Raw genomic sequence first — 60,948 nt, 5'->3', positions numbered from 1 at the left:
TGGCTGCTGGTGCTGTGGGCGCGATGCGCTGGAGCGATCGCTTGCAGGCGGCGGGGAGGAGGTGACTCCCAGGCGTCCTTGGCAACGGCGCCCATGCCGGGAGACTGGTGATGACGTGCGACGAAGGGGCGGAGCTTCCTGCGGTCAGCTGACTCGGAGTAAAGCGGCCAGTGACGTTGCTCCCTCTCTCCCGACATGCGCGCCAGAGCCCTGGATACGCCGTGACACACGTGCAAGGTGAAGGTATGTGGGACAGGGGACTTAACGTATAGGAATGAGACACTTTGAATGAGCACCTGTGGGCGCACTTTGAATGACATCAGTATTTCTTTTCTCTGTCATTGGTCACCCCATCGATAGGGGGTGTGTTTTAGTATATTTAAGCAGGTACCTTTAAAGTACACAGTGTGTTTGATAAAGGCTGTGAAGCGGCCGAAACGTCACTACTTTTTTGCACGTCAAGTTCACTTGGCTGGACCCAATAAAGGGTTTTTTTACCGGATATGCTGCCTCCATTGCTTTTTTTCGGATTCACCATGAGGGAGCCCTAAAGAATCTTGGACTCCAGGTGGGCTGTTGCATTCCGGTTGACCGTGAGATCTGGTGAGTACGATTCCAATACTTTATTGCTTATCATTATCCCTGTACTGTCACTACCAGAGCTTTGAGACGTTCTCACAGCTCTGTGTCTCCACCCCTGTGATGATGTAACTTAGAATTTGGAGGTGTTCTCACTGTTCTGTTTCTCCGCCCCTGTGATGAGGTCTTTACTCCCAGCTGTCTCTCCTGCGTTTGATTTCCCTGCCTTTAAATCACCCCTCCTCCTATTGCAGGGCGTGGATTATATTTCTCTTTTCAGTTGTAGCTCTGCCTTGAGTATCTTCACTTCTTTAGCTACTAGTTCTCTGGACCTGTGTTCTGCTGCTGCAAGCACTCCGGATATTGCCAGCGGCCCTTGGATCCATCTTCTCTGCGGCTGCAGCTCCATCAGCTAAGTGTGCAGACTTTGTTGTGTACCTGGTGATTTCCTGACTGGATCTGAGGTGGCCACGGTTCCCTCTATATTCTGAGCAGGGCATCGGTGGCCGTGCCCCTTCCACTATTGTAGGGGTTACAGGGCTCATCAGTCTAAGGTACGCGGGCATGCCTTGTTCCACCATTTGGATCCAGGCATGTGCTTTAGCAGCATAGGGAGAGTGTTGAGGGTCTGACAGGGGTCACACTTTCTCTTCCCTAGTTTGGGGTCCGATCAGTAGCTCTTCTTACTGTGTATGCTCTGGTTACCCTTAAACAGCCGTGACATGTACTGTAACATCACTGTGTACATTACCCCTGTACATTATCCCCTGTACTGTGACATCACTGTGTACATTACCCCTGTACTGTAACATCACTGTGTACATTACCCCTGTACATTATCCCCTGTACTGTGACATCACTGGGTACATTACCCCTGTACTGTAACATCACTGTGTACATTACCCCTGTACTGTGAAATCACTGTGTACATTACCCCTGTACTGTAACATCACTGTGTACATTACCCCTGTACTGTGACATCACTGTGTACATTACCCCTGTACTGTAACATCACTGTGTACATTACCCCTGTACTGTGACATCACTGTGTACATTAGCTCTGTACTGTGATGTTACTGTGTACATTATCCCTGTACTGTGACATCACTGTGTACATTACCCCTGTACTGTGAGATCACTGTGTACATTACCCCTGTTTTGTAACATCACTGTGTACATTATCCCTGTACTGTGACATCGCTGTGTACATTACCCCTGTACTGTGACATCGCTGTGTACATTATCCCTGTACTGTGGCATCACTGTGTACATTATCCCCTGTACTGTGACATCACTGTGTACATTACCCCTGTACTGTGACATCACTGTGTACATTATCCCTGTACTGTGACATCACTGCGTACATTACCCCTGTACTGTGACATCACTGTGTACATTACCCCTGTACTGTGACATCACTGTGTACATTATCCCTGTACTGTGACATCGCTGTGTACATTACCCCTGTACTGTGACATCGCTGTGTACATTATCCCTGTACTGTGGCATCACTGTGTACATTATCCCCTGTACTGTGACATCACTGTGTACATTACCCCTGTACTGTGACATCACTGTGTACATTATCCCTGTACTGTGACATCACTGCGTACATTACCCCTGTACTGTGACATCACTGTGTACATTACCCCTGTACTGTGACATCACTGTGTACATTATCCCTGTACTGTAACATCTCTGTGTACATTACCCCTGTACATTATCCCCTGTACTGTGACATCACTGTGTACATTACCCCTGTACTGTAACATCACTGTGTACATTACCCCTGTACTGTGACATCACTGTGTACATTATCCCTGTACTGTGACATCACTGTGTACATTATCCCTGTACTGTGACATCACTGTGTACATTACCCCTGTACTGTGACATCACTGTGTACATTATCCCTGTACTGTGACATCACTGTGTACATTACCCCTGTACTGTGACATCACTGTGTACATTACCCCTGTACTGTAACATCACTGTGTACATTATCCCTGTACTGTGACATCACTGTGTGCATTATCCCTGTACTGTGACATCACTGTGTACATTATCCCTGTACTGTGACATCACTGTGTACAATACCCCTGTACTGTGACATCACTGTGTACATTATCCCTGTACTGTGACATCACTGTGTACATTATCCCTGTACTGTCACTACCAGAGCTTTGAGACGTTCTCACAGCTCTGTGTCTCCACCCCTGTGATGATGTAACTTAGAATTTGGAGGTGTTCTCACTGTTCTGTTTCTCCGCCCCTGTGATGAGGTCTTTACTCCCAGCTGTCTCTCCTGCGTTTGATTTCCCTGCCTTTAAATCACCCCTCCTCCTATTGCAGGGCGTGGATTATATTTCTCTTTTCAGTTGTAGCTCTGCCTTGAGTATCTTCACTTCTTTAGCTACTAGTTCTCTGGACCTGTGTTCTGCTGCTGCAAGCACTCCGGATATTGCCAGCGGCCCTTGGATCCATCTTCTCTGCGGCTGCAGCTCCATCAGCTAAGTGTGCAGACTTTGTTGTGTACCTGGTGATTTCCTGACTGGATCTGAGGTGGCCACGGTTCCCTCTATATTCTGAGCAGGGCATCGGTGGCCGTGCCCCTTCCACTATTGTAGGGGTTACAGGGCTCATCAGTCTAAGGTACGCGGGCATGCCTTGTTCCACCATTTGGATCCGGGCATGTGCTTTAGCAGCATAGGGAGAGTGTTGAGGGTCTGACAGGGGTCACACTTTCTCTTCCCTAGTTTGGGGTCCGATCAGTAGCTCTTCTTACTGTGTATGCTCTGGTTACCCTTAAACAGCCGTGACATGTACTGTAACATCACTGTGTACATTACCCCTGTACATTATCCCCTGTACTGTGACATCACTGTGTACATTACCCCTGTTTTGTAACATCACTGTGTACATTATCCCTGTACTGTGACATCGCTGTGTACATTACCCCTGTACTGTGACATCGCTGTGTACATTATCCCTGTACTGTGGCATCACTGTGTACATTATCCCCTGTACTGTGACATCACTGTGTACATTACCCCTGTACTGTGACATCACTGTGTACATTATCCCTGTACTGTGACATCACTGTGTACATTACCCCTGTACTGTAACATCACTGTGTACATTACCCCTGTACTGTGACATCACTGTGTACATTATCCCTGTACTGTGACATCACTGTGTACATTATCCCTGTACTGTGACATCGCTGTGTACATTACCCCTGTACTGTGACATCGCTGTGTACATTATCCCTGTACTGTGGCATCACTGTGTACATTATCCCCTGTACTGTGACATCACTGTGTACATTACCCCTGTACTGTGACATCACTGTGTACATTATCCCTGTACTGTGACATCACTGCGTACATTACCCCTGTACTGTGACATCACTGTGTACATTACCCCTGTACTGTGACATCACTGTGTACATTATCCCTGTACTGTAACATCTCTGTGTACATTACCCCTGTACATTATCCCCTGTACTGTGACATCACTGTGTACATTACCCCTGTACTGTAACATCACTGTGTACATTACCCCTGTACTGTGACATCACTGTGTACATTATCCCTGTACTGTGACATCACTGTGTACATTATCCCTGTACTGTGACATCACTGTGTACATTACCCCTGTACTGTGACATCACTGTGTACATTATCCCTGTACTGTGACATCACTGTGTACATTACCCCTGTACTGTGACATCACTGTGTACATTACCCCTGTACTGTAACATCACTGTGTACATTATCCCTGTACTGTGACATCACTGTGTGCATTATCCCTGTACTGTGACATCACTGTGTACATTATCCCTGTACTGTGACATCACTGTGTACAATACCCCTGTACTGTGACATCACTGTGTACATTATCCCTGTACTGTGACATCACTGTGTACATTATCCCTGTACTGTCACTACCAGAGCTTTGAGACGTTCTCACAGCTCTGTGTCTCCACCCCTGTGATGATGTAACTTAGAATTTGGAGGTGTTCTCACTGTTCTGTTTCTCCGCCCCTGTGATGAGGTCTTTACTCCCAGCTGTCTCTCCTGCGTTTGATTTCCCTGCCTTTAAATCACCCCTCCTCCTATTGCAGGGCGTGGATTATATTTCTCTTTTCAGTTGTAGCTCTGCCTTGAGTATCTTCACTTCTTTAGCTACTAGTTCTCTGGACCTGTGTTCTGCTGCTGCAAGCACTCCGGATATTGCCAGCGGCCCTTGGATCCATCTTCTCTGCGGCTGCAGCTCCATCAGCTAAGTGTGCAGACTTTGTTGTGTACCTGGTGATTTCCTGACTGGATCTGAGGTGGCCACGGTTCCCTCTATATTCTGAGCAGGGCATCGGTGGCCGTGCCCCTTCCACTATTGTAGGGGTTACAGGGCTCATCAGTCTAAGGTACGCGGGCATGCCTTGTTCCACCATTTGGATCCGGGCATGTGCTTTAGCAGCATAGGGAGAGTGTTGAGGGTCTGACAGGGGTCACACTTTCTCTTCCCTAGTTTGGGGTCCGATCAGTAGCTCTTCTTACTGTGTATGCTCTGGTTACCCTTAAACAGCCGTGACATGTACTGTAACATCACTGTGTACATTACCCCTGTACATTATCCCCTGTACTGTGACATCACTGTGTACATTACCCCTGTACTGTAACATCACTGTGTACATTACCCCTGTACTGTGACATTGCTGTGTACATTATCCCTGTACTGTGACATCACTGTGTACATTACCCCTGTACTGTGAAATCACTGTGTACATTACCCCTGTACTGTAACATCACTGTGTACATTACCCCTGTACTGTGACATCACTGTGTACATTACCCCTGTACTGTAACATCACTGTGTACATTACCCCTGTACTGTGACATCACTGTGTACATTAGCTCTGTACTGTGATGTTACTGTGTACATTATCCCTGTACTGTGACATCACTGTGTACATTACCCCTGTACTGTGAGATCACTGTGTACATTACCCCTGTACTATGACATCACTGTGTACATTACCCCTGTACTATGACATCACTGTGTACATTATCCCCTGTACTGTAACATCACTGTGTACATTACCCCTGTACTGTGACATCACTGTGTACATTAGCTCTGTACTGTGATGTTACTGTGTACATTACCCCTGTACTGTGACATCACTGTGTACATTACCCCTGTACTGTGACATCACTGTGTACATTATCCCTGTACTGTGACATCACTGTGTACATTACCCCTGAACTGTGACATCGCTGTGTACATTACCCCTGTACTGTGACATCGCTGTGTACATTACCCCCCCCCATACTGTGACATCACTGTGTACATTTTCCCTGTACTGTGACATCACTGTATGCAGTAATGAAAACACTCTGTACTGCAGAAAGCAGACTCCTGATTTATTGAAGGAATACCCAGTGGGACATAATGGCGCCATACATTTGGGCTTAGTCCCCTTCCTGCAGTGCCTTCTCTCTTCAGTGCAGCATCCCTGTGTCAGGTGAAGGCCACGTGGGCCGAAAAACATCCAATATCACTGTATTCCTTCAGTCAATCATGTAATAGATAACAACTAAAGCGGGAGCTTCCCTGGTGTAATACGTCGACGAGCTCCAGCACCACACCAGATAACAGCATGCTTACTCCTACAGAACATCCTGCCTTCTATAAAACTGTCCTAGCCTTGTCCGTAAGGCTACATGCACACCACCGTTGTGTGTTTTGCGGTCCGCAAATTGCGGAACGGAGCGGGTGGCCCATTGTAGAAATGCCTATTCTTGTCCACAAAACGGACAATAGGACATGTTATATATTTTTTTGCGGACCACGGAACGGAGCAACAGATGCGGACAGCACACAGAGTGCTTCAATGAAAGAAAGAACCGGCACTCCTTGCGATGTAGTATAGCAATGTTTTATTCGCCACTCATAGGTAGAAGTAAGCTCAAGCAAACAGCGAGTGGCAATAAAATGAACATGAACATATGTTTCAATAGCCCGCCCCTGGTCACATGATAGAAGCCTTCAAGTCATATGATTCTGACGTCATGTTGGCAGGACAACCACATCTAGGGAAAGGAAGACATAAATACGATCCTTCTGTATCATCGAAGATCGCTATGAATCAATTACACTGCGGAAATATATAGAAACAAAAATAATTAGATAAATTGTGACACGGATGATAAAGGCAATGAACATCTCCTACACATCCTCATAAGAAACTGCTCACCGCATACTCCCGATCCAACCCTCTGGGTGCCATCGTTTGTAGGCAGTGAATCCAATAGGCTTCGCGTTTAAGCAATAGCTCCACCCTATTACCCCCCTTCTAGGAGGCAGCTCCTCTTCCATGATTTGAAATCGAAGTTGTGACACGTTATGTTTCTGTTGATGAAAATGTAAGGGAATTGGCAGTAATACATTTTCGTTACGAATTGTCGGTTTGTGTTTAGCAAATCGATCCTCCATGCGCATCGTAGTCTCCCCTACATAGCAGAGTCCACATGGCCATTTCAACAGATATACAATGAAGGTGCTATTGCACGAGAAATGACCCGTTACTGGGATTTGTTCCCCACTATGCGGGTGTGAAATATAGGAACCTTTTATTATGCTAGAGCAATGGATACAACTTAAGAAAGAAAAGGTGCCCTTCCTGACAGTAGATAAAGTCATTTGTCGGGGGCCCTTCTTAATAGTACCTATATCCGCTCTGATAATTTTGTCTTTGATGTTGCCAGCCCGCTTGTAACATAACATGGGGGGGACTTTGAAATTCTACAATCTGAGGATATGACCTGGTCACTATATTCCAGTGTTTATTGACAACCGCTCTTATGCGATTAATCCAAGGGTGGTCCTGTACAACTAGGGGGAGTCTTTTCTGCGGTGATTTGATTTGGCCTATGGGCGATGTTTCGCATTTATTTCGCTGATGTGTAAGTAGCCATTCCGGGTATCCCCTTTGCCTAAATTTGTTGGTCATCTCTTGGAGACGAATATGACGGGTACAGGGATTACTAACAATTCTATTGACCCTCTGGAATTGTGAATACGGTATCGACTTTTAGTGGCCGGTGGATGATTGCTCTCGTAGCTAAGCAGGCTATTGCGATCTGTATTCTTGGTATATAAATCTGTTATACATTCACAATCTTGACCCTTTATGACCCAAGTATCCAAAAAAGGTATTTTCAAAGAATCAGTGTGTGCCGTAAACTTTAGCTCGGGCCATATATTATTGATAAACATGAAAAATTCCTGAAAGGTCTCAACGTCGCACCGCCATATGCAAAACACATCGTCTATAAAACGCTTCCAAAAAATACAATGCTCTTGAAATAGTGGATGAGGATATATAAAATCCTGTTCAAACTGAGCCATATAACAATTTGCATACCGCGGTGTGACATTGGACCCCATCGCCGTCCCGCGGCTCTGTTGGTAATAAGTATCTTAAAAAAGAAAGCAATTTCGTGTCAGGACTGTGGTCAGAAGGGCAAGGAAAAAATCTTTCTGATGTAATGTGTACTCACTTCGATCCAACATATTCCGCACTGCGGTTACACCTTTGAGATGGGTTATGGAGGTATATAAGCTACACACATCTACAGTCACCAATGTGCAATTTGTATCAATTTTTATTTTTTTGAGCTCCTCTAGGAAGTGATGGGTGTCCCTCAAGTACGAGGGAGCAACTTGTGTTAAAGGTGTAAGAATTTTTTTAAGGAGGATAGCAGGAGGGGTCAGTATTGAATCGGTTGCTGCAACTATAGGTCGTCCGGGGGGCGTTCCATACATTTATGCACCTTGGGGAGGGTATAAAATACAGGGGTGATTGGATGTTGTTTGATCAGAAATTCCGCTAGTTTCCGATCTATAGTGGCGTTTCCTTCCTATTTTTTAATCAAAGACTCAAGCTCACGCTTGATGTCAAATACTGGATCCCTCGACAGAATTGTATATGTTTCATTATCGGATAATTGGCCTAGAATTTCTTGCACATAATAATCCTTGTCAAGTATCACCAGGGCTCCCCCTTTATCTGCAGGTTTGAATATAAGTGTATCGTCATCCAATAGATGACGGATAGTTTGTCTCTCTAAAGTCGAGAGATTCTGGTGTAGATAGCACTGCCCCCCTTGTTTCAACTGAGTTAATAATTTATCAATATCCCTCTTAACTAGCTCTATATAAGTTTCTACCGGGTGTTCGCTTCTAGGAGGCATATAATGGCTTTTCAGCCGTAAGCCAAATTGCTTCAAAGTCAACCAGTAGTTTCATCAGGATGTCCAATGTCCCCAGATGCGGATTCCCTCTCCTTAGAGAAGTGGGCTTTTAGCTGCATAGATCGGAAAAAAACGTTGCAGGTCCATGTCCAAGTAAATGCATTTAATCTCTCTTGAATTACACGCGGCCATACTTGCTGAGTACTATCGTACACAACGTATACCGCGGGGCCTACGACTGAACCTTAGACCTACATTGTTTGGTGACAATCCTGACTACTGCACCCAATTTTACCAGCATTTTAAACAAGTGCTCTCTGCATTTGATTACACTTACTATTGAACATCTCACTCAAGCTATCTCTGATAGCAAGCAGACCATTGACTCCATTGAGACCCAATTAAGGGATTGTCTAAAGGCAGAGGACTTACAAGCATCAAAACTAAAAGTTGATAAACAATGCACAGATTTGAAAATGCTAATTCAAGCTACCAAAAGAAATCGTGTTTACCGGTGGCAAGACAAGTCCGGCGCGGCTATCCAGAACACCAGACGCCCAGGCCGCAGGGCAGGCTACACATCCTCAGGATCTGGGAGCGAATCCACCACTGGCCAGCAACTTTTTTTAGGGAGACGACGTCGCCCAAGAAAGCCAACACAAGGAGAGCAGGCCGCCATCATCGGAGATGCAGACGCTCCACGAGTGACTCGTTCTCAGGTACATCCGATTCTTTAGTTTTAAACTTGTCCTCTAAGACTGTAAATTTAGCTCAAATACAGCAATTACAGAGGGGTCTATAATTTAGTCCCACTGCACCTCTTGACACCTTAAACTTGGACATGGACCTCCAACGTTTTTTTCCGATCTATGCGGCTAAAAGCCCACTTCTCTAAGGAGAGGGAATCCGCATCTGGGGACATTGGACATCCTGATGAAACTACTGGTTGACTTTGAAGCAATTTGGCTTACGGCTGAAAAGCCATTATATGCCTCCTAGAAGCGAACACCCGGTAGAAACTTATATAGGGCTAGTTAAGAGGGATATTGATAAATTATTAACTCAGTTGAAACAAGGGGGGCAGTGCTATCTACACCAGAATCTCTCGACTCTAGAGAGACAAACTATCCGTCATCTATTGGATGACGATACACTTATATTCAAACCTGCAGATAAAGGGGGAGCCCTGGTGATACTTGACAAGGATTATTATGTGCAAGAAATTCTAGGCCAATTATCCGATAATGAAACATATACAATTCTGTCGAGGGATCCAGTATTTGACATCAAGCGTGAGCTTGAGTCTTTGATTAAAAAATATGAAGGAAACGCCACTATAGATCGGAAACTAGCGGAATTTCTGATCAAACAACATCCAATCACCCCTGTATTTTATACCCTCCCCAAGGTGCATAAATGTATGGAACTCCCCCCGGACGACCTATAGTTGCAGCAAACGATTCAATACTGACCCCTCCTGCTATCCTCCTTGAAAAAATTCTTACACCTTTAACACAAGTTGCTCCCTCGTACTTGAGGGACACCCATCACTTCCTAGAGGAGCTCAAAAAAAATAAAATTGATACAAATTGCACATTGGTGACTCTAGATGTGTGTAGCTTATATACCTCCATAACCCATCTCAAAGGTGTAACCGCAGTGCGGAATATGTTGGATCGAAGTGAGTACACATTACATCAGAAAGATTTTTTCCTTGCCCTTCTGACCACAGTCCTGACATGAAATTACTTTCTTTTTCAAGATACTTATTACCAACAGTGCTGCGGGACGGCGATGGGGTCCAATGTCACACCGCCGTATGCAAATTGTTATATGGCTCAGTTTGAACAGGATTTCATATATCCTCATCCACTATTTCAAGAGCATTGTATTTTTTGGAAGCGTTTTATAGACGATGTGTTTTGCATATGGCGGTGCGACGTTGAGACCTTTCAGGAATTTTTCATGTTTATCAATAATATATGGCCCGAGCTAAAGTTTACGGCACACACTGATTCTTTGAAAATACCTTTTTTGGACACTTGGGTCATAAAGGGTCAAGAAGGTGAATGTATAACAGATTTATATACCAAGAATACAGATCGCAATAGCCTGCTTAGCTACGAGAGCAATCATCCACCGGCCACTAAAAAGTCGATACCGTATTCACAATTCCAGAGGGTCAATAGAATTGTTAGTAATCCCTCTACCCGTCATATTCGTCTCCAAGAGATGACCAACAAATTTAGGCAAAGGGGATACCCGGAATGGCTACTTACACATCAGTGAAATAAATGCGAAACATCGCCCATAGGCCAAATCAAATCACCGCAGAAAAGACTCCCCCTAGTTGTACAGGACCACCCTTGGATTAATCGCATAAGAGCGGTTGTCAATAAACACTGGAATATAGTGACCAGGTCATATCCTCAGATTGTAGAATTTCAAAGTCCCCCCCATGTTATGTCACAAGCGGGCTGGCAACATCAAAGACAAAATTATCAGAGCGGATATAGGTACTATTAAGAAGGGCCCCCGACAAATGACTTTATCTACTGTCAGGAAGGGCCCCTTTTCTTGCTTAAGTTGTATCCATTGCTCTAGCATAATAATAAAAGGTTCCTATATTTCACACCCGCATAGTGGGGAACAAATCCCAGTAACGGGTCATTTCTCGTGCAATAGCACCTTCATTGTATATCTGTTGAAATGTCCATGTGGACTTGTTATGTAGGTGAGACTACGATGCGTATGAAGATCGTTTTGCTAAACACAAATCGACAATCCGCAATGAAAATGTACTATTGCCAATTCCTTTACATTTCCATCAACAGAAACCTAATGTGTCACAACTTTGATTTCAATATTTCAAATCATCGAAGAGGTACTGCCACCTCGTAGGGGAGGTAACAGGGTGGAGTTACTACTCAAACATGAAGCCTATTGGATTCACCGCCTACAAATGATGAAACCCAAAGGGTTGAATCGGGAGTACTCGGTGAGCAGCTTCTTATGAAGATATATAGGAGATGTTTATTGTATATAACCATTATCCGTGCTCGATTTATGTAACTGTTTCCATTTGTGTTTCCGCAGTGCAATTGATTCATAGCGATCTTCGGTGATACAGAAGGATCGCATTCATTTTTCTTTCTCTAGATGTTAGTAAACAAATTTTGGTTTCCCTGCCAACATGACTTGAAGACTTCTATCATGTGACCAGGGGCGGGCTATTGAAACACATGTTCATGTTCATTGCCACTCGCTGTTTGCTTGAGCTTACTTCTACCTATGAGTGGCGAATAAAACATTGCTATACTACATCGCAAGGAGTGCCGGTTCTTTCTTTCATTGAAGTTCCTGGGGCGACGCCCGCGGACTGTGCACCCACAATCTTTGCGGTGCCGCCCGACATCCATTACAGCACACAGAGTGCTGTCCGCATCTTTTGTGGCCCTTTATATTCTATTTTTTTCCGAAGGGGAAGGGGGTTATGGAGCCGACATATGGACACGGCCAGCACACAATGTGCTGTTCCGCAAAAAATATACATCAGATGCGGACAAAACCTGCGGTTGTGTGCATGAGCCCTTAGTTAGAGGGAGACGGGGCTGCCGCACCTGCCCGCCAGACACATCCACCGAAAATGTAGTAGAATCAGCAGGCAGAGAAGAATCTGGATAAAATGGCGCACTGCTCTGGATCTTTCTTCACAAAATGTTTATTAAAACATCATAAATGAAATACAAAAAGCAATGCGTTTCAGCTGCGCTGTGCTGGCTTCCTCAGGCTTGCAAGGCTGAGAAAAGGCTGCAGCCACTGCTGAAACGCGTAGATTGTTGTATAGAGGCTCAATGACGACCTATAGCCTATAAATGCAGTAGTCAACGAGCAGCGATTGGTTTGGAGTTGAGAAATGACGTCACGTTTCGTGATTGGTTGCAATTCCTGTTGCTGAATGACGTCTAGCGCCCTGATTGGTCCGTTACTCTTGCATGCGTCTAGCATTCTAAATGGTCGTATTATACTGACAGGAAATAGGATTCCAGCTCTCTGATTGGGCGCATCACGTCCTGGAGACTGACGTCTGGCCTCCCCATTGGTCCTACTATTGGACGGAGGATGACGTCCAGCTCTCTGATTGGCTCCGCTGTAGTTCCGTGAATGCACGTGTATTATGGTCCCTGGACAACATGGCTGCGCAGTGGTCAGAGGTAGAGCGGGCGGAGAAGGAGAAGCGGCGGGAGCTGGTGCTGCAGGGAGCGGACGAGCGGCTCCGGCAGAGTGATGGCCACTTACCGCCCGCTCTCTTCTCCCTCACTCTCCTCAATTACTTGGAGGTGAGCGGATGCTCCGAGCTGCGGGAGCTCCCGGCTGATCTGGGCCGCCTCTCCCACTTGCAGAGCCTGATCCTGTGCAAGAACAAGCTGCGGAGCCTCCCCCGGAGCCTGGAGCAGCTGCGCGGCCTGAAGGTGCTGGACGTGTCGGGGAATGAGCTGGAGGAGCTGCCGGCCGAGCTGTGTAACCTGCCGGAGCTGTGCACGCTGAACGTCAGCTGGAACCGGCTGCGGGAGCTGCCCCCGGGCCTGGAGCGCTGCACCAAGCTGGCGGGGCTCAACCTGTCCCGGAACCTGGTCACCCGCCTCCCCGCCGGCCTCATGAGCCCCCAGCTGACCCTGCTGGCCTCCATCACTGCCGCCGACAACCAGCTGCAGGAGCTGGGAGGGGAGATCGGCCACCTGTCGGGGCTGAAGGTAGGGGGTGTGAGGGGGGCAGGCAGATCAATGGTGGCCACCCAGTGTGCCGCCACATAGGTGATGGCTGTCAGCGGCACATCATGTACGGCGCTACGGCCACTGTGCCACTCATTTCTGTAGGGGCAGCACAATGGTGGCCATTCAGTGTGCTGCCATATAGGTGATGGCTGTCAGCGGCACATCATGTACGGCGCTACGTCCACTGTGCCACTCATTTCTGTAGGGGCAATGGACGTGACTGAAGTGCCATCCAGTGACACAGTAGCACAGCATGCTGCAATGGTGTGAATACGGCCTAAAGCTCCTGTCCCTAGGGTTGCATTAGCCAGGCAGTCCTTCTGTACTTCAGTATACTGTTAAAGCAGGGATGGCCAATCTAAGGCTCTCCAGCTGTTGCAAAACTACAACTCCCAGCATGGACTGCTTACAGCTATCAGCCTACAGCAGGGCATGTTGGGAGTTGTAGTTTTACAACAGCTGGAGAGCCGCAGGTTGCCCATCCCTGCACTAAGAGGATGGGAAGTGCAGTAGACCGCGCTGTACATGTAGTGCTTGCTATGCCTGTATGTCATCAGAAAATGACCTGTTGTATAAATCCAGCCTTCACACGGCTTCTGTAACGGCAGGCTGACCTTAGACCTGTGCGCTGCTCAGCTGAAGTGATCTGTCTTGTCCCATCCCAATATTTGGCTGCATTTCAGTGGGGAAAAAAGTTTTGATATATGCAAATGAGCCTCTAGGAGCAATGGGGGCGTTACCATTACACCTAGAGGCTCCTTTCTTCCTGCTGCCCCCCTGCACTTTGACAGGGCCAGGGATCGTGAACGTCCTTGCCACTGATTTCAGTCTCGCAGCTGTTGCGCGCGGTTCAGTAATCGGCGCAGTACAGGGAGCGGGCTCACTGGCGGATCTCTTCTGTAGTACGCCTGCGGCGCATAGCAGGTGTGAGACTTTGAGAAATCGGTCGCAATGATGTTTGTTCCTAGAGGCTCATTCGCATATATTAAAGCTTCTCTTTTCACTGAAGTGCAGCCGCCCATTGGGATGGGATCAAGGCGGATCACTTCAGCTGACCAGCGCACAACTCTAAGGTCAGCCTGCTCTAGTGCAATGGCAGAAGCCCTATATGTTACACATATTGTAAAGAATTTAAAATGTACTTTAAATGTAAAGAAAAATCCGGCAGGTTTGGCAATGGCCACTAAGTCTAATAACGGCACCACTTCTTGGTCTGTGCAGGTGACTCAGAAGTCCTCTACTTATCATCACAGGCAGGATTATAATGATAGATATCACCTGTATAGAGATAACACAGGATCCACCATTCACAATATCTGATATCACAGCTTTTCTACTCCCTCCTGACCTCTGCACAGGTCACGCCTAGCAAACTCTCCCATAGAAGTCAGTGAGTCCCCTCCAGACTACTGTGTCTGTGGCCCAGGGGGGCTGCTGTAAAGCATATCTCTAAATGCTGTGGTGTCCACCATAATTGTGCTCAGAAAATAGAATTAAAAAAAAATCAATCAAAAATAAGAATATTAGGAAAATAGGATATGTGCTGCTATCTGCTTTAACTGGCAGAAAAATGATAGGTGACGCAATTGTTCTTCTAATCTTAAAAGTGAATTTTTTTTGCAATGGGACCTATGGATGACAGGTGCAGCCCTACCTTTACACAGGTTTGAAAAAGTGTGATGGCGAACCCTTCACAGACAGAGTGCCCAAACTACAGCCCAAAACCCATAACCGGAATACTACCGTCCAATATAGTACCGTATATCTTCCATGTACCTTTATCATGTATCTATAACAGCCTGCCTACATCCAGTGCGCTGCCTGTGCTGTTCATAGTGCGCCCTGCGCTGATGAATGGCCAGAAGAGTCTAAGGCTTATTGGTACACCATAGACTTTTTACAGGGTTCGGGTGCCCATAGAGACTAGAGAGGACTCTGAGTGCCACCTCCTGTCACCCGTGCCATAGGTTCGCCACCACTGGGTTAGGCCATGTTTAATTGTATAAAAAAAGTCTGACATATGTGACGCAGACTCAGAAATGTGAGCGTGACCCTCGGATTTCTGTCACGGATTAGCCCCCTTCTTGATGTGGTATTAAAATAATGGCATGAACAGCAGAACAATGGTGGGCAGGATGGACACGGTTTTGCCGTGGATTTCTTTGTAGAATACACTCCAGCTTCCACTGTGTGAACATGGCCTTAAGGCCTCGTTCACCCGACTGTTAGGGTCTGCATGCGAGCCACACATTTTTTGTGGCTCGGATGCAGGCCCAATCACTTTAATGGAGACGCAAAAGATGAGGACAAGAATAGGCATTTCTATTATGGGTGGCCGGTTCCATTCTGTAAATTGTGGACCGCACACGGGCGGCATCCGTGTTTTGCGGTCGTGTGCATGTAGCCTAAGGGAAATGAATGGAGTTTTGTGGCAGGTAACGGTAGCTGAAGGGGTCACCAGTTGTGTGCTGCATACGGGACATAAAACTGGTGACAGAGGTCAGAATGGCTTAAAAATGAAAAGTCATGCTCGGCCCTCCTGTTCCAGCGCTTCCTGGGTCCCCTGCCGGTTTTTACTTCTTGGTCCCTGTTGACTGCTCACCGCCACCTGCTGAGGCGGTCATCCCGATGAGTGGCGACACTTCCTATGTATCGAGAGGGACCAGGAAGTAGAGACCGGCGGGTGACCGGAGAAGTGCTGGAACGTGAGCGGCAGAGGAATCGGTAAGGTAGTACTTTTTAAGATTTTTAAGCTATTTGATGCTCTAAAAAAAAATAGTGACTGACAAGACAATTCTTTTAAAGTAGTTGTCTGAAGCGCCTCTGTGATAAGGTGTGTAAAAGGGGTTTTCCAGGGGAATAATTTTATGTAAAAACAGGGTTGGAATGAGTTAAAGGGGTATTCTCATCTGAGATATTGGTGACATATCATTGGGATATGCTACCAATGTCAGATAGGTGTAGATCCCACCTCTGGGGCCTGCACCCATCTCCTGAACAAGACCCCCAAAGTGAGTGGAGAGCACACAGCACATGTGCAGCTGCCCGCCATCCGTTTCTACGGGAGTTCTGAAAGTAACTGATTGCTGGCTCGGCTTTCCGGAACGCCCACGGAGGTGAATGGCGAGGGGGCCCACGGTATGCTCTCCATTCACTTTTATGGGATTTCCAAAAATAGCAGAGCTTGACTCTTTTCAGAACTCCTATAGAAGTGAATGGAGAGCACACCGCGTATGTGCTATGCTCTCCTTCGGGGCCCGTTCTAGAGATGGATGAGGGTCCTAATGGTAGGACCTGCACCTAACTAACATTAGTGGCATATCCTAGCGATGCCACCAATGTGTGAGATGGAACAAGCCCTTTAATGAGCCCTCAGAACATGCAGATGCAAAAAAACCAACAAATCTATTTTCAAGTTTTCTTATTTTTTAAGCAGTTTGCTTGCTATGGGCAACACCGCCACTTCTTCTCCTTGCACATATTTTGATAATCTCCCCCAGAGTTTCCCAGTAAGTTGTCAATTAATAAGTTACCTGATATTTTATGTCTACGAACACGGTTGGCCGACGCGCTCTGTAGACTGACCGTGCACCACATGAGCTGTGTGAATGGGACTTTATCTGCACTAATATATTTTAACAAACTGCAGCTCCTGAATATAAACAGGAATGTTTCCTGTCACTGACAGCAAGCATGCCTCATTATTTCCCCCCTTTAACCTTCTGTTGCCATTCCTAGAGTCTGGACCTCTCCAATAACCAGCTGACGGAGATCCCACCGGAGCTGGCGGACTGCACCAAGCTGAAGGAGATCAACTTCAAGGGCAACAAACTGAAAGATAAACGGCTGGAGAAGATGGTGAATGGCTGCCAGACCAAATCCATACTGGAGTATCTGAGGGTCGGAGGCCGCGGAGGGGGAAAAGGGAAATCCAAAATCGAGAATGCAGTAAAAGAGGAGGTGAAGGACAAGAAGAAGAAGCAGAGGAAACCGAAAAAGGACAGTGGAGGAGATGATGAGGACGAGGAGGTGGAAAACATGAATAGGATGATGCTGAGGGTCCTTCACATATCTGAGAACCCTGCAGCCCTCATAGTCAGTGCCAGTGCCAGCGTGAAGGATGTGCGGCCGTATATTGTGTGCTGTGTGGTCAAAGGGATGAACCTGAAGCCTGGAAACTCCCTGAAACGGTTCCTAACAGCACAGGTAAAAGTCCTAGTCTCCCTGATATGAAGCCCCCTGCCCCAATACATTGGGTTTTATTTCTCAAAGCTTAAAGGGAACCTGTCACCAGGATTTTGCGCATAGAGCTGGGGACATGGGCTGCTAGATGGCCGCTAGCACATCTGCAATACCCAGTCCCTATAGCTCTCTGTGCCTTTATTGTGTTAAAAAACCGTTTTGATTGATATGCAAATGACCTGATATGAGTCCTGTATCCGGAGATGAGTCCAGCGGAAAGGAGCCCAGCACCGCCCTGCGTCCTCCGAATCTCCTCCTTGCTGGCTGACGTCACAGAGCTGGAGCGCCGAAATCTCGCGATGCGCAAGCTAGCGCATGCGTAGTTCATTCCCTGTGCTGATGCCAGCACAGGGAATGAACATGATGCCGACACATGATGCCGTCCCGCTCTGTGACGTCAGCCAGCAAGGAGGAGATTCGGAGGACGCGGGGCGGGCTGGGCTCCTTTCCGCTGGACTCATCTCCGGATACAGGACACATATCGGGTTCATTTGCATATCAATCAAAAGTTTTTTTAACACAATAAAGGCACACAGAGCTCTGGGGACTGGGTATTGCAGATGTGCTAGCGGCCATCTAGCAGCCCATGTCCCCAGCTCTATGCGCAAAATCCTGGTGACAGGTTTCCTTTAAAAACTGGCCTTGTTGCTTGTGTGATAAAGGCTCTGCTGTGATAAATGAGGCCAATTACTCCAGTATGGCTGAAGGAAACTTAGTGGCACAAACCCCAGATGGAGCTGAGATAGCAGCCATGTTGAAGAATGACAGGGTAGGATTGTTAAAGGGCATCTGTCAGCAGTTTTGTACCTATTACATGTGCACTTGGCAGCTGAAGGCATCTGTTGGTCCCATGTTCATATGTGCCCGCATTGCTGAGAAAAATAAAGGTTTAATATATGTAAATGAGCCTCTAGGAGCAACTGGGCGTTACCGTTACACCTAGAGGCTCTGCTCTCTCTGCAACTGCTGTGTCCTCTGCACCAATACCAATCAGATATTGATGACCTGTCCATCAGTGTTGTACTCTGGAAAACCCCTTTAGTGTCACAACCTCTAATGTTCTTCGGTGGTGCCTACTTCCTTGGTAGTCTTGGGTAGGAGAGGGGTTTTTCCTTAGATAAGTCAGCAATATCTGATCGGCAGGGCTCATCAATATCTGAACATGGATCCGACTCGTTGATCGGTGGCAGTGCCATGTGTCTGACCCCCACAATCAAATGTTGAAGATATGCCATCAATATTTAACTCTTTAAGAAATTAAAATAAGGGCAGGAAATTATGGCCTAAATTATTATAGCCCCTACAAACATGAATTGGCTCTGCTGTAATTTACTTAAATGCTATACAGCCACTTGATATCCTCCCCCCCCCCGATGTATGCTTTTTATGGTGTTTGAATGAGTGTGTGTGAATCCACCCATACACACCCCTTCCTGCAGAGGTGACCTCATATCTGAGACGACTGCAGCCAGTCACTGGCCTCAGAGGTCTTGTGTCATACATGGTCTTGTCATTACCGCTGAGGCCAGTGATTGCCTGCAGTAGTCACGTGGATTTATGTGACATCACCGCTGTTCCAAAATCAGGACCAGTGAGTAATACTTGTAGGTCTCTTAAAAAAAAATGGCGGGCATGAAAGCGGAGCATGCTCTGCTGTTTTTGAATACTTAGCTTAAAGGGGTTATTCAGGATTTTCATATTGATGGATCAGCTATTTGAGGAAGCTGTGGCGTGCACTGGAGCTCCATTGAGCGCCGCAGCCTTCTTGCAGGTTACTAAGCACAGCGCTGTACGTTGTTTAGTGGCCGTGTTTGGTATCACAGCTCAGCCCCCCAGCGCTTGAATGGGACTGAGCTACGCGTATGCAATGTGACCGATATACAGTGACGTCACATGGCCTAGGAAGAGGCCTAAGAGCTCACGCAACTCCATGGCCTCTTCAAACTGCTGATCAGCAGGGGTGGTGGGAGTCGGAGCCCAGCCAATCTTATATTGATGACCTATCTTGGGGACATCAGTATGAAAATCCTGGAGAACTCCTTTAATTATTATTATTTATTTTTTTTAAACATAATCTGTCACCACCATTCTGGACTATTATCTATGGTAATACTTGAATAGTGCTGCACATAAGGAGTCCTATCCACATTCCCCACTGTCAGCGCTCAGAGCTGCACTAAAATACACGATCCTAAATGCAGCACTGTGCTAACATCATGCACAGTGGTCCTGACTATGTGTTTCACTGCAGCTTTAAACGCTGACAGAGGAGGAACAGGGGGCAGTAGGAAAAATAAAAATAAAATAGTGATCTTCAGTCCTACTCTGGTATTGGAGCAGATAATAGTCCAAAATCGTGGTGATGGATTCCCTTTAACCTTCTGCAAAACCCCTTTAAGTACATGGGGCCTGCTACTGTTGCCTCACCCCCCTCCCTGCACTCCCAACTGCTGACTAGAACACACGGGGACCTTTTTAAAAAGTTGTTTTATAGCTGAATTTTTTTTTAGTTTTCGAGCATGTTATGTAGCATGTTGTCCACTTGATGGCAGCACATGATAGCATTATTCAGCCTATGTACCCTTTTGATTGCAAACAGTTGAAAACGGGTATGCCGACATATACTGGCCGCATGTATGATGTGTGCCCAAAGGATAATCTGGACATATCTGCCCCATAGTAGTGTCCAGCATCTATGTCGGGAGATTTTCCTGTGATATGTGATGGTCATATACACTGTTGTGAACAGAGGCTAATAGTGTCTGGACTCTGGAGTAGTGATCTTAGGTGCCTGATAATGGGGAGCATTAGATTACTGTTGACTTCAGAATACACAGACGTCTAGTGCCTTGTGACTAGGAATCTAGCAGGGGTCCATGAACCTGTGGTTTTAATATTTTCCATATTGCATTCCATTGCTTTAGACCAAACTCCATGAAGACCTGTGTGATAAGAGGACATTGGCAACTATCGCCACCCACGACCTGCATCTAGTGAAGGGACCCTTATTGTATGACGCTAGACCTCCGAAAGAGTTCACGGTGAGTTCACGTTCATTGTACCGTAGTGCATCACAGGACAGTGTCTGATCGGCGAGAGTCCAACCCATGGGTCCTCCAGTGATCAGGAGACCCATGATCGCGTTCTGGAGTGGTCGCTGAGTGTGCATGCTGCGGCTCCATTCAAAGTCAGTGGGACTCACTCCTCTATCTCAATCAGTCCCATGGAGTTTGAATTTTCAGGAGTGGTAACAGAGGACCATCACAGCATAGAGTTGATGGTGATGCAAGTATTTGCTAAATCCAACATGTCAGGAGAGGTGACCGGTCCTCTTTTTTTTTTTTTTTTTAAACTCGTTTTATTGAAGCTTAACAACAAGCATGGTTCATCACATTCCGGAGCAGTGGCAACCCACGCAGGGGAGCCACCAACTCCACACAATACAGTTATGATACATAGTGCGTTAGGTAAATACCAGCAATATCTCCACAACATAGCATCAATAAGTGTTACGGGCCTGCAGACCAGTATTCAGACACCCGGTGCATTGGGATCCACCGATACGGAATGCAAATGCATAGACTGCAAGGAGTGATTCGAAGAACACCACTCCCCCCACACTTTCTGGAATTTCCCTGGACACTTTCTATGTACATACACTATTTTTTCCATATTCATTGCATGATTCATCAGTGTCTTCCATTGGCCCACCGACGGAAGTCTTTCCGCCATCCACCTCATCGCCACCGCCTTCCTAGACCGGTCCTCTTTAACATGTTACATATATGGGGCGCTTCTTTTGGCGCCTGATATGTTAACTTAGAGTATCAGTACAGGGAGGAGGAGACGCCAGGTTTCTCAATGGGCGTCTCCTTCTTCCTGGCTGTGCCGCTCTCTATTTCGATTAGACCGCACTACAGCCAGGGAGAAGACGTCCATTAAGTAACCCGGCCGTCTCCTCCTCCCTGTACTGATACTCTAAGTTAAGATATCAGGCGCCAAAAGCAGCAGGGGGGACACAGCGCCGGAATGGAGGGATATTTTAGAACAAAAAGTGCTGCCATCTGTAGGGGCCGCCCTATCTGGTAAGCATACCAGTTTCTAACATATAAACCCATGAAAGGTCCCCTTTAAGTGAATATGGTGGCAGGATCTTCCAGGAGATGCGTTTACAGAACGGCTCCCTATTAGAGATGAGCGAACTTCTGTTTTAAGTTCGGCGTCTAAAGTTCGGCTTCCGGTTAGCGGAGAATCCCGATCTGGATCCGGATATGAATTCCGACTTCCGTTGTGGTCCGTGGTAGCGGAATCAATAATCGGCCATTATTGATTCCGCTACCACGGACCACAACGGAAGTCGGAATTCATATCCGGATCCAGATCGGGATTCTCCGCTAACCGGAAGCCGAACTTTAGACGCCGAACTTAAAACAGAAGTTCGCTCATCTCTACTCCCTATAGACACAAGCTTACCCTGCTGTCAGCCATGAGCAATCTGGTACAAAACAAGCTGCGGTCTCTCGGAGCATGTGTTGTGGAAACCATTCTGGTCTTTGCTGAATTTGCCTTGAGGGAATAAACTTGGCCGGTGACTAGACATAGAAGAGAAGTGAGGCGTGTTCTGAAGATCTGGGTGCGCCACATCTTCTCATAAATCTGATGATACTAAGCTAGGGAATCTCTGCAGGAGAGGCAGCCGGATTAAAAAAAACGTTTCTGCTTCCAGTAACCATGCCACATCTACCCACAGGTTGTGTGTAGTATTGTGGCTCGGTCCCATCACTGAAGCTGACCTGCAGTTCCACACACAACCTGGTGTGGCGCACCCATGTGCTGGACGACAGCCATGTTCTTCCCGGCACTGATCATAGAGGTTGGTGTCGGAGGATTGGGTACATCTGAGTGCCCTCTAGGGTCTACTTATTTGTAACTTCCTACATTTTAGTGACTCCGTATTGTGGGCATCATCAGGTGACTGTCGTGGCATTGTTTTTAAGGCGGCACTGGGCCTGATACCTGAGGTGGAGGCGACTAGTGTACGGCACTGTGGCTGTTTTTTAGAGGTGGCATTGTTGTCTTATTAGATAAGGGCAATTTGAAGGCATCTGTGGAGGGCATTATGGTCTAACATGAGGAAGCTTTGGTTATGACTGCTGGGGTGCTGTGACGTGGCACTAATGGTGTTGTTGTGCCACGCTCAAGACAACAAAGAAACACAACGTGGATCACGCATTCACATAACTGAGCTTCGCCTGCCCTGTGTGTTTAGACTGCGGCACCCGTACCTGCGTGAATCTCAGCCTCGCCGCTCATGCAGAACCTGAAGTGACCGGTTTGTATAATGTGTAATGATTTTAGCTAATCCTGCATTGTGTGGCCCTAATCCCTCGGCCTGGTAGTTAATATTTAACAAGCAGAGGGAAAATACGTTCGACATTTGTCTGGCTTATTCCTTGTCATCGGAAGCACGTAGTCGCGTTTAGCTGTAAGAACCTTCTTACTGATTCTGGGAACCCTGGGGAAAACCTAATATGGCTTCCATTAAACCCCCTGAATGTGCTGTTAACCATGGCCGTTCAGGTGATCTCTGTGATCTGGGGCTGTCAGACTACAGCCTGTGGTTGTCAGGGCCTGCTTGGAGTTGTAGTATGGCAACTGAGGGAGAGCCACAGGTCGGAGGTCATCGGAGAAATTATAAATATACGCTAATAGAAGTAAAAATAAAGATTAAAAATCAGGATCATATGTGTCAACAATAAATAGCAGCAAATACAAGATCAATAAGCAACAATGGCGGCTCTAATAATAACCACAATCTGAGTGACAGTGATAATGGCAATTAGTCAGATATGGCAACAACAATATGAATCCAAGTAGGGGTGGGCGATATAGATTATATACGATATTATCGCCATAAATTCGGGCAACGGTATAGATTTTGTTTATATCGTCATATCGCGATAGATGACCACGGAGCGGTAATGAGTTGAAGAAGCTTCTCACTCACCGCTCCGTGGCCTCCTGACTCTGCACCGCACTGCAGGGCCTTGTGTTCACACATTGTCAGCGCGCTGGCAGACGCTGTGTGTGACGCCAGGTCCCTCCCAGTGCATTCTGGGACGAAAACACGGTCCGTCTCCTGCAGACTCCATCAGCCAGCCGTGCTTCCACCCTGCAGGAAAGGTAAGCAGATTAGCAGGGGCCCGAATCTACCGGGGGGGGGGGCTGGATGGCTATGGCATGGGGCTGATGGCACTGGCTGGGGGACATGGATGATGATGGCTATGGCATGGGGCTGATGGCGCTTGCTGGGGGACATGATGAAGGCAATGGCATAGGACTGATGGCGCTGGCTGGGGGACATGGATGATGATGGCCATGTAATTTGTATACATACAGAAGAAAATAATATATCTCGCTATATAACGTTATATCGTACATGCTTCAAATTATATCACAATATAGATTTTAGGCCATATTGCCCAGCCCTAAATCCAAGAATGGGTCCAAATTTTATTTGTAAATGTAGATCCAAAAGAATATAATTCCAAAAAGGATTAGGATAAAATGAAGAAAAGTCTCTCTTTAGTGATCAGTTACAAAAATGGCCATTTTATGTTGCTCCAAATATATAATGTAATATACATAGGATATATATAATAAACAGATGTCGCCTTCAGATATTTGATAGTAGATGCTGATATCATTCAGTGCACTCCTATGTTGTATCTGTTTTTAACGCTGCCAGCAATATTATGTTTTCTTATTGGTTTTGGTTTTATATGTATTAGATTGTGCCGTTGAACCGCAAAGAAATAAACGCCAAGGAGCTCGTCCGGCAGCTGCAGCTCGAGGCTGAGGAGCAGAGGAAACAGAAGAAACGTCAGAACGTATCTGGACTTCACAGGTTAGTGCCCGGAACAGTAGTTCTGTTCTTCTGTCTGTGGAGATCAGCTGCAATATGAGAGCCAGGAAAAAAGAGACAAGTCTTGTACTTTTACAGTCTGCTATTAAAGGGGTTTTGAAGCACTTCGATATTGATGATGACCTCTCTTTAGGATAGTGAACGGCAGCTGGAACCAGAAATGGTCACTTCACATTGGAAGGAGCTGCCTGCCTCCAGCTCCAAACAACAGGGGGAGATTCATCAAGACTGGTGTTCTCATACGCCAGCCCTTATCCTCTGTGCACTGAGAAGAGATGCAACTTATTTATTAAGAGGTAGATGCCTCTTAATAAATTTGGCGCTTTGTGCTCCTGAAACTTAGATTTACGCCAGCAAGGGGCTGGCATTGACTTGAACGTTTCTGACCTAAGTTATAGTAAATTCGGCAGGCCATGGTAGGCTTTGTCCCCTCACGCTATGCCCCACACCATGTCTTGCCCACTTTAGAAAAGTGTTGAGAATCTCAAAAAGTTGCAAATAAGGTGTGCGCCATAATTTGCAACTTTTTTAATGGACCACAGTAGCAGAAATATTTTGATAAATGCCCCTGACTGTGTTAGTTCCAGTGACCACAGCTCCTGCTAGCAGCTGATTGGTGGTGGGACTGGGTGTTGTAGCCCCTCTGGGAGTTAGTGATCAGGATCCCTACACCGCATCACTGCCGCCCCTTCTGGTCATCTTCATTACAGTGGAATACCTCTCTTCCGCTATGCTCACACTTCTTCCATTTTTTTTATTTATTTTATGTTTGCCTGATGGTGCATTCTCTGGCACATATCCATATGGCTCCATGAACCAGGTGAATGCGCCAGGCAATAACATGTCGGCATGCTTTCCTTTTTCCACTCTGTACTTGAGCGTAGTCCACTGAGCATACCTCTACAGAAATGGGACATATTCCATGCGATACCATGTAATGTAGAAGTATTACACGGGTGGTGTACATCCCAACATGCCATCAGAGGTAGACTCCAGAGGATGTGAACAGAGCCTGGATCTAAGCTCTGCCAGCCCTACGCTAGCAGCCATCTGTCCAAGACTTCTATACGGTCACTACGGGCTACAAAGCATAACCCCCAACCTGACCATTAATTCTTGTGATCTCCTCCAAACATATCCGATGTCCATTATGTAATGTGTATGGCCAGCAAAATAATTTTCTAGATCTACACATGTACATCCCATTAGCACCAATTTAACATCCAGGTGTGGGCACTTAATTACCCTGGGTGTCACTATGTCCTATGAACCAGATAAGAGAGACACTAAGTAAGAGTAGCTCCTATATCATAGACCCATATATTCCGTGGTCAGCCATTATGTGAATAAGCGACACGTAATACTACATTTCCTCTGCAGGGGGTGGGGGGGACATGTATTCTATGTAGAGGCAGATGCTTTTTATGCTGCTTTATGCAAGATTTGCTAATGGAAAGAATTGCGCAGCTCCTCCTAAACACCCTCTTGAGACAAACCATTACATGAAGGTCCATATAGAAAGGCTTGTGTTGTCACGGTTGGTAGTCATCCTTCTGAGGACTAGGTTCGATTTGCGCTCACCACTTTGTGAATAGTGCAGGTGTTCCTGGTGTGTGGTCTGTTACACAATCTTCTAGTGTGCTCAAGGACCAGATTACTGACACTGAATTCCAGTATCTCACTGGTTACTCAACACTCGAGGAGGGCGCAGCCACCATACACTTCCATTGTGTCCCCCGAGCCTATGGATCAGACGTGTATAACATTTCAAATCTATCTGCAGAGAAAAAAGCTGCTTCTTTGTCCTGCTGGAGATAGTGTTACTGCAGTGTCACTTACCTCCAGTATCCGAAATATCCTACACAATCTGCAGAGGCAGGCTGGGGTAGTAGTTACAGGTCCAGTTTGCTAGCATCTCATGCTCGTGCACACGGCCGTACTTTCAGTCCACATCCGATCTGCATTTTTTTGCGGATCAGATGCAGACCCATATACTTTAGTGTGGCCTTAAAAAATGCAGACACCACACCCTCCGCTCCAGCAAAAAATAAAGAACATGTCCTATTCTTGTCCATTTTGCGGACGAGTATAGGGCATTTTTACAGACGCTTGCGGACCACAAAACACTTACAGCCATGTGCATTAGCCCAAAATGCAAGAAATTAGAAAAATCTGATTAATAGGGCCGCATAAAATGGTAGCTGATGGTATGTGACTGCTGCCAAGACATTTCCCTCCTTCTCTGATGTCTGCACAGTGCTAGTCCAGATTTGCCATCTAGCCCTATGGGTTCCCTACCAGCTAAGGGTGGGAATGTCAGGCAACCAGTCTTTCTTATAAAAATAAAACCCCAAGTAATAACATTGAATATATGGATCATGTTATAAACAGCATTCGTGCTGAATGCGCTGTACTTCTAAATGGGAGGCTCAGATCAGATTTTGATTAAATTGTGTAAGTCCATCTGCCATGAGAAGGAGCTCTCCTACAGACGGGTCCCTACACTGAACCAACTTGCTGCTGTCTTAAACCTAGGCCTCCAAAATAGACTCAGGGGAGGTATAATATAGTATAGCAGTGATTCAATTTAAAATGGTCCATTTATTCAGTTTTGGCATAGATCTCAGCGCTTGCACAGCACTGCTGCATCTTTTGTGTTCATTTCCTTGTGTACTACGGTCAGAGCAGATGTGCGTGTGCCTATTTATCTCTCGTTGCTAGGATGTGCTGTTATTTTGCAGTGTACTATTATATGTCTCCTCGATCTAACAGTGAAGATCAGAAAACTCCCTAATCTCACCCATTTACGCCTTCAAAGGCAGTGTCTGATGTCCATGGTATAGAGGGGGGTAAATCTAAGGGGATGCCCCTTTGCAAGCAGTACTAGTATTCCCTGACCAGCAATGTCTGCCTGTATCTGGTGCAATAAGTGATGACTAAATGTGGGACATCTTCAACAGTAAGTACCTTGTATAGATGTCATTGAATGGAGATGATGATATTCGCCTCTGCTCTCCAGGTACCTTCGTTTATTGGATGGTAAAGAGTATTACCCATGCTTGGTAGATGCTGAAAATGCAGTGATCTCCTTCCCACCAATCACAAATAGTGACAAGACCAAGGTAAGTCATTTCTGGAGTTTATAGCTAAAACCTGCAAATGATTAAAAAAAAGTTTAGAAATATTTGACAGACTTTTCTAAGGTTTGTATTTGAAATAATAATAATAAACTGCTTAAAGGGGTGTTCAAATTAAAATGTTCCTCCAACAATAATTTGATTACAGAGGGATTGTCTGTGGGAAATCTTTAGAAAGGGTTCAGTTTCCCTGCAGCGCCACTACAGGGAAATTGCGGTATTACACTGTTTCTAAAGTGTAATTCATTGATTTGTCAGGTCCTCCAGAGTCATAGCGGTCGGTGTCCATAGTTCTGCACATTAACAGTTTGTGGTTAGATAGACCAGGCCGTAATAAGGCCAGGAGGTTGGGTAAAGCTGAGGGAGAAAAATAAGAACCAACTTGATGAATCCATAGGAGTTGGCACTTAGTGGGACATCCAGTCTTTTTTATTTTTTTTATGGCTCGGCTCCAGTGGTTCTATCCGTTTATAGGGTTTGTTCTTGACTACATTGATTAGGTATTCCAGCCATGAACGTTATTCCCGGTGTATGGTCAGACCCTCGGACTCCAACTATCTCACTGAATAATGGATGACGTGCCCCTTTAAAAGAGGAATTGCAAAAACTAAACATCATATACAATCAGTTGATTTTCTGTGTTTTTTCCCAGGTCCGTAAATCCACCCGGGACCTTCTTCTTGAGGTGACTAGTTCCAGCAGCTTGCAGATCTGTAAGGAAGTCATGGATGCCCTCATTGCTGTGAGTTTTGCTTCTACAGTTGCCTTTCTCCCCTGTCTTTTTTCCTGGCTATACCTGGCATTTTTGGAATTCTTGTTGGTTGGACTCGATGCCATGGATGACGTCCACACATTGTACTTGTATAAATATAACTTTGCCTGCAGTCTCATGATTTTGTATAGTGACAGACGTCCTCAGACCACCCCCAGGAGGTTCTGTAAATGGAAGATTACATACCTGCTTCTCGACACTGACTTCCTGCTCTGTCTCCTCCAGGCCTGGGCTGCTCTGCTGGACTCCAGTTTGACATCGCCGCAGCCAATCGCTGGCCACGGCTGAGACTGGATCACCTTGCGTCATGTGACCATTTGTCATGATGTAAGGGAATCCGGTCTCCGCCACTGCCAGTGATTGGCTGTGGCGATGTCTAACTGGATGTTTTCATAGGAGTCTAGCGGAGTCGGAGCCAAGTGGGAAGCCGAGAAGAAGGTAAATCTGCCCTTTATAGGTCCTGCCAAGTGGGAGAGTTTGCCAAAAACTCCCCCATTCTTTCACAACACTTTTAAAGGGAAATAGTTTGTAATTTTAATCTTTCAATGCAATTTTGAGATCGTAACCCCAACAATTCCCAGAATGAGTGGGCTTGCCGGCCATGTCTGCCCGCTACAGAGTTGTGTGTACTGGTGGAGCTGGTGTCCTCTGTTCACCATCCATACCATCATCAGAACCACAGATGTCCTCGTCCAAACTAGATCACAGCGAAAGTGATCTGTTTGGCGGTGTCTTTGTCAGTACAGCGTGTTACTTTGAAACAATTATTTTTAGATGTGTGGTGTCCTTAATGGAAACAGTACGCAGAGTGCACAGTGTGTAATTCCATCTCTTCTGATATGCACAATCACGTGCTGCCGTCAGTGGAACATCGCCAGGTGTCTGAGGAGATAGACTTATCTACTGCGTATAGGCATAGTCCTGATCAAAAGTTTAAGACCACTTGTAAAATATGATATATTTTTTTGCCATTTTTTTATTGTTGGATCTTAACAAGCTTCCAGTAGAGCTTCAACATGCAACAAGAAGAAATGAGTGAGAGATTTTTTGAGCATTCAATTAATTGAAAATAACGATTAAACTGAAACAGGCTGTTTTTCAGCTGATCCAAATTTTAGGACCACATGCCTTTTTAAAAGGCCAAATCTGTGCAAAGATGTGGATTCATTGTCATTTCTGTCAGGTACTCACATGTTGTGATGGCAAAGGCAAAAAAATCTCTCCCTCTTTGAACGTGGTCGGGTTGTCGAACTGCATAAGCAGGGTCTCTCACAGCGCGCCATCGCTGCTGAGGTGGGACGCAGTAAGACAGTCATTTGTAATTTCTTAAATGATCCTGAGGGTTATGGAACAAAAAAAGTAAAGTGGAAGACCCCAAAAAATTTCATCAGCACTGAGCCGGAGGATCCAATTGGCTGTCCGTCAAGACACTGGACGATCCTCGACCCAAATTAAGGCCCTTACTGGTGCTGATGCAGCCCCATAACCATCAGACGGCATCTGAGACTGAAGGGCTTCAAAAACAAAAAAACGTCTTCAAAGACCTCGTCTCCTTGAACGGCACAGAACTGCTCGTTTGGACTTTGCAAGAGAGCACCAAACATTGGACATTCAAAGGTGGAAGAAAGTCTTATTCTCTGATGAGAAAAAATGTAATCTTGATGGTTTCCAACGTTACTGGCATGACAAGCAGGTCCCACCTGAGATGTTTTCTTCACGCCACAGTGGAGGGGCGCCATAATGGTCTGGGGTGCTTTTTCTTTCAGTGGAACAATAGAGCTTCAGGAAGTGCAGGGGCGTCAAACGGTTGCTGGCTATGTCCAGATGTTGCACAGAGCATTCCTCATGACTGAGGGCCCTCGTCTGTGTGGTAACGACTGGGTTTTTCAACAGGACAACACTACAGTACAAAATGCCCGCAGGACAAGGGACTTCTTCCAGGAGAATAACATCACTCTTTTGGCCCCTCCTGCGTGTTCCCCTGATCTAAATCCAATTGAGAACCTTTGGGAATGTATGGCAAGGGAAGTTTGAAAAAATGGACAACAGTTCCAGACAGTAGATGGCCTTCGTGCGGCCGTCTTCACCACTTGGAGAAATGTTCCCACTCACCTCATGGAAACGCTTGCATCAAACATGCTGAAACGAATTTTAGAAGTGATAAACAATAACGGCAGAGCAACTCATTGCTGAGTTCATGTTTGGAAGTTGGATTTCTGTTTTTTTTTTTTTTTTTTTTTGTTTTTTGTTTTGGAGGTGTGGTCCTAAACTTTTGGTCAGCTGAAAAACAGCCTGTTTCAGTTTATTTGTTGTTTTCATTAAATTGAATGCTCAATTTTTTTTTGTCTCACTCCCATTTCTTCTTGTTGCATGTTGAAGCTCTACTTGGAACCTTGTTAAGATCCATTATATAAATCACAGGAAAAAATGCACCAAACGGATATGCCACTGACTATACTAGCTAGTCATACAAGCTGAGACTTTTGCCAATATATTCTTGTCAGGAAGATATCGGAGCCCATCATGCACCATGTCACGGTCTCTCAGCATGGCAAGGGTCCTACCACTACGCTAACTATGGTGTGAACACGGTCTGAAGGTGATGAAATCCAGCTCACAGCCAAGCTTCCACACAACCGCATGGCAGGACAACTAATGCAATGTGAACAAAGCCAGACTGTAAGCCACACCCATATCAGACCATGTGATGGAGGTTACCAGGTGCAAAGGAGAGTGTTTGAATGCCAGGTAAAGGCACATTCAATACATATAAAACAAAATCACAGAAATAAAGTGGCAAATATGGGGGAACTGCTCAAACCCCAAACACTGTAGCGTGTTTCTCATTTCTGTGATTTTGTTTGTCTCAGCTTTTAATATCTGCTTGTATGACTAACTAGTATAGTCAGTGGCATATCCGTTTGGTGCATTTTTGGGAGTTTGGGGGGGATCTTAGTATCTTTGGTCAATGCAGATTCATCCTGGATTTATGCAACAGTTATACTGGGTGAAAAACGGCCTGAAGGTTGTCAACCAGATTTCCACATAACCTGATTGGCACCCTGCCTTATCCCTATTCCTGTTTAGTATGAGCAATGTACAGGATCTTTAAAGGCTATGGAAACCTTCTGCTTTTTACTCATTTTGGGTTAAAAAATTTTTTTTTTCCCAATTGGTCTGTATTAAAAATGTTCAGCTGTTTCTGAACTGCAGGGGGTTAAAAATTAAGTCTATTTTCAAGCTGTCACTTTCTGTTCACTCTGAATCCTGTCAGCTGACGGCTCATATGTAGCTCTTATTTCTAATTACGGGCTCCAGTTACTCCAGAAATGATTTATTTATTTATTTTGGCCTTTTAAACTGTTAGCGCATTGGCAAATAATAGAGAGGGTGCCCTCATTTTGGAGGCCTCTTGTCTTAACCAAAGCAGAGAGTGGCCACAAAGAGCACCCCATGCTCTAGAATACCCAGCATTACACAGAGCAGCTTTAAAAGAAACTGTGTAATGCTTTATTTCTCCTATGGTGGCGCTGTAGTAACATTAAACACTGCAGAAGACCCTCTGATTTATCGTTCATAGAACCTTCAGGGTAAAAAAAAAAAAAGGGTCAAAAATGTACAACCTCATTAAAGGGAACCTATCAAATGATAGATGAAAGCTTATTAGAAAAAAAATAACTGCTTCGTCCGACATGTAATGTATTAACCCCTTAAGGACACAGCCTTTTTACACCTTAGGACCAGGCCATTTTTTGAAAATCTGACCAGTGTCACTTTAAGTGATGATAACTTTAAAACGCTTTGACTTATCCAGGCCATTCTGAGATTGTTTTTTCGTCACATATTGTACTTCATGACACTGGTAAAATAAAGTTAAAAAAAATATTTTTTTTTGCATAAAAAAATGTCAAATTTACCAAAAATTGGGAAAAATTAGCAAATTTCAAAGTTTCAGTTTCTCTACTTCTGTAATACATAGAAATACCCTTAAAATTTGTGATGACTTTACATTCCCCATATGTCTACTTCATGTTTGAATTATTTTGGGAATGATATTTTATTTTTTGGGGATGTTACAAGGCTTAGAAGTTTAGAAGCAAATCTTGAAATTTTTCAGAAATTTACAAAAACCCAATTTTTAGGGACCACTGCAGCTCTGAAGTCACTTTGCGAGGCTTACATAATAGAAACCACCCAAAAATGACCCCATTCTATAAACTACACCCCTCAAGGTATTCAAAACTGATTTTACAAACTTTGTTAACCCTTTAGGTGTTGCACAAGAGTTATTGGCAAATGGGGATGAAATTTGAGAATTTCATTTTATTGCCTAATTTTCCATTTTAACCCATTTTTTCCACTAACAAAGCAAGGGTTAACAGCCAAACAAGACTGTATCTTTATTGCCCTGACTCTGCTGTTTACAGAAACACGCCATATGTGGCCGTAAACTACTGTACGGCCACACAGCAGGGCGTAGAGTGAAAGGTGCGCCGTTTGGTTTTTGGAAGGCATGTTTTGCTGGACAGTTTTTTTGACACCATGTCCCATTTGAAGCCCCCCTGATGCACCCCTAGAGTAGAAACTCCATAAAAGTGACCCCATCTAAGAAACTACACCCCTCAAGGTATACAAAACTGATTTTACAAACTTTGTTAACCCTTTAGGTGTTGCACAAGATTTAATGGAAAATAGAGATACAATTTCAAAATTTCACTTTTTTGGCAGATTTTCCATTTTAATATTTTTTTTTTCCAGTTACAAAGCAAGGGTTAACAGCCAAACAAAACTCGTTATTTATGGCCCTGATTCTGTCGTTTACAGAAACACCCCATATGTGGTCGTAAACCGCTGTACGGTCACACGGCAGGGCGCAGAAGGAAAGGAATGCCATGCGGTTTTTGGAAGGCAGATTTTGCTGGACTGGTTTTTTAGACACCATGTCCCATTTGAAGCCCCCTGATGCACCCCTAGAGTAGAAACTCCAAAAAAGTGACCCCATTTTAGAAACTACGGAATAGGGTGGCAGTTTTGTTGGTACAAGTTTAGGGTACATATGATTTTTGGTTGCTCTATATTACAAGGTAACAAGAAATTGCTTTTTTGGCATCTTTTTTTTTTTTTTGTTATTTACACCATTCATCTGACAGGTTAGATCATGTGGTAATTTTATAGAGCAGGTTGTCACGGACGCGGTGATACCCAATATGTATACAATTTTATTTATTTATGTACGTTTTACACAATAATTTCATTTTTAAAACAAATAGTTTTTTAAATTTTTGGGCGATTATCTTAAGTAGGGTCTCATTTTTTGTGGGATGAGATGACGGTTTGATTGGTACTATTTTGGGGTGCACATGACTTTTTGATTGCTTGCTATTACACTTTTTGTGACGGAAGATGACAAAAAATTGCTTTATTTTTTTACGGTGGTCATCTGAGGGGTTCGGTCATGTAATATTTTTATAGAGCCGGTCAATACGGACGCGGCGATACCTAATATGTATACTTTTTTTTCTATTTATGTAAGTTTTGCACAATGATTTTATTTTTGAAACAAAAGAAATCATGTTTTAGTGTTTCCATAGTCTAAGGCCCCTTTCACACGGGCGAGTTTTCCGTGCGGGTGCGATCCGTGCGGCGAACGTATGGCACCCGCACTAAATCCTGACCCATTCATTTCTATGGGGCTGTGCACATGAGCGATGTTTTTAACGCATCACTTGTGCGTTCAGTTGAAATCGCAGCATGCTCTATATTTTCAGATTTTTGACGTGACGCAGGCCCCATAGAAGTGAATGGGGTGTGTGAAAATCGGATGGCATCCGCAAGCAAGTACGGATGCCGTGCGATTTGCACGCATGGTTGCTAGGAGACCATCGGGATGGAGACCCGATCATTATTATTTTCCCTTATAACATGGTTATAAGGGAAAATAATAGCATTCTGAATACAGAATGCATAGTAAACCAGCGCTAGAGGGGTTAAAAAAAAATAATTTAACTCACCTTAGTCCACTTGCTCGCGAAGCTGGCATCTCCTTGTGTCTCCGCTGCTGATGAACAGGACCTGGGGTGAGCTGCTCCATTAAATAGAGCTTAAGGACCTTAGATGACGTCACTCCGGTCATCACATGGTCTTTTACCATGGTGAATCACCATGGTAAAAGATCATGTGACGTACCATGTGATGACCGGAGTGACGTCATCGAAGGTCCTTAACCTGTATTTAATGGAGCAGCTCACCCCAGGTCCTGTTCATCAGCAGCGGAGACAAGTGGACTAAGGTGAGTTAAATTTTTTTTTTTTTTTTTTTTTTTTTTTTTTTAACCCCTCTAGCGCTGGTTTACTATGCATTCTGTATTCAGAATGCTATTATTTTCCCTTATAACCATGTTATAAGGGAAAATAATACAATCTTCAGAGCATCAATCCCAAGCCCGAACTTCTGTGAAGAAGTTCGGGTTTGGGTACCAAACATGCGCGATTTTACGCGAGAGTAACGCATGACAATGTTTTGCACTTGCGCAGAAAAAATCGCGCATTTTCCCGCAACGCACCCGGCTCTTATCCGGGCAAAAAAACTCACGCCCGTGTGAAAGAGGCCTAAGAGCCATAGTTTTTTCAGTTTTGGGGCGATTATCTTGGGTAGGGTATGATTTTTGCGGGATGAGATAACGGTTTGATTGTTACAATTTTGGCGTAGATGCGACTTTTTTGATCACTTTTATTACCTTTTTTGGGAAGTAAGGTGGGCAAAATTCCAATTTCTCGCCCAGTTTCCTTGGGGGACACAGAAGACCTTGGGTATAGCTCATCTCCATAGGAGGCGTGACACTAAGTGAAAACTGTTAAGCCCCTCCTCCACAGCTATACCCTCAGCCTGGAGAGAGAGACTGCCAGTTTTTAGCTTAGTGTCCAAGGAGGCAAGACACTCCCTGCTCTGCAGGGCTGTTTTCTCCTTGTTTAAATTTTAGATTTTTACTTTTTTCTTTCTTTTTTGTTCCAGATCATCAGGGACAACAGAGACGCACTAGACCTCTCTGTTTCTCCCGGGGTTGAGCTGCGCCAGTGCCGGTCACCGCACTGCTGCCTCCCCCACAGAAGGCAAGGTGGATCAGGGCAGCCTAGCTCCCTTACATCCCGCCAGCGCAAGGGTCGCCCGCACGCCAAGCCCCTCTTCCAGCGTCCTGCCACTACGGTGCCAGTAGCTGAAGGGGCGACCCTGCTGGAATGGACCGAGGGTGAAGACGGCTGTGGTAAGAGAGTGGCTTCTCCAGCCCTACGTCCCCCACCCAATGGTCTCCTGCGTGCCTGACCCCCATACTGGGCCTCTGGACCCTTCCCCTGCTGGACATAGGCTGGCCCCTGGGGTGCCGCTGTGCGGCAATCTGCTCCCCTTTTCTCCTGGCCTCATAGGACATGCTGCTAGTGAGGGGACTATATCCTGACCTCTCCGTCTCTGGGTCCCCCCCTGGCATCTGCGCTTCCCCCCATCTCGCCTAATCACATTGGGCTTACCGGAGGGGCAGGACGCTGCAGTGGAGTAAGGAGGACCCCTTACTCTTCCGGCCGGCGGGGTGGGCTCCCGCGGCCAGCGAGCCGCTATTCCGGCCCTCCTGTCTCTTCTGGCGGCGGGGTGGGCTCCCGCGGCCGGCAAAACCGCATTCCGGCCCCTGTCTTTTCCGGCCGGCCGGGTGGGCTCCCGCGGCCGGCAGAACCGCCACTCCGGGCCCCTGTATCTTCCGGCCGGCGGGGTGGGCTCCCGCGGCCAGCGAGCCGCCATTCCGGCCCTCCTGTCTCTTCTGGTGGCGGGGTGGGCTCCCGCGACCGGCAATACCGCATTCCGGCCCCTGTCTTTTCCGACCGGCCGGGTGGGCTCCGCGGCCGGCAAAACCGCCACTCCGGGCCCCTGTCTCTTTCGGCCGGCGGGGTGGGCTCCCGCGGCCGGCATTGGGCTTGACTATGCCCCAGCAGGTGCCGGTCGGCGGGGCTCCGCTAATTGGTCCCAGGCTTCGCGGCCTGCTGGGCCGCAATCCCGACCGGCCCGCGGGGTGGGCTCCCGCGGCCGGTTTGAACCGCCATTCCGCCTCAGGTCCCGGCGGTATGACGGGCCGGACTCCGCAAATTTAGCCCCCGGCTTCGCGGCCTACTAGGCCGCACTTTTCCGGTCTCTGGTGGAGGGGGCGGGAACTTCTCCAGGCGCGATTTTTTTCCCGCCTGGAGGTTCCTCCGCCCTCAGGGGATCGCACGCCGCCCTCCAGGCCGGATCCCTGTTAACCCTTTGGGTGCAGGCCGGCTCCCACAAATGGGTCTGTATAGTTGGCCCCCCTTTTTTCTTTTTTCTCCTGGTCTCTCAGGGCCCCTATATAGTGGCTCCCCTTTAGCCTCAGAAGCTGGGTTTAAATTAGAATTTAAAAAAAAAAAAAAAAAAAATTTTTATAATGATGCAATAATTAATAATAGATCATGATTTCTATTGGGCTGCGCAGGACGCTGCAGCCTCATCAGTAATGCTGCATGTCTGCATGACCTCTTTCCACAGGCGGCATGGTGTTGCGCTCCCAGCCTGCGTCGCTGCTAGGGCATTTCCCCTTTTAGGCAGTTTTTTTCTTGCCTCTTCCAGGATACGGCGCTGGCCAAGTGCATTCGGACCTTCGGTAGGCAGCATTCATCGTCTCTCCAGTTATGGTGCCTGCCATGTGCATTCCCCCCCCTCCTAGGCGGGCTACTGCACTCTCCCTGGCTGGCCATGTGCATGACCCCCTTCTTAGGCGGAATACTGCACCTTCACCGGATACGGTGCTGGCCATGTGCACGACCCCCTTCCATAAGCGGAACGCTGCACTCTCTGGATTTGCTGCCGGCCATGTGCGGGACCCCCTTCCTGGGCGGAACGCAGCACTCACTGGATTCGCTGCCGGCCATGTGCGTGACCCCCTTCCTGGGCGGAACGCAGCACTCTCACTGGATCTGTTGCCGATCATGTGCATGACCCCCTTTTTTAGGCGGAATACTGCACTCTCACCGGATACGGTACTGGCTATGTGCACGTCCCCCTTCCATTGGCGGAATGCTGCACTCTCGCTGATGTGCTATGATGTACTTATGTACTATGTTATTGTGCTGCACTCACTGGTTTCGCTGCCGGCCATTTCTTAGGCGGTATGCTGCACCCTTGTTGGATTCCCTGCCGGCCTTAGGTATGCCTCCTTCCCTCAGGCAGCATACATACATCCCTCTGTCGTTGGTTGTTTCCTCGCAGGTACGTTGCTGGCCACGTGCATGTACCCCATACATGGCAGGGTGCTTGCACTCTCGCTGGATCCGCTGTCGGCCATATGCATGGCCCCTCTTCCGTAGGCGGTGTACGCACTCTTGCTGGATTCTCTGCCAGCCCGGGGCATGCCTTCCTTCCTCAGGCGACATGCACACATCCTTAGTGACTGTGTTTGTCTCTTGCCGGTACATTGCTGGCCATGTGTATGACTCCCATGCATGGCGGTGTGCTCGCACTCTCCCTGGATGAGATGCTGGCCATGTGCTTTACCCTCCCTTTTTCTGGGCGTTGTGCTACACTCTCACCGGATACATTGCTGGCCATGAGAATGGCCCTCTAACATGGGTGGAACGCTTGCACTTCCATTGGTTACGGTGCTGGCCTTGTGCGTGACCACCTCTCACTTCAAGGGCAGAATTTGGCACGCTCATGAGATTCACGGCTGTCCTTATATGGCTGTGCTGGACTTGTACATGTCCCCCTTCGTTGGCAGAGTAGTTGCACTCTCGCTGAGTTCAGTGTTGGGTGTATTATTGCACACTCATTTAATGCTAGGATATCCCTGTGCATGTTCCCCTTTCGCTAGGTGGACCTCCTGCGTTCCTGCTGGTTTATAGGGTAATGTCCTGCTTCTCTGAAGTAGGTACGGCCTTAGGCATCACTCCCTTTTGGGACGGGTCTTTGCACTCTTGCCGACTGCTGTTGGCCAGGTACAATTTCCCCCCTTTCAGGGTGGACTGATTGCGTTCCTTCGCATGCTATGCTAGGTTTGTGCATAACTCCCTTTCAGGTTGCACTTTGCAATTCCGTACATGCTGTGGCACTCTGGGACGAGCCCCCCCTTTTTTCTAGGTGGGTTGGCCTTCTCGCTGCTTACGGGGCTGCTCGTACGTATGCCTCACCTGCTTCCTGCGGCATACCTTTGTTTCTTGGGAGACGATGCTTGCCGCCAGCCTTGCACTCGTCCCTAGGGAGTTCATTCTGTCCTCCTGACCGGACAGGCTCTTTTGCTCTCTGCTGCACCGAGCTGCCAGGGAGTGTTCGTGGGTCCTAGATGCATGCCCATGCGTCCTTCTGCGGCATTACTTCCCTGCGCTAGTGGTCACATGGTCGAGAGTGCTGTTGTCTGCAGCGCCTCTCGAATTCTTCGTTGGCTCTGGCAGGACTGCGGTTCCCTTGCCTGCTGCAATTTCCTCCTCTTCGGATGCAGTGTGGTATGAGTCCGTCCTCTTGGCGCCTCTACGCTTCTGTCTGATCTGCTACCGGGTTCGGGCTGCTCTTCTCGGGAAGGTCACCCGACTTCTCTTGGGTGCTGGATTACCCAGGTCCGGGGACCTCCGCCTTGGGTTCTTCAAGGTATTCGCCTTCTGCGAGACGGTGGACCGGGCGTCTCACAGTGTAGCGGGTTCTGCTTTTGAGTCCTATGGCTTCCCTGTTGCCCACTCCTCCTCCTTTCGGTTGGAGGGTGTTTTGTCGGCCTCTGTCTCGACGGCCTTATCTCGCCGGCTTTGTTCGGCTCCCGCTCTATACGAATCACTCCGATGTGGCTTCTCGCCAGCCTTCGGAGGCTGTATTTTCACTGTCCTCCCCTCTGGGTAGAGCATGATTGTTCATGTGGATGGTTCCGGTGTTCCTTTTGGCCTCGTACCGTCTCCCTTGTTCATGCTGGCTGTATTAGCTGTGTGCCTATTTACCGAGTCTACCGCGTTCTGTCCCCCCACTGAGTGCAGATTGCGTGGCCCGTTCTAAGACGCTGGTCCTGATGTAGACTTGCTTTTCTCGATAACTTGGGGGGACTACCTCGGTCCAGATTGTCCTTTGATCTCCCTCACCGGGACTGTACAAAGTGGTTGCATCAGCATGGACTTTAGCCTGCCTTCCCCTGGCGTCTGGCGGATCCTTTGGGTTCTTTCCCTCTGTCCTCTGCTCCTCCGCTCGGGTGGATACGGGACAACATTGTTCGAGGGCCGACGGGGCTAGTTTTGTCGACCCTTCTGCCCGTGTTACTGGTCTGCGCCTGATCACATTGGGTTTTTCGCCTGCTTGCCAGGCGACTGTCCACTCCTGGCTGTGTTTCGTCCAGGATCTGTCGTAAGACTTAGGGTTTTTTTGTCTGGGGTTCTGTGGGAAGCTGTGCATTCCCCACTCTGAAGTTCTTTCCCCAAGGTTCTGTCTTTTCCTTGAGGTGTCAAGTGTCGGCGCTGTTCTAACTCTTCCAGCGTTCCCGGCCCTCTGGCCTGCCAAGACCTTCTTCCTCGGAGTGGCTCTTTGGTTCCTCTGTACTGTCCTTCGGTACCGCCCTGGGGACTGTATTCTGAGCTCTCGGCGCTCCAATCTTGTCCTTGGAGCCGTTACAGGAGTTCTCTCTATCCCTTCTGTCCTGTACGGTTGTGTTCCGTATCAGTCGTGTCTCTGACGGGTGCCGGAATGGCCCCTTTTTTTGTTACGAGCTTTCTGTCTTTTCCAGGACAGGGCTGTTCTGCATCCCGTTTCTTCCTTCCTTCTGAAGGTGGTGTTTGCCTTTCGCTTCAACACCTCACCTATTTGGACGTTGTTTGGGCCTTGCCGTTTTTACTTGGAGATCTCCGACTCTTGCAGACGTTCGGCCTCTTGGGTTTCCAGGAGGTCTGTGCATAGGGTTGACAGACTCCAGGGTGGTTTTCCTCCGCTTGATCAGATTGGCTATTGCTGAGGTTACCGCACCTAGGGCAGGATTCTGTCTTTGGTGTCACCGTTCCTTTCACCAGAGCGGTCGGTGCCTCCTGGGCTGGAGGCATTGGGCTTCGGCTGGGCATTTGGGCACGGCGGCCACAGGTCTGCCTTGCACGCCTTACTGAGTTTCTACAGGGTGCATACTCTGACTTTGGCGGATGCTGCCTTACCCCGCCTGGGTTTACAGGCGGCGGTTCATTGATGCCTTTCGGGTGCTTCACCTTGGTGCTGTGGTCCCTCCCCCTTTTGGACTGCTTTTGAACGTCCCAAGGTCTTCTGTGTCCCCCAAGGAAACTGGGCGAGAAAACGAGATTTTTGTATAACTTACCAGTAAAATCTCTTTCTCGCTCTTTCCTTGGGGGACACAGCACCCACCCATTCATTGTTTTTTCTCTGTGCGTTTTCCGAGTTTTTGTTACCCGTTGGGTAGTCGGCTTTTTGGTTCCTTGTTGGTCTTTGCCTTTTCTCACTGCTTGGACACGCAACTGGCAGTCTCTCTCTCCAGGCTGAGGGTATAGCTGTGGAGGAGGGGCTTAACAGTTTTCACTTAGTGTCACGCCTCCTATGGAGATGAGCTATACCCAAGGTCTTCTGTGTCCCCCAAGGAAAGAGCGAGAAAGAGATTTTACTGGTAAGTTATACAAAAATCTCGTTTTCATCATAGTTTTTAATTTTTTATTTTTATGGCGTTCACCGTTTGGGTAAAGTAACATGACCGTTTTATAGATCAGGTCGTTACGGACGCGGCGATACCAAACATGTGTAGGGAATTTCATTTGTTTTATTTTTAATCAGTGATAAATGTGTTTTTTGATTTTTACTTTATTTTCACTTTTTTTCACTTTCTTTTTGACCCAGACCCACTTGGTTCTTGAAGATCCAGTGGGTCTGATGTCTGTATAATACAGTACAGTACAATATATATTGCACTGTACTATATTTTACTTACACTGAACAGATCTATGCTTTCAGCACAGATCTGTTCAGAACCATGGACCGCAGGACGCCTTCGAAGGCGTCCTGTTGCCATGGGAACCTTCCCCGTCTGCTCAGTTATGGTCAGAACTGCGCAGACGGGGAAGGGTAAGGACGGGGCTTGGGGGGCTGCCTGGGAGCTCTCTCCCTCTCCATTTGGGGGGGCTGCAAAGGCACAGCAGCCCCCCGATGGGAGAGGGAGGGAGCTCCCTGCGCTGTTAACCTTTTCCATACAGCGGTCCGTACGGACCGCGGTATGGAAAGGGTTAAACGGCTGACATCGCAGCACAGATGTCAGCCGTTTATACCAGGGTGCCAGCAATGTGCTGGCACCCTGGTATACCCACTAGACGCCAACGATTACGCAATGGGAGGCGGGCGGGGGATCGCGATCCCGCCTCCCGCACCGCCCGCAACCCTCCCCCTGCACCTCCCACCGTGCTCGAATAACTCAGGGGTGCAGGGGGGAGGGATACAGGAAACAATTTTTAATCCTAAAGTTTCTGATCCCCGCGGTCAGGGACCGCGGGGATCAGAAACTGCAGAAATCGCAGCAAACCGCAGGTCTGAATTGACCTGCGGTTTGCCGCGATCGCCGACATGGGGGGGTCACGGGACCCCCCCGCGCATTTAGCCTAGGTGCCTGCTCAATGATTTGAGCAGGCACCGGGTTCCGATCACTGCCAGCCGCACGGCAGTGATCGAATATGCACAGGGCGTACATGTACGCCCTGTGTCCTTAAGTACCAGGGCACAAGGGCGTACCTGTACGCCCTGTGTCCTTAAGGGGTTAATTTATCCTTCAGGGCTGTTCTTGTCAACAGTCGCGCTGTCCAGCAAATGCGCAGTATTTCAGAAGCTCTTCGGGAAGGTAGTCACTCCACAGTGGGTGTGATTACAGCACAGACAGCATGATTATTCACAAGATTTTTCGGGAAGTTTTATATATGGTAGAAGTTTATCTGCAATGCTGTAAAAGACAGGAATTATGTGGTGGTGTCAGGGACGTACACAGAAATCGTAGGGCATCATAGCAAAGTTAACCCCCCAACTGTTTGTTAATGGCGTTTTTGGCCACAACTAGAATATACTACATTTTGGAGAAAAAACACACACAGAAAAAAGGCAACAAGTGAGGAAAAAAGACTTCAACTTAGTGGGCTGGTATTAAAATTGGGTACACTCCAATCTGGCAGTATGGCGTGGACCTCCCAACAATACCCTGGTGAAGGAGGGGATGGCACATCGAGAACATGTGACTGCTGCAGCCAATTACCGGCCTCTTCAGTTCACCACTCTGGTCGGTGATTGGCTGCAGCAGTCACGTGTTGTCGACCTGACGTCACCTCTGGGAGAACAGGAGTGGTGTTGCAGAATCTGTCAGGTAAGGGTACTTTCACACTTGCGTTTTTCTTTTCCGGCATAGAGTTCCGTCACAGGGGCTCAATACCGGAAAAGAACTGATCAGTTTTATCCGCATGCATTCTGAATGGAGAGTAATCCGTTCAGTTTGCATCAGGATGTCTTCAGTTCAGTCGTTTTGACTGATCAGGCAAAAGAGAAAACTGCAGCATGCTAGGGTATTATCTCCGGCCAAAAAAACGGAAGACTTGCCATTTCCCATAGGGATGTATTAGTGCCGGATCCGTTGTTCTGTTATGCGCATGCGCAGACTGAAAAAAAGAAATGCCGGATCCGTTTTGCTGGATGCCACCGGAATGACGGATCCGGCATTTCAATGCATTTTTTTCGACTGGTCAGTCTTAAAAATGCCATCAGTTAGCATACATTTTGCCGGATCTCTCTGCCGCAAGTGTGAAAGTACCCTTAGTAGGCGTCTATTCTTTATTTACCCTTTAAAACTTCAATGAGCATAGATAGAAAATTGAAGCAGTCAGACATAATAGAGACTGGAGTGACGGGACACCTCCACCTGGCTACAGTACCATATTGGACCAATATATCGACTCCTTCAGAAATGTTGAGGATGCCCTTCAGACGCCCCGCTCCCGTTTCACTCCTCAGGCGGTCTGGGCACAATCTGTGTCACTGGCTGATCTAACTTGGGTCTCCTCTTCCAGGACATCATGGACGGTTTATCTGACCTTCTAGTAATATCTGTATACAGGCCAACTGGTGTGTGTGTGTGTGTGTGTGTGTGTGTTCTTCCTCCTTTCCTTTCATAGTTTTCTGTGGGGTTTCCCCTCTTATCAGGGTGTGATACCACAGTATGAGTGTTGACGTTAGATGTCCACATGAACGATTGTTTCACATGATGAATGAGCATTTTGCTTGTTCATCGTGTGATATGTGGCACCTTTCTTGTTCCCAATAATTGCCTACTCATCATAAGAGGTGAGAGAGCTGCATTTTCATGCTGGGGTCGTCCCCATAGAGAAGCATTGTTTCTGGGCAGTAGTTTGCTGTTTGTACAGCATGATGTAGGTGACCGCAGCAGGAATGCTTTTCTCATTCATGGGGTGATCGGTGGTACCTTACAGAGACCAGTTTCTGGGAACTCTCATTCCTGATGATCTGGAAGACTCTTAGTTTGTTTCTCTGGATGAGAGCGATTAACCACTGTTAGAGCTCATGTACACAAACGTATTTTCTTTCTGTGTCCGTTCTGTGTTTTTTATTTTATATATTTTTTTTTGTGGACCTTATGCGGAACAGTTCAATGGGTCCGCCCCACAAAAAAACTGAAGTTACTCCGTGTGCATTCCGTTTGTCAGTTCCGCAAAAAAAAATAGAACTTCTTATAATTATCCGCATTATGGACAAGGATGGGACTGTTCTATTAGGGGTCAGCAAAATACGGAATGCACACAGACGTCTGTATTTTTTGTGGCTCGCAAAATCCGGTTGTGTGCATGAGCCCTTAAAGTGACAGAGACCATGTTGCACGTCAGAAAAAGTATGATGTTCATCCCAAATGTTTTTAATTTTTTTAAATTTATTTATGCTTTTAAAAGTGTTATTAATACACTTATTAGTCTCCCCTGTGAGCTCTATGTCCTATTGTAAATGATTGAGTGTCTACAGCTGCCACTAGGGGGAGCCTCAGCACATATACATTTATACAGCTACAATAGAACTCAATAGGAGCTGTATAAATCAGTATGCAGTGAGCTCCACCTAGTGGTGGCTGCAGGAAACCATTAGACTACTATGTGGGTATCCGTGAAATCAGCTCAGTGCTAGGGTCCCCATCAGCCCTGGGCCCCATAGCAGTCTTGTGGTGTGCCACCATTGCAGGTACAACACTGGGTGGAGATTTATTGTGGAAAATGCATGCTACAGGTTTCCTATAAATTAAAATTAAGCTGCAACCCATGGGGCTGCACAAAATTGCTATCTGATATATCAGAAGAGTACATTGTTCGGGTTTGTTACCTTGTTTTGCCATTAACAGGACTGTGGCGCTGATGAGAATCCCACCATCTTTGACTCGTCTGTAAAGGGATACCTTGCAGCCCAGGTTCTAGATAGAAGCCACGCCACTCTTGTCTGCAGGCTAGGGCTAGTATTGCAGTTTCCAAGTGCATTACCAGACACAGGCCATACACACTAGCGAGCTATTTCTGAAAGAAAGTAGCCTCGTTTTTCTAATCACATAAAACCCTATTCATTTTGGTGTCTTTCTTCTTGTGCAGAAAATGGCAGAGCTGAATAAATTCACCCTGGAGAACAAAGAGGAAGAAGTCACGTCAGACACAGAACCTGACGAAGGTGCCGCCCATCAAAAACCAGTGGCCGATCCAACCCCAGAAGTGGAGGGCAGTTCCGAGCTTGTATTGGAGCAGGTGCGGGTGGCTGATGCAGACGGGAACCTCAAAGTTTTATACCCTTCAAAAACTGACCTAAACCTGAGTTTGTCTTTCTCGGTCATGCGTTAGAAGCGTTGTTTTGTTAGGAACAATTATGTAACTTATTTTTACGGACTTTTTATGTTTTCTCTTGTGTTACCTCCGCTGTAGTGACTCCATACCCATAGTGCAATCAGTAATAACATTGTACAGCCTGTTTATTCCTCTTCTTGAATCTTCCCCTGTAGTGGATTCAGGATCCCTAGAAACCACTTGAAGGGGTTGGTGGTTCTCTAGAACAGGGATCAGCAACCTCCAACACTCCAGTTGTTCTGAAACTACAACTCCCAGCATCCTCCTTTCTCTTCCATGCGAGTTACAAGAATAGCCAAGTAAGTGTGCATGCTGGGAGTTGTAGTTTCACAGCAGCTGGAGTGCCAACGGTTGCTGATCCCTGCTCTAGGATATGCCACCAATGTCTGATAAGTAAGTGCGGGTCCCATCTCTAGAACAGAGCCCGTGCTCGGGTGTTTTCGGAAGTCTCATAGAATGAATGGGAAGCACACCGTGGAAGCATGGGCACCGCGCTGTTCATTTCTATGTGGCTGACAGAAGTAGCTGAGCCAGCGGTCTGCTCTCCTTCACTTTGTGGGCTCCTTTCTAGAGATAGGTGCAGGTCCCACCTCTGGGACCTGCAGCTATCAGACGTTGGTGGCATAACTACTTATGTGGGTGGCTACCAGTATAGAGATGGTCACACGAAGTGCCATCTTACTGCCTCTCCATGCTGCAGAGGCTTGTTCTAGGTACCATCCATCTCCATCCAACCACTGTTAGTTATGTGCTATCTTGGTATGATATAGGTAAAGGATATAAACATATTCCAGGCTGTCACAATACGCCCCAAATTTATTACTGTGGCTTCTGCTCAGGGCTGGTCTAACGTTATACCGTATAACCCAATATAATAGCATACGCCTTTAGTAAATCTGGCGTATTTTACAAGCCCGCCTAATCGCGCCCCCTCATCCAGACCTTCATGGCCGCGTCTAGCAAATCACAAATATGTTCTTTTTTGCGCAAATCAATAATAACGTTTTCGAAGTTGATTTGTGCCAAAAAGGTGTCGGTATTCTGGTACAAGGTACTGTCAGTGTGGGCTATAGCGTAGCAAAGGAAGTTTGGCATCACGTTCATTTGTTATATTTTTTCTGATCTGACATTAAGCAGGATGTTGTTAGTTTTCATGCTGATATAAAAACCATATAGAAATCCGTATTCCATTTTATTTGATTCTTGCAGTGTAATGGTGTGTATGTGCTGTGTGAATGGTCCTACACCACAGGGTGAAAGCTGCCGCAGAAATGTGTACAAATATGTCGCTTTCTGTAAAGGGTCACTGCGTGTTCGTAAAACCTTTAGTATGTCAAAGACCGATCAAAAGTTTTGATTTGGTGGATGTGTGTGAGCTGAGACCCCCACCGATGGCGAGAAAAGCGTGCGCATATCACACTCTCTCCTCGCTGCAGGAGAGGGAGCCAGACAGCCTCAGTAGATAGTTCATGGGCCAGTCTCAATTCTGCCAATGCAACCCTGAGGTATAATTGCCATAAAGTACAGCATACCCCCTAAAAACAGTTCATTATGGTGAAAGGTCTAGGTAAATGCACCTAAAAACTAAGGGGCAAATTCATCATTGGTTTTATGCCACTGTTAGGCCCCTTCACATGAGCGAGTCCCACACATTGGCCTCGCGGGGTCGCATAGCATTAGATGGATTTGTAATTTTATGTAACCCTTACAGTTCTGGGATGTATTGTAGAACACTGTGTCAGTATTATCTAGTACATTCCAGACCTCTAAGGGTTACATAGCATCATAAACCAATATAATGCTATGCGACCCCGGCAGTGCTGGGAGGACAGGATGGGTGCTGTCTGATGCTCACATTGTGAGTCTCGGGTGTGACACTCGTCTGACAGGGGCCTTATGGTGTCACAAATTATGGCACTCGTCATATTGGTGATATTATTCATGACTTTTCCAACTTCTTGACACTTTTCAAAAGCCTTGGGGAAAAGTGGGTCTGGTCTAGCAGCAGCGGCAGAGCCTCTAACCACCCGTTAGATTCACTTTTATTTATACCTGAATCCAGCATTATTGTAGTTAAAATCTACACCAGCTCATTGCTGGCGCATGGGCTGCCAGAAGATGTCACTAAAGGGCGCCACAGTGGTCTCAGTCAGGCAGGTCCTACTCTAAACCTACCTATGCCCTTGGGCATCTATATTCAGGAGAGCAGACCCTGCCCATATGTTACGCTGCTCCTCTATGTGCATCCAGCAACTGATGAGGTGGAGCCCGCACAGCGACATGTACCACCTGTAGTGTGAATGTACCCTCACATACAGGAAATTCTCCATTCAGGTGCTGTCCTCAGTCATATGTGAACCAGGGACCAAGGTAACCCCTGATCCACAATGCTGCCCAAGTGTGTTTGGGAATTTCTGACAAGGACTGTAACGCAGTACTTCCTGGTGTGCTATTTGAGCAGAAGAATACCGGACATGTTGACGTCTAGGAGTAACAAAGGACTGGGCATTTGGTAATAGCACTTACTGGCACCGGATTGTGCAAGACTGGTTCTTCCTGAGCAAGACACAGGACACAGCGAGACTTGGCAGCAGAATATGTTTTGTCTCCAATACAGTCCATGCATCGTGTTCTCTGATCTCCAAGAGCTCTTTATTCTACCTCATTTCTGATAAGACAGAGTGCAAGTGGTCAGGAGAGATCGGTTTCCGGGACCATTGCAAGATGGATGAATGAAACTTGCTATAGTAGTGAGGAAATACTACAACCAATAACTTAACAGCATTTGGGGACTATTGAGCACATAGAAGATGTCCTGCACTGTAAGGGAAGGCTATAAACATTAGATTAATATTGGCTGAACCTGCTGATTTTGGCCAATCCAAGTCACCATCTCAGGGGCTTTCCAACTCTCCCCCAACGTCACATATCAGGACTGTTGGATTTCCTCTCTCACCATTCAGAGCATATGCTTACTTGGCCGAGCGGAGTGTTCACATGTATGGGTGGGCGAGACACAGTAGGGCCAGGGAAAGGGAGGGGTCACACACAGGTTTTTCTGGCATTTTTATTTTTTTGGAGACAAAGCCAGAAGTCGATTGGACAGGAATAAAAAGTAGAAAGGAAAGACTTCTAGATCTCATTCCTGCTGGATCCACTTTTGGATTTGGCCTGAAAAAAGTGCCACAAACACGTGTGTGTGTGAACCCACCCTAAAGCTGCATTCATGTAGGACTTAAAGGCTATGTACACCTTTGGGGTCAATTTTTTTTTTATTATTGCATTGTACTCCTTTTGAGCAAAAAAGTTTTTTCAATTGGTCTTTATGAAAAATATGGAGCCCTTTTTTCTGTACATATCTGAGATGCTGTAGTAGCAGCCTCTGGATTTTCTCTCTTTTCCATCAGAGAGGGAGCTGATGGGCTCCTTATCTCGGCTCTAAGACATTATAAACACTCATTATAGCTCAATTCTTATCTTACTGATTAGAATTTGGCTTAATGGGGTTATCCAATCCTTGAAATGCCTCCCCATATGCCCGGGCCCCTCACATACACTTTGGGCCAGATTTATCATTACTCTGACAGCTCACTCCACTTTCACATATGGCTAAAGTCAGTTTTAGCCAAGTCAGATTTATGATCGGCCCTTTAAGACTGTAATAAATGTGGTTTCACGGTAGCAGTTTATTCGTCAGTAAGCAGCTTTACAAAAGTTGCACATCTTTACGAAAAAGTCGCACGTCTTTACTAAAAAGTCGCATAAGATAAGCATGGTCCTCACTGGAGTGAAATTGCGCAATTTTTTTGCGACTTTTTAAATAGTCACAATAGTAAATCTGTCTAGAGATTAATTTACATAAGAAAACACGCCCACTTTCAGAAAACTGGCGAGCATAGTGCAGAGCAGAAAAAAGTCGCAAATTTTTGCAGTTTTAGTGATTGCGCAAAAATTTGCGACTTTTTCACTCCATTATTCTGACTTGAGCTAATGATAAATCTGGCCCAATGTACTTACCTGGCTCCCCAGCACTCTCGTTGCTCCTGGTCCCCATATGGACGCAGCTGCTTCTGCCCGTGCGCGGATGAAAACATCCAGGGTGGGGGCAGCCAATAGCAGGCAGTGATGGGGATGAGCCACCCTAGCGTCACCCACGATGCTAGGGAGGCTCTTAACCCCCTGCTCAGTCCCCCCATCCCAACGGCGGATGTTTTCATTCACGCACGGAGAGAAGCAGCGGCGGCTGTGCAAGGACCAGGAACAACGCGGGTGACTGAGTCAGGTAAGTTCATTGTGTGTGAGGGTCATATCGGGGGGCATTTCATGGATCGGATAACCCCTTTAAATAAGTGACCTCTTAATAGTTTAGGCTACTTTCACACTGCCGTTTCTGGGTCCGCCTGTGAGATCCGTTTCAGGGCTCTCACAAGCGGCCCCAAACGGATCAGTTTAGCCCCAATGCATTCTGAATGGATAAGGATCTGTTCAGAATGCATCAGTTTGGCTCCATTACGCTCTGGAGGCGGACACCAAAACGCTGCTTGCAGCGTTTTGGTGTCCACCTGGCGATGCGGAGCCAAACGGATCCGTCCTGACTTATAATGTAACTATAGCTTGGAAGAAAGACGAGACAGAGGGGATATGATGGAAACTTTTAAATACATAAAGGGAAGCAACAAGGTAAAAGAGGAAAGAATATTTAAAAGAAGAAAAACTACCACAAGAGAACATAGTTTTAAATAAGAGGGGCAAAGGTTTAAAAGTAATATCAGGAAGTATTACTTTACTGAGAGAGTAGTGGATGCATGGAATAGCCTTCCTGCAGAAGTGGCAGCTGCAAATACAGTGAAGGAGTGTAAGCATGCATGGGATAGGCATAAGGCCATCCTTCATATAAGATAGGGCCAGGGGCTATCCATAGTAGTCAGTATATTGGGCAGACTAGATGGGCCAAATGGTTCTTATCTGCCGACACATTCTATGTTTCTATGGATCCGTTTACATTGACACAATATGGTGCAGTTGTAAACGGATCCGTCCGCCATTGACTTTCAATGTAAGTCAGGACGGATCCATTTGACTTATACTAAGGCCTCATGCACACGACAGTATTTTTTCACGGTCCGCAAAACGGGGTTCGGTGGTTCCGTGATCCGTGTCCGTTTTTTCTTCCGTGTGTCTTCCTTGATTTTTGGAGGATCACCAGACCAGTAAAGTGAAAAAAAAAGTTTGCCTTGAAAATGATAGGAAAAAAACGAACACGGATCATGGACGCGGATGACAAACTGTGCATTTTCCGAGTTTTCAACGGACCCATTGAAAGTCAATGGGTCCGCAGAAAATAACGGAACAACGGACACGGATGCACACAAGGGTCGTGTGCATGAGGCCTTAGACTTTTTTTTTGACTGAGTTATGTAGACGGATCCGTTCTAAACTGATACCAGCGTTTGCATTATAGGTGCGGATCCGTCTCTGCAGATACCAGACGGATCCGCACCTAAACGCAGGTGTGAAAGTAGCCTAAGAGATGAGGGTTATTAGATGACCACAAAGTGAAAGTACCAGTCACACAGTTAACCCTTTGTGACAGAATGGCTCAATATTTTTAATAAAGGCTTTGAAAATATGATTTTTAGCCAAAAATGAGTAAAGTGCAGTCATAAACCAAAATTGCCTCTGAAGGTATACATAGCCTTTAAATACCAGGGACTAGTACTATCAGTATGTTACATGCGGATTCAGATTTTTGGGCATTTCTCTCTGAGGCCTGAATACATTTATGGCTTTTTCCAGAAATTGGATGATTCTTCGTTTTCATCGGCGTCTGTTCTTGAAATCTATGACTTTTCTCTTTTCTTCAAAGTAAAATTTAATTGGAGATTTCATGTTATAAAAATTTCAGATGAGACCCAAAGCGTTTTATGCACGTTATAGATGGGTCTGAAACGATTATTCGAGTACATCGACACAAAAAATCCTTGATGCTATTTTTTTTCTAGGATCTAGGATTCGTTTATACCATATGAACATGAAGAGGTGAGTGAAGCGCTATTACTCACCGCTTCGTGGTCTCCCACGGGCACCATGCTGCACTGTCCTGGCGGTTAAGGCTAGAATGGAGTTGTTAGAAAGAGGTTTGTGATGTCACTGGTCACATGCTCCTTAATGGTCACATGACCAAATGTGTATAGCAGGGATGCTCAACCTGCGGCCCTCCAGCTGTTGTAAAACTACAGCTCCCATCATCCACTGCTGTAGGCTGATAGCTGTAGGCCAGGTGTGCTCAACCGGCTGCCCTCCAACTGTTGCAAAACTACAACTCCCATCATTCCCTGACAGCCTACAGCTGTCATCCTACAGAAGGGCATTGTGGGAGTTGTAGTTTTACAACAGCTGGTGGGCCGCAGGATGTGCATCCATGCTGTAGGCTGTCCGTGCATGCTGGGAGTTGTAGTTTTGCAACAGCTGGAGGGCCGCAGGTTGGACATCTCTGGTGTATAGGAAGTGCTAGCAGACATGGACTGCTGGACCTTGTGGAGGACTGGTTGTGTATGCCTGCAAGCGGCCGTGTGCGGGAGGGTCTGGTGGTGCAGTCCTGAAGTATGTAGAGCTTCATGGGGTGCAGGTGAGGGGCGGCATATGCGTTGCATGCATACCTGCGTGGTGGAATTTGGCGCGTTTAGAAAGCCTTACAGTACAGATCTGGGTGAAAGGGGCTTATGTGGTGTCTATCATTGAGGGTTTCATGGGGTGCATTCCAGTGAGGGGAGCCGGGAGGTCTGGGATGTAAATCTGTGATGCGAGCCTGTTCAGTACAGAGCAGGCTAGAATGGAGTTGTTAAAAGGAGGTCCTCCTCCTGGAGTCCTGTGATGGCTAACCTCCAGCACTCCAGCTGTGGTAAAACTACAACTCCCAAGATGTACACTTGCTCAGAACTCAATAGAAATGAATGGAGCATGCTGGGAGTTGTACTTTCTCCACAGCTGTAGTGCCGGAGGTTAGTCATCACTGATCTAGTCTGTTCTGCACTGTGCAGGCTAGAATTGAGTGGGCAAACAGAAGTCATTTTGTATTTGCTGTGATTTAGGCCTCTTTCACACGAACGATACAGATTGGTTCAGGGTACGTTCACTGAAAGTCTCACCATTTTGCAAGCAAGTTCAGTCAGTTTTGTCTGCAATTGTGTTCCGTGTTTCAGTTTTTCCCACGTGAGTGCAATCAGTTTTAAGCCTCATGCACACGACCGTTGTTGTGTTCCGTTCCGCAAAATGGGGTTCCGTGATCCGTTTCTGTTTTTGTTTCCGTGTGTCTTCCTTTATTTTTGGAGGACCACCAGACATAAAGTAAGTAAAAAAAAAGTCTAAGTCAGATTTGCCATGCAAATGATAGGAAAAAAACGGACACGGACGCGGATGACAATCTTGTGTGCCTCTGTGTTTTTTTTGTGGTCCCATTGACTTGAATGGGGCCGCAAACCATGTTCCGCAAAAATAATAGGACAGGTTATATTTTTTTGACGGACTGGAACCACGGATCACGGACGCGGATGACAAACGGTGCATTAGCCGAGTTTTCAACGGACCCATTGAAAGTCAATGGGTCCGCAGAAAATCACGAAAAACTGAACAACGGACACGGAATAAAACAACGGTCGTGTGCATGAGGCCTTAATGCGTTTTTTATGCAAGTGAAAAAAAAACTGAAGGTTTACAAACAACATCTAGTAATCATCCGGATTGAATGCGTTTTTCACTGAAGCCCCATTCACTTCTATGAAAAGCGCTGAATATAGAACATGCTGCGATTCTCATGCAACGCAGAAGTGATGCGTGAAAAATATCGCTCATGTGCACAGACCCATTGAAATGAATGGGGCAGGATTCAGTGCGGGTGCTATGCGTTCGAGTCACGCATTGCACCCGCTCGGAAAACTCGCTCGTGTGAAAGGGGCCTTAAGCATGTGACCAGTGACCTTAGTTCTTTTCTTGTGAGTAATTATTAGCTTATGTAGTAATGGCTGCTGCAGATCAGACATGAAAAGGAAAGCTGTCAATACCGCCTGAACAGACTTCTGCACATAGTACGCCGCCCCTGATAAGCACAGGCGATGGTGTCAGGACTTTTCATACTGGTTTATTTCTGTGTGTGCTATGTGAGTCAGCACCTGCAGCAAATAAAACAATCAGAAGTGCTGTGATTTATTTTCTTAAAGGGGTTGCATGAGGTTCAACATGGCTGCTTTCTTCCAGTAACAGCACCACTCCTGGCTATAGGCTGTTTCTGGTATTGCAACTTGGTCACTTTCACTTAAATGATGCAGTGCCAGACCTTTCATGGACAAAAGTGGCGCTAAGTCTGTAAGAAAGCAGCCATGTTTCTATAATCCTATGCAGTGCTAGGACTGTATCCCGTGAAGGTAATCCCCTGGGAGCTATAGGTAGCAGCAGCACTGAGTTCTCCTAACAGTTTGCAACAATGTATCAGCACAGGTAAAATGTATCAATGCGGTGTCCTGGCTGTTGAACGGGTTGGCCATTGTGGGATATATTTATTCAGTACTGGAGAGTGGTTAGTAGTAGTCTTCAGAACAGGGGCGTAGCTATAGGGGGTGCAGAGGTAGCAGTCGCCACCGGGCCCAGGAGCCTGAGGATCCCCAAAGACCCTTGTGCCACATAAGACACCGGTATTATAGAAAGTGCATGCTGGTCAAGTTACACCTCTGGCTGGAGGGAGGGAGTTAGGTTAAGAATTTGGCATGAGGGGGTGCCCTTTCAATGTTTGCCTCAGGCAGCAGGAAGGCTATGTGCTCCCCTGCCCCTTGCCAACAAGCACTGAGGCACGGGGGCCCAAGCTGAACTCTTGCACCAGGGCCCATGATCTTTTAGCTACGCCCCTGCTTCAGAAGTTATGTCCCATTTTCTCCCTTTCTGAAGCCACTACTCCCCGGCCTCTTATTCTGTCAATGGATGCTAATGCAGGGGCACGTGACCATGACCATCAGCGCCTCCCCCTAAAATACACTGCTCGTGCACCGGTTTTATTTCTAGACAAGGGTCCTGGATGAACAGGAAGCTGTCACGGCTGCAGTGTGTTTCAGTGTTGATGGACAGGGTCGTGTCACCTAACCCTCCATCAGTGGCCGTTTCCAGGATGAAAGTGGCAGTGCTGTGTGCGGAGAAGACTTGGAATCCAAGCAGGTGTGGATTTAAAAGGGTAGAAAATGGGGCAGAACTTCGGAAGACTAGATAGTAGTAATTTGCATAGCTATCCCTATTATCCGCTGTCCTGTACAAATTATACTGTACGTAAGGGGCCAACCCCTTGAAACTCACAGCATCCTGCCTAGACCCGGGATCAGCAACCTTTCCCACACCAGCTGTTGTGGTCCCGGCACCTACACTTGCTCAGCTGTTGTCGGAACTCTATATAGAAGTGCATTGAGCATTCTGGGAGTTGTAGTTCTACAACAGCTGGTATACCGGAGGTTGATGTCCCCTTGTCTGAAGCCTATGCTACATACAGCTCTAGCAAACTTTCAGAAGTAGGATGTGCATCAAGTCTATACAGTTTTACAGTCTCTAAATAAAAACCACAATGTTTCTATTCACTGACAGCAAGTGGAGATCTTGAAAATCTTGAGGCATTGAAGCAGGTACAGTATATACAATATAACAATAGCAAAGACAGGTGCACTCTGCGGTCTTACTGAACCCTCAAACTGATTTAAAATTGAGAGATTAGCCAACATGTCCTACGGTGTAGGACATGTCTGAGCCCGAGCACCGCGCCAAGGTTTCTCAAGTAGCTCGGGCTCAGACATGCCCTACACCGTAGGACATGTTGGCTAATCTCTCAATTTTAAATCAGTTTGAGGGTTTAGTAAGACCGCAGAGTGCACCTGTCTTTACTATTATTATATTGTTATATTGATTATCACATCCACATAATTGCTATCTTGTGTGGGATGTCTATTGTGGTACTTTGTGGTTCGCTGCGGGCATTCTCCACGTATGCATTTTTGCTGGGGATCGTCATTAGCAACAGGCCACAAGTGCAGGATTTGCTCCCCTGTATATATGCACAACTGCATGTGGGTTTGAGCACTTCCTGCTTGTTTAATACCAAGGCCATTCTTTTCAGTTTGTATATAGAGATGCCTGGAGTTGTATAAACTCTAGTTTAAATGTGCCTGTTTTCAATCCACAGGCCACATTTAGGTGCACCTGTGAGGCCTGGGCCATACCAGCCAGTCTTGAGTGGGACTCGCAGACTCCTCCCTCCTCCCATTGCAAGCATGGTTACATGCTGGAGGTAACTGGTGAGTTGTTTTTGAGTCGGACCTCATGCTCCTGTGATTTGCCCACTGGCCCCTGGTAATGCCCATACGGCACAGGTAGGTGAGTGTTAGGTCCCGAGCTACTTGAGAAACCTTGGCGCGGTGCTCGGGCTCAGACGTAGGATATGTTGGCTAATCTCTCAATTTTAAATCAGTTTGAGGGTTTAGTAAGACTGCAGAGTGCACCTGTCTTTGCTATTGTTATATTGGACTGGTTTTTAGATGCCATGTCCCATTTGAAGCCCCCCCTGATGCACCCTTGCAGTAGAACCTCCCAAAAAGTGACCCCATTTTGGAAACTAGGGGATAAGGTGCCAGTTTTATTGATACTATTTTGGAGTACATATGATTTTTTTATTGCTCTATATTACATTTTTTTTTTAGGCAAGGTAACCAAAAAAAGTCTGTTCTGGCACCGTTTTTATTTTTTACAACATTCATCTGACAGGGTAGATCATGTGCTATTTTTATAGAGCAGGTTGTTACGGACGCAATGATATTGAATATGTCTATTTTCTTTGTTTGTTTCAGTTTTACTTAATAAAGCATTTTTGAAAAATAAATTATGTTTTTGTGTTTCCATTTTCTGAACGCCTTAGTTTTTTTTATTTTTCTGCGAGCAGGGGCTCGTTTTTTGCAGGAAAAGTTGATGTTTTTATTGGTACCATTTTTGGGTACATATGATTTTTTTGATCATTTATTATTACACTTTATGGGACAAGGTGACCAAAAAATTGGTTGTTTTGGCACAGTTTTTATTTAATTATTTTTACAGCGTTCACCTAAGGGGTTAGATCATGTGACATTTTTATAGAGCAGATCGTTATGGACGTAGCAATACCTAATATGTATATTTTTTCTTATTTATTTAAGGTTTACACAATAATAGCATTTTTGAAACGATGAATGATGTTTTAGTGTCTCCAGAGCCATAGCTTTTTTTTGTATGAGGTGACAGCTTGATTGGTACTATTTTGGGGGGCATACGCCTTTTTGATCGCTTGGTGTTGCACTTTATGTGATGTTAGGTGACAAAAAATGGCTTTTTTTTATTTTTTTTACGGTGTCCACCTGAGGGGTTAGGTCATGTGATATTTTTATAGAACTGGTCGTTATGGACGCGGCGATAACTAATATGTCAACATTTTATGTATTTATTTAACTTTAACACAATAACAGCATATTTGAAACAAAAAATGATGTTTTAATGCCTCCATGTACTGAGAGCTATAGGTTTTTTTTTATTTTTTAAGCGATTTTCTTATGTAGGGGCTCATTTTTTGTGGGATGAGGTGATGGTTTTATTGGTACCATTTTGTGGGACATACGCCTTTTTGATTGCTTGGTGTTGAACTTTTTGTGATGTAAGGTGACAAAAATGGCTTTTTCTGACAGAGTGTATTTAATTTTTTTATTGTGTTTTTTTGGATGGGGTGGATCATGTGATATATTTATAGAGCCGATAATAATTAAAGAAGCAGGGGGCACAACAAATGAAACACGGAGTGCAAAGGGTGGTGAAAAAAGCATGTAACAAGTCACCTGCCATGAGAGAGAGTCACAAGAACCACCCCATGAATGCACATCTGACAATGAATGACTCTCTCTCGGGTCAGGTGACTTGTTACATATTTATAGAGCCGGTCGTTACGGACGCGGTGATACCTAATATGTGTGGTGTTTCCTCTTTTTTTTCAATTTTTTATTATACAATCAGGGGAAAGGGGCTTTTTTATTTTTTACTTGAAACTTTTTTTATTTTTTTAACTTTATTTCTGTCCCACTTCGGGACTTTAACTTTTGAGGGTCTGATCCCCTCTGCAATGCATTACAAAACCATCTGTATTGTAATGCATTGCCTGTTAGTGTATTACAGTGAGCAATATGCTAACAGGTTGCCTAGGGGTCCTAGCCTGGAGCTGGATCTCCTCGGCCCCCGTAGAAGGCAGTTCCTGATGCCGTGCAAGGCATTGGGCAGCTTGTGCATGGCATCGGGCTGCCTTGTCAGCCATCGGGTCCCCGCCAAAGCAGCTCGGGGAACCGATGGGCTCCCTCATCCGCCCCATGCACCTTCTATGCTGCGGTCAGTGCTGACTGCGGCATAGAAGGAGTTAATCCGCCAACATCGGCTTTTGCTGCGATGCTGGGGGATACAGCAGGGGCCCGGCTATCAGTGACTGCCGGGCCCCTGCAGTGATCGGGTGCACACCGCTGCGGTGCCAGCCCAATCACCATGACATAATAGTACGTCAAAATGCGGCAAGTCACTTGCCGCCATGACCTCCTATTACATCATATGTCGGGAAGGGGTTAAAGGGGTATTCCAGTTTTTTTTAATTTTATTTAACTTTATATAATAGGAAATCACACCGTTTTCTAATATGCAAACATTTAAGATTCTACATACATATCTTATATCAGGCAGTTGACCACTATATGCTGTATATGCTGTCCTGTGTAATGTATCCATGGCCTAACTGAAACATGATATCAGTCATATGTCCACTTCACATCATATAATCCCTGACATTCAATCAGCAATCAGTGTTAAATAACATACATGTGCTGCATGAACACACAGGACACATTCATGTGACTGGTAAATAAGACTAGTGCTAGAATAATTATTTCATTGTGGTCATTACAGTGGTTACATTACTGTGCGTATTTACATGGCCACCTGCCTGTAGGTTATGTTTTATAATGGCTGCATGTCTCTAGGTGTTGTTGTCATGTTGTTAATAAAGTTTAAAGAGGTTTTCCGCTTTTTTTTAAATCTATATCAGATCAGCATGGGGCTGACTCCCAGCACACCGACAGATCAGCTGTTTGAAGAGAAAGCAACGCTTGTACAAGCTCTGCCTTCTCTTCATTGCTTACCTGTTCGCCGTCGCAACTGCAGTGGTGAGTAGGTGTAGTTACATCTCAGCCATCCCAGTCACTTCAATAGAATGGCTCCTTCCTGTTCAAGTGAATACTACCGAGCTATCCCATTAAAGTAAATGGGACGGCTTCTTGTAATTACACCTGCTTACTGCTGCAGTTGTACAAGCGCTGCTTTCTCTTCAAACAAATAATCGGTAGGGGTGCCAGGGGTCAGCTGCCCGCTAATCTGATATTGATGACCTATCCTGAGGATGGATCATCGATATAAAAAAAAAGCGGACCCCTTTATGTAAAAAAAACTAACAAACAAAAAAAAAATATATGCAACACACACGTCATGTTTACTCCTATCCCGCTCTTCTATAGATGCATTTTACTGGACTAAAATGGGCCATGCCATTTTTTTTTTCTTTAGTGAAAAGCTACTGTATGGATATAATAAAGTCTGCAAGCAAAATTTTTAATAAATGTATATTTATCAACATCCTATTCTCTACATAAATTATGTAATTATTAAAACCGGAATGGGCTTCCGGTTCCGGCGCGCGCATGAGAGGGCAGTGAGGACCGGAGCTCCGATACCCAAAGCCCGCAAGCCGACATATAAAACTCCTGGGAGGTAAATTTGGCATCCTCGATCCTCAGCGGGAGCCATAGAACAAGTTGATGGAGAAATTCCTGAGAAAAGACGGCATGTTGAGTACTCCAACGCGTCCCCCACAGGGTGAGGAGCGCCAGCCGAAGGGTAAAATGGCGGCGGCAGAAAAGACACAGAGGCTTACCCGGTCGGCAGCACAGCCACCTGCTAGAAGCTAAGACGTGGAATGGGAGGGCTCGGAGGTTAGTTTAACCCCGGATCAAGACATTACTATATCCTGCCGGACCATGGCGCTGGAAGTGGCGAAGTTGTTAGCGCCTGATATTAAATCCACCCTGGAGGCCACGGTCTCGGCTGCGCTCCTCCAGATACAAACAGAAGTGTCCCAGCACTCCACACAAATAACGGAGCTGGAGCAGAGAATTATTATGGTGGAGGAAGAGCTGGAGCAGACACAAATAAAAGTGAGAGAGGTGCTCTCGAATAACCAGGCGCTTAAAGACAAGCTGGAGGACCTGGAAAATCGTTCCAGGAGAAGTAATCTCCGGCTGGTGGGATTGCCAGAAGATATTCCCCAATCGCAATTGCTTCAAATAATCGCAATAGAACTCCCTCAGGCCTTGGGGCTCCAAGACAAGTACACTGTTGAAAGAGCCCACAGATTGGGTCCAGCGAGGCCCGCAGGCACAGATAGGGGAAGACCGAGACCAGCCATTGCGAAATATTAAAATTATGCCGCCAAGGAGGCGATTTTGAGGAAGTACAAAGGCGCACAACACCCGCTGATGCCGAGAGGCTCGAAAATATTCCTTTTTAGTGATTACTCGATGGAAGTTACGAAACGAAGGAGAGCCTTCTCACAAGTATGTTCTGCCTTGTCAGAAAGAAAACCAAATTCGCGCTGTTGTTTCCCGCCACATTGCGGGTCTCACTAAGATGGCCACATCGATACTTACCTCAACCCGAGGGAGGCCATGAGGGCACTAGGAGAAGGCGTAGAAGGAGACCCATGGCAAGAGAGAGAAGGAAGAATGTCGGATGCGAAGTATAACCGAAGAAAGGAGCGGCTTCAGGACTCACAATACCATAGGAGATCCCTGACGTTCAGGGAGCCCATGGATGAGTCCCAGGGCTGAAGAGAAGTGGTCCTGGGAAATAGGGTAAAGCATGGTGGGCGAAATTTTGATTGTTTTAGAGACCCTGGGACACTTGGATGCTGAGTCAGAAGATTTAATTATGGGGTCCTGTGGGGTTTGAAAGTTATAGAGGGGAGGGGAGAAGAGAGGGGAGATACCAGTAATGCTGTTTAATGTGGAGGGTAAATGACAGGTTGGAGAAGAATCTCAATGTTCAAAATGTTACAGAGGGCTTTGGGGGTAGGAGTTTTTTTTTTATATTAGTGTGGTGTGAAGGTGGGAGCACGGAATTGCGATAGTTCCGGATGATGCGCGAAAAAAGAGAAGTCAATGCTAAGAGACTGATATCGCTTAGTGATGTTTCTATTGTTCAAGGGGTGGGGGGGGGGGGTAGGATTTTAAGTTGGGAAATGTTTGTATTGCTGCTCATTA

The 60,948-nt window shown here is 46.3% G+C and overlaps 1 protein-coding gene across 1 annotated transcript; it reads left to right on the top strand.

The window, feature by feature from the left end:
- The first annotated feature begins 12,987 nt into the window (after positions 1-12,987).
- LOC122926777 (leucine-rich repeat-containing protein 47-like) lies at positions 12,988-46,733 on the top strand. The gene is made up of 7 exons (XM_044278259.1): positions 12,988-13,588; positions 17,348-17,815; positions 20,776-20,892; positions 24,643-24,758; positions 27,796-27,898; positions 28,566-28,655; positions 45,311-46,733. Exons 1-7 carry the CDS (start codon positions 13,028-13,030, stop codon positions 45,551-45,553), a joined length of 1,698 nt encoding a protein of 565 aa, XP_044134194.1. The 5' UTR covers positions 12,988-13,027; the 3' UTR covers positions 45,554-46,733.
- Positions 46,734-60,948: the final 14,215 nt, after the last annotated feature.

Source organism: Bufo gargarizans, chromosome 2 (assembly GCF_014858855.1).
Source record: "Bufo gargarizans isolate SCDJY-AF-19 chromosome 2, ASM1485885v1, whole genome shotgun sequence".
NCBI classification, from domain to species: Eukaryota; Metazoa; Chordata; class Amphibia; order Anura; family Bufonidae; genus Bufo; species Bufo gargarizans.
Note: the sequence above shows the minus strand (reverse complement) of the source record. Positions and strands in the feature narration are given on the sequence as shown.

Bases quoted from the DNA above. Each gene is read 5' to 3' on its own strand.
- LOC122926777 (XM_044278259.1), top strand. From the start codon at position 13,028: ATGGCTGCGCAGTGGTCAGAGGTAGAGCGGGCGGAGAAGGAGAAGCGG. The intron at 13,589-17,347 runs GTAGGGGGTGTG...TGCCATTCCTAG, and splicing joins GCCACCTGTCGGGGCTGAAG to AGTCTGGACCTCTCCAATAA. The intron at 20,893-24,642 runs GTGAGTTCACGT...TATATGTATTAG, and splicing joins GACCTCCGAAAGAGTTCACG to ATTGTGCCGTTGAACCGCAA.